The sequence below is a fragment of the Primulina tabacum genome, chromosome 15 (assembly GCF_025594145.1).
Source record: "Primulina tabacum isolate GXHZ01 chromosome 15, ASM2559414v2, whole genome shotgun sequence".
Lineage (NCBI taxonomy): Eukaryota > Viridiplantae > Streptophyta > Magnoliopsida > Lamiales > Gesneriaceae > Primulina > Primulina tabacum.
The window spans coordinates 33,800,827-33,866,210 of NC_134564.1; the positions used below are offsets into that span (position 1 = coordinate 33,800,827).

Here is a 65,384-nt window from a genome sequence, read left to right on the forward strand (position 1 = left end):
CATCATTCTTTATTTTGTGATCATCGTGTTTCTCTATAAATTTTCTTTTTCGAGGATTTTTATCCTTGGAACCGACTGGCCTTCCACGCTTCAGGCGTTTAATGACATTATGAGTATCTTCAATTTGTTTCTTTGGAATTTCAATTCGAGCAGGGGCATTTGCAGCATGTATATATGATTTAGTTACCCCTTTTGTGTCAGCAAATGCATCTGGTATTTGATTGGCTATTCTTTGCAAGTGTACAATTTGTTGTACATCTTTTTCACATTGTTTTGTTCTTGGATCCAGATGTAACAATGATGATACATGCCATGTAATTTCCTTTTCGGTATGTTTCTGTTCTCCCCCTAACATTGGGAAGATTTCCTCATTAAAATGACAATCAGCAAAACGTGCTGTGAACACGTCGCCTGTCTGAGGTTCAAGATATCAAATGATTGATGGACTATCATAACCGATAAATTCCAACCTTTCTTTGAGGTCCCATTTTCTTTCGTTGCGGTGGTGCAATAGGCACATACACCATACATCCAAAAATTCTCAGATGAGAAATGTCTGGTTCTTTACCAAATGCAAGCTGCAATGGGGAGTATTTATGATATGCACTTGGTCTGATGCGAATTAATGAAGCAGCATAAAATTGCATGTCCCCATATAGAAATAGGGAGCTTTGTTTTCATAATCATTGGTCTAGCAATCATTTGCAGACGTTTAATCAATGATTCAGCCAATCCATTCTGTGTATGTACATGAGCAACAGGATGCTCAACAATGATTCCCATAGACATACAATAATCATTGAAAGTTTGGGAAGTAAATTCACCAGCATTATCAAGTCTAATTTTCTTGATTGTATAATCGGAAAATTGATTCCTCAATTTTATTATTTGAGCAAATAATCTTGCAAATGCAACATTTCGAGTTGACAATAAACATACATGTGACCATCTGCTGGAGGCATCAATCAATACCATAAAGTATCTGAATGGTCTACATGGTGGATGGATTGGTCCACAAATATCACCCTGAATACGTTCAAGAAACATTGGTGATTCAGTTTGGATTTTGGCTGGTGATGGTCTTATAATAAGTTTTCCAAGAGAACATGCTTTACATTGAAACTTATTATTCTGAAAGATCTTCTGGTCTTTCAGCGGATGGCCATGTGTATTTTCTATAATTGTTCGCATCATTGTTGAACCAGGATGTCCCAATCGATCATGCCAATTGGTTAATATTGAAGAATTATCAACTACCATGTTTGATTCAATCGGACTTATATGTGTATAATGCAATCCAGTAGGGAGCATTGGTAGTTTTTCAATCACATATTTCTTTCCTAATTTATATGTGATAAGACACATATATTTCTTATTCCCTTCATTCATTGTTTGAGTATCATACCCATGGGAATATATATCATTAAAACTCAACAAATTTCTTTTCGATTGTGGTGAATATAAAGCATCATTGAAAAAAAATTTGTACCATTAGGTAACAAAAATTGTGCTTTACCACATTCTTTAATCAAGTCTACAGGACCTGATATTGTATTCACACTTGTTTTTGTTGGTTTTAGTTCCAAGAAATATCTTTTATCTCGGAGGATAGTGTGCGTTGTACCACTATCGGGTATGCAAACTTTAGCTTTGCTCATAGTATTTTCCATATTTCAACTTCAAAAAATATATGCAATGAAATAAAATTACTGACAATAAAATGCAAAAATATAGCACACAATAAAACATTATCATATGGGTACATAAAATATTTTACATATTTATTCCACCAGCAAATTGATCATTGTCTGAGAAATCAATCAGAAAATCTCCAGCATCAAAATGAGTTGAATCACTCAAAGGTTCACTTTGTTCAGTGAAGTTGGTCTCCTTTTCTTTTCCCTTTAATGATTCTTTATAAAGTTTACAAAAATGCTCAGGGGCTCGACAAATACGGGACCAATGTCCTGGAGTACCACATCTGAAACAAGAACTTTCATATCTTTTTGAGTGATTCTCATTAACACTCATATTTTCATGATGCCTTTTCTGTGGATGGTTTGGGACGTTCTTTTGAGATGAGTTATAAAAGTAACTATCTCGATTATTTTCAAAACCACGGCCGCGTCCACGACCACGACCACGACCACTTCCACGTCCACATCCACGACCACGACCTCGATTTCGTCCTCGACCAAAATCTTGTTTATAACTTTGATTTTGGTTTACAGATTTAAATTCATTTTTGCTTACGACATTTACTTCAGGAAATGCCGTTGAACCAGTGGGTCGTGCCTGATGATTTCTCACTAAATTCATTTGTTCGAATCTTTCTTTTAATCCCTTCCACAAAGCCATGGGATGCCAACGCAAAAATATCATGGCTTTTGTCTTTTCTTGGGATGTCGATATGCCATTTTCTTTTATGGTCTCATTTAGACCCAATGACTCAAGATGCATTTATACATCGATAGTCCATGGCATATAATTTTTTTCCGTGATATCAAGAGCAATGAATTCGAGTTTTGCCAAGTTTGACATGGTGGTACTAAAAAAAAATTACGATGCATTTTATTAGTTAATGAATATTGCAATACAAAGTAATGGATAAACAACAAGTACAAGTATTTGTAAAAATAAAGAAAACACACGAGGAGGATATTCTCCGATAAATAAAAGACTCGTGAGTATGATAACCAAAATAATTAAAAATAACTTTGAGAAAGTCATCTTCTTTTTTCTTCGAAAATTTGATGAAGAATAATTTTTAGAGAAGAAGAGAAAGTTGGAGTGATTGAATGTGTTTGTGAGATGATATTTATATGGTAAAAACTAGCCGTTTTGTTACCGTTTATGACCGTTGGTGTACAAAAAATAAATGTATGTATTTGTATAATTTTATGGTAATAATATGGTGAATATAATATTAATCATGTTTAAATAATTATGTATATCATATCACATTATTATAATGAGGTGTCGTAAGTTATTTTGTTTAAAAACCTTATAGGCTTTTATACTTGTCGTATCCCTTACCGGAAGTGTGGGATGTCGTCTTAACTTCCTCCCAGGATTTATAACAAGTTTTTGAAAAATTTATTTTTATTATTTCTAATAATAACATTATATTATATATTAAATATATACACAATAAATAAATAACAGTAAAATAAATATTATTACTTTTATTACCTTTTTCTTCTGTTTGGAGCTTGGAAAAGGATGGAGGACTTTTAGAGCTTCGTGCTGATAACGTGTTGTGAAAAAGTAAAAATTTATGGCAAAAAGTAAAAATCTCAAACTCTCAAAATTTACCAAACTACACACTTTATAATATTTTTCTCTCTACTCAATTGTGATTTTCTTCACAAATGAGAGATCTATTTATAGGAAATCTTTACAAATAAGCCAAAAATAAAATACATCATTACCTACATCATCACACACTAATTTTCAATATTTACAACTCTTATTTTCAACATTCAAATATTCAACATTCAAATATTCAATACACACATTTTAAATATATTTTTCAACAGTTTTGAATTATTAGAAATAAATTTATTTTTTCAAAAAAAAAAAATATAGTTAAATTTTAATGAATAAAATAATATTTTTAGTCCTCTAACTTTCAAAGTTTGATTTTGTTGCGATAATTTTGATTTTTTTGTGTTTTACTTTTATTTCATTGGAGTGTTGGTATGTCATCGAAGGATAATTACGGAATCAAATGCTGACATCACATCAGAAATTGTTAATTTGTCGGACTTCTTTTTAGAAATTTGATCATAATAACTGAAAATTAAAAGCTAGTGTTTCAAAACCAAACTCTGAAAACTTATTGGAATTAGATCCAACATTGATCAAGTTATTGGACTAAAATAGTTGTTTTTTTTTTCTCAATTTTGAATATTTGGTTTAAACCAAAAAATCGTAAATCCAAACCAAAAAAACCAAAAGTCGAACTGAATCTGAAATCGAATTTTTTAATTCAGATATAAATGTTAAAATCGAAGTTTATATGATTCGATTTCACGTGTCAAAAACTGAAGAGACCAAGAAAATCCAAATTTAATTAGTTTAATTAAATTTTATTTATATTTTTTAACACTATATGTTTTATGAAATGTTACTTAGTAAATTAAGAATCATTTCGATAAAGTTTAGTTGATTGGTATTTATTTAAATCATTTAAAATTTATATTTAAATATTTTACGAAAAAATTAACTAAAACGATAATATGTAATATTTTAACATATATTTTAATTACTAGTTATTAAACATAACACAAAGCCAAAACAAAATACAATTTAAATGTCAAATTATATATTTCTAAAGCTGAAATAATTTGCGTAAAATCGAAAGGAACCACCGATAGTTTTGTAACACTTGTTAAAGGTCAAAAACCTTGCCTTGATAACAAGTAAAATGTTTTTTTTTTTTTTTTTGAATTTATAAAACGACATTAACTTGTCGAAAAATAATTATATTCTAGCTCCATCCATATCAATTTCTAATTAAAAGCAAAAATCGAGAGCAAACAAGTAATTGATATAAAATAAATCCCATATAGGGGACCAGCCAGCTGGTGATATTCTTGAATGACAGAACTTGATTTACGGAGAGTCAAGCGCAGCGCTGTAGATTGCTTCAAACGCGTATTCTATACATGATTTGAACTTATTTGGATCCATGAAATCTTTCTCCATCGTCATTGCAATTCTCAGCATCCCCACATAACTCACCAGTGTCACCGACAAGCTCTGCAATACCAATAAATAATTCATCCATTCAATAACAAATACGTAGATTATCGACTAAAGAAATGTATGTCGTCGTTTATATCTAGCTTATAATGAGATATTTGCGACTTTTACCTGAGGCGGCCCCGCCACGGCGAAGTACATTCCTTTAACTGGCTGGCCAACCAAGGCCATTTGTTCCACAGGCCCTATCACATTGGAAATTGCCATACTTGTGTTCTTTAACGTTCCATGGATGTATTCAGCTGTTGCCTGTTCAATTATTTATGTCACAAAAAATTAATCAATACATAAACTTGATTACATAATTCCCATTAATCGCGAAACCGGGCATACGTACCTCGGGGCCTCGGATCTTTCTGATGAGATTGAGCAACTGGCCAGTTAAATGAACCGCAGCAGAGTTCTTCTGTCTCTTGATCAATTGATGTGCTTTCTTGATGAATATTAGAGGACTATCCGATTCGTCTTTTTTCGTCAATTTCGGTATGGAAACTAGTAAGAACGCGAAACGATTCCCCCAGGGAGTTTCTGATCCAGGCTTGATCATTTCGTTCACTGACTGGTAGCCCCCGATGGCCCTTGTGTTGAATAACACGAGTGATGTACATTTTGCTTCGCCATATTCTTTACTTGTCTTTTGCATGTATAGACGGGTCCCATATGTGATTATTCCCGTAATCACATCATTCAGCGTCTGTAAGGACGAAAATAAAAATCTTCCTAGAACTTTCAGTAATAAATGCGATACTGAAATTAGACGTTTACGGGATGGGAAAAAAAATCTAAGTTTATTGCAGAATAAATCACTTTCTATGTTGATTTTAGACCAATCAGTTCTTATCGTACCATTTCTGAAGGCGTAAGCTAAAAATGGATGGGCTCCACGTGACTTGATGGTTTTACCATGAACAATATCCTCACACCTAGCTTTTTAATGTCTCTCCCCAGAATTTCTTCCTCAATCAGTAATTCAAACTAATGCATAGTATAAAATATGTTTTTAATAATTAAAATGTAGTCTTTTATTCTGTAAGTCCAGCACAAGCTATGTTAACATAGACAAGGGAAAATCAAACGTTTCAAAATTTTGGAGATCCACTTATACTAGCATAAATTAAGACTTACCACATTAAGTTTGGTCTTGATATGTCTCATGCGATCGATGGAAAATGTCGTTGTACATGTAACAATAGGTCGAAATTCGACTCCATCGACACCGGATCTGATAGGAGATATTTCGTCTTGAATCAAATTACTCTTGAAGATGTTCCATCCAAAATCATAAACCGTGTATGTCAACCCCGAAAAGAATTTGGGGACACATCGTAAAAATCCGTAGCCTCGACCAGTACCGTGATCCTTCGAGTTCGATTTACGTGAAGGAAATGTTAATGGCAACAAAGGGTTGTCCACTCTTTGTAGACAAGATAAAAGGGCTCCCATTAAAGAGTAGCCGTCACCTAGTGAATGGTGCAGCTTGAAAATTACATTCCCAGCTGAGTTTTTGGTAGGGTATTTGAATATGTGAATTTCCCACAAGGGCCTGTTTGGTGGGAACTCTTCCATCGCTAGCTTTGACAGGTAATTGGTGAAGAATTCGTCGTAGAAATCAATTGACATATCACTCGGCAAATTGGGCACAGTTACGTGCTCTTCGAGATTGACATCAACTTTTTTCCATTTCTTCACTCCTTTATCTGTAACCTGTTGAATAAAATCGAGATTTACATGTAAAATCAGTGGAAAAAAATGTTATGTAAAATAATTTTAGGTCTTGTCTGGATTGATTGTTTCGAATTCTATGAACTTTTTTAGACGGAAAATTCAGATTCACATTTAATAAAAACTGTATGTTAAACAATAATTATAGTGAATTTCAAATAAATCCGAAACAAATTTCATTTGAAATTCATCACTCTATGAATCTGAATAAGGGTCAGTCTACAGATCCCTGAATTAGTTCTTTTGTACCATATTTATACATCAAGCACGCTCATTACACAATATTTTCAAGCTTAATCACTGATCTTTACGTACTATCGTTTTGGTTATACAATATTCTTGATTTAATTTGATTGAAAAAATAATCATGGTAGTAATATAATATTAAACAGAAAAAACAATAAATAAGACAAGAAAATCATATATAACTTACCATTATCGAAGAAAACCTTGGATTAACGGGCAAAAACACATCTCTAAGAAGCTGCATGGTCATGGAGTCATCAATGGGCAACTCGAACTCCATAACCCCAAGAATCGACAGAGATAGCGCCGAGCTTTTCAAGTATTGCGCACTTGGGCTCATTGGTTCCAATGTTTCTTCCTCCACATAGCACTCCATATTCTTCACAGACATCTCTTCAATCTACAATAACTTATTGACCAGTTCCCTTTTGTTACCAACAAACAATTTTGCTACTGAAGTACTACGAACTAATTTTCTTGCTGCATCGAGTGTCCTTTTTATAGTACAAATATGACACACAAATAGGTGCTACATATTGGCGAGGCGGGCTAGAAGTAGTCAACAGAAGTGGGTAGCATGGGGCAGAGAGACGTAATAAGTGACTGTCAAAACGAGTAGTACCGGTTCATGCCCACAATAATTAAAGGGGGCCTAGTTATTAGTTCCCCCGTGGATCGACGTCGTAAATTGGATCATCTTACGTTCGTTCATACATACCATATGAATTAGTCTCATACGTGTTTGCGTATTAAATTCTCTGCCGCGAGCTGACCCCTTCAACGGAACAGGTTTGCTTCTCCTTAATCATTCAGCTTTTTTCTTTCGTACTGGTTGAGTAGGTATCTTGTCGTACGATTTCACGAATTTCTATGTGTGAGACGAGTGAACCATACCGATATTCACAATAAAAAATAATACTCTTAGCATAAAAAGTAATACTTTTTCATAGATGACCCAAATAAGATATCTGTCTCACAAAATACGACGCGTGAGACCATCTCACACAAATTTTTTCCAAAAAATAATTATTTAAGATTTAAAATTCATTATAAAATTCAAATGTCCAAACAAATTATTAGATCTGAAATCCCAAACTTCAAATAATCCCTAGCTTCAAATAATCAAATCAATCAATCTAAATACACTTTGAATAGTCTCTCTCTTCTTTTTTTTTTAATAAAAAAATTGTTTCCTTCTCATTTTCATTGATTGACTAAATTATGGATGAGGTTGACATCGCCCATATCAGTTTACTAATTCTCGTCCATGTTTTCACATTTCATATGTCCCCACACTATTGCGAGTGTCTGAACAGTTTTACTAAGGTAATCATGTGGTTAATTCTTCATTTATTTAGATAAAATGGTTATTGATTTTTTTTAAAAAAAATTATTAGTTTATTCTGGTTTATTAATTTTCCATTTAAAAAAAAAAACAAAATTAAACATGCTAGATAGACGGAAGTATGCAATTTTTTTTGTCTCCACGTGCATATGCTATATTATTAGTGTAAAATTTATTGATTGTATATATGAACTATTGAAAAATATTAAATTTGTTCATGATCTTACGAACGAGCTAACATACAATTATTTACCCCAAACTAAAGCATTTATTTCCCCAAACTTTGTATTAACGTCAAAATGTACATTTTTTTTATCATATATATAATTCAAAATTTTCTTAAATTATAAGGAAAAAACCATTACATATTTAATAAGGATTATGAAATGATTAACATAAAAAAGGATTATGAAATGATTATCTGGTGTGCCAAAATTTTCTTGCCAAAAATTGAACTGCATTTTTTTTAAAAGATTTTTTGTTTGAAAGCTCAAGTTACGTCATTATCAATAGTTATATTACTTAATTAATAAGAACTTGATCCTCAAGCTTCCTATCAAAGAATGGTAGTACACTTAGATTACCTGTATGTGATCATAAATTTATTTTCAAACAAACTTATAAAATATAAAATAAAATTCTAAATGACATGCAAAATTTTCTATATATTGTACAAACGAAAATGAAATGACAAAAACTTGTGTGATACGGTCTCACATATCGTATTTTGTAAGACAGATCTCCTATTTGGGTCATCCATGAAAATGTATTAATTTTTATGCTAAGAGTATTACTTTTTATTGTGAATATCGGCAGGGTTGACTCGTCTCACAGATAAACATTCGTGAGACTGTCTCACAAGAGACCTACTCAAATGAAATTTGGTGGAACTGATTACTTTCATATAAAACTTGGGTATTAAATAAGTGGAATTTATATATTTTTCCAAAGTAGTTGAACATTTTGTAGACATGCAAGTTAATCAATTACCTATTTCGTAGTAATGTTTAAACCAACTCTCACAAGTAAACCCTTTCTATTTGTTGTTTGCATTTCTTGCATGAACGATGAAGTGTAACATTGGCCAAAAGATATGATTAAGGAAAATCTGGGGTTACGTACCATGTAATTATTTAGACTACCACTTCCAAAATAATTGAATGCTCGTTCAGTGGCTCAAGACTTGATTCAAATTACTGCTGGCAAGCATTATTGACTTTGAGAGTTGAATTTCCTTTGTTAAACTCTAGTAAGAGTATAATTAAAGTTGATAAACAAAGTTGCATCTTTTACATTTATATATTTAGAAATTTAGTAAAATATGTGATACAAATTAATCAAATATTATAACATGCATGGCAAAAATTTATGTCGCGTTTTTTAAGAAAAATAAATCAATAACATTAACCACATGTGGGAGTTATAGATTTTACAAAACTACGGAGAATCGATTATCTTATTATTGTTAGGAATGTGAGCAATTGAGAAGTCTAAGATATGTTATTGTGCCTTGGGGATCATGAGTACCATATGTCATCTATTAGGTTTTTTACCCATCTCACAGGATATGGGGAGTGTTTTGGAGAACTTTTGTTTATTTTAAAGCGATTATCTAGAGATTATTTTGAAGTTGATTAGAACCAAAAGTTTGAGTATTTGGAGAATAATTGCTTCTAAACTTAATATTTAATCAAATGACAATCATATCCTTAAACTATATAAAATTGTTCTATTTTAATTATCTATTCACACAATCAACAATGTGCTTATATAATTATTATTACATTATGAATATTATATCAAAATTAATTTATTTTTATAACATGAATGCTTACAAAATATATAAGATTAATAAAAATAAAAATATAAAAAATGAAAAAATTTGTATAAATACACAAAATATGTATAAGTTTTTTTTGAAAATGCAAATTATATAAAAATGAAAATATTATTTTAAAAAATAAATGTAATGTGATAAATATTTTAAGAATATAGATTTCAACTTGTAATTTTAAGCACTAAACTAAAAAACCATAAGAGAGAAAAAATATCACATCTTGCTTTTAGCTTTTAGATAAAAGTTAGAAACTGAAGTTGACATTCAAAAACACTTTCATACAGCTAGAATTTAAGAAGTACTTCATAGAAAATTGAAATAGGATGGAAAAAAATTATTTTTTGAAATAATTAAATATAAACATATAATGAAGATATAGTACTTGATATTTGAGATATAGTATAACAAAAAAGTTCGTTGTAAAAAAAACCTAATTTGTTACAATAATTTTTTAAAAAAATTATACCTTTAAGATAAATTACCTAAAAATAGGAGCCAAGCTACAATACCAAATTTTCAACATTTTATCTAGAGGTGGTCGATGCGGTATATCGTACCGAAATTTTGAATACCGTACCGAAAATACCGGTATGAGAAAAATGATACAGTTACCATACCGAAAGTCGGTATGCTGAATTTTCGGTACGGTATCGGTAAAATACCGTCATACCGAAAATATGTATAAAAAAATTCATTATCTTGTAATGTCAAGGCCAGTGATCACAAATACTAAATAAATCCCTCAAGACAATCAAAGAGACCATAAAAGATATATACAAAACAAATCAATCAAGACAATAATTAAACACCAACCACAACACGTGTCTGGAGATCCAAGACATCAATGAACACCAATAAACTTCAACCGCAACATGTGCGACTTCTTCATCCGCTATTTTTGCAATAATGTCTGAGGTCCTGTGATTTCTGAAGCTTGTCAGCTTTTTAAAAAGTCGAGGCCCAGCATCCAGTCCTCTAGCTAGCTACAAGGTTAGGCGATTGAGATAAGACTTCTCAACATTTTTTCTCAACTATGAGTCAAGTTGTTTCACTGAACTTTGATTTGTACTATTCCAACATGATGAATTCAAACAGAAGTTAAATTATTTATTTTGATACGGTATCGATATATATCGTTTTAAAAAATTTAACTTTATTATTTAAAAATATTATATATATTATTTCGGTATTTCGATATATATACCAAAAATTTCAAATTTCATATCGTTACCGTACCGAATATTTCGATATCGGTACCATAACGTACTGAAAATTTCGATATACCAAAAATTTCTATAAATTCGATATTTTTCAGTACGGTTACCTCGGTATACCGAAAATTCGCTTTTTTCTCCACCCCTAATTTTATCCCCGCCATATGTTACATATAGTCATCATTCATGTCAGTATATGTGTTGAATGTTCACAAGATAATACATAAATATAATAGCAAAACCTAAAAAATATTCGTGAAAAAGTTAATATTCAAAGTCAGCTTTTATTGACATTATTTTTTTTAAAAAAAATGATATTTAGAAAAATGAAAAATTATATAGATCAATATAGGGGGATATAGTAGTTGCATGAGGAAAAATATGGAGACATATAGTGGGGGAGAGAGAAAATGTGTATTGTTTGGAAATTAAATCTAAATGAGTTGCTAATATTAATTAATGTTCTTTTCTAGATTTATCTATAAATAAAATGGAGGGTAGTTTTTCCAGGAGATTCATGCATTATTAAATAGTAATATTATAGAAATTATGTTCGAAAAAAGTTTAAAGTATAAGAAACTTAAAAGTTGAAAATATAAAATTCAAAAATCAAACCACGGAGGGAAAAAAAAATAGAAATAAGAGAAATAGAGGTAGGCAAATTGAGATAAATTGGTTTAGGATTTACCTTGTATTTTTATTATTTTTCTTTGGGTGCCTGCATCCATCTTTGGACCATATGGTAAAACAGGTTTAATATTAATATGTTATTGTGTTAATTCGAAGTTTATCCAATACGCACTGAAATATGATACGAAAGAAATATGATATGAAAGTAAACTAGAAGTTGAAGTAAAAATTATAAGTTAAAAAACTACTGGATCAGCTAGCACAAATTGATTAATTTTTTAAAAGAATAAGAAACACAATGATTAGACTTTTTCTTCAAGGATGAATGGTCAAATTTGTCAATTTAATTGGTCAACCATTTCAATCACTTATAGATCGCTATATCGCATTGGCTGTGGAAGGTGTATAATCATTTAATCAAATCAAGAATATAGTGGTGAACATAGACTAGAAGGATGCATTTGGATAGGATCAACTTTAAAACTATTAAATTCGCGTTTCAAATCATTTTGAGTTGTGAATAATTTTTGTTGGGAATACAATCAAAGTCCTATATTGAAAATATAAAAGGAAGACCATGAGTTAATAAGATAGAATGATATCTCTATTAATATAATGCCTTTTGGGTAAAGACCAAAAATACCAATTAAATAATTTGTTTTTCTGGTGCTATTTTCATATTGTAATAAATCGCTGTCAAATTAGATTGTGTTTGCCATTTTAACATTGTTTACTCCCATAATTGACTTTATAGATTTCGCGAATCTCTGAAACTAAAAAGAAAATTAAGCACAAAAAAAATATAAATTAATTATACACCACTCGCACGTCTTCAACCATTTGGATTCTTTTAGCACAATTGTCTGATCATGTAAAATTTCTCAAAATGCTCTTCAGTAGTTTCATCAAAGTATATTTAAAATATTGTTCCAGGAAACTCGTGATCAGCGAACTCTATCTTGTTTTTATCCTACAAATATGATCGACTCAAGTTATTAGCAGCAGTTATTGTACCTATATGCTTATAAACTCACTCGTATTACCCCAACATTATAATTTCGGACAAGGTGATTAACTCAAATTGTTGGAATAACCTTACAAGTTTATGGGAAAATTGCCACAGTACGCACGTACACACGTAGCAGCAAATATGAACAAACAAAAACACAACAAAACCACATCCATCATGTGGGATTCCACATGAATATATAACAGCACACACTTAAAACAAAATATTAGATTTTTTTGTCAAACAAAATATATATTAGAATTTAAAATATGAATTGTATGCAAATATTAATTAGCATATTCTTTGATATTACTATATATAGTGTATGTATGCTACCTTGCTAATGCATAAAATATCACCAATTAGTAGTAAGTGATTCAATGGCACTGCCCGGTGAAGAAGAGTCCACTCATGAGCTTCTTATTGCTCACGCTCAAGTTTGGAATCACATCTTCAAATTCATGTTGCCCATGTCCCTAAAATGTGCGATTGAATTAAATATACCAGATATCATCAAAAATCATGGCAAGCCAATGACCCTTTCTGAATTAATCAGTGCTCTCCCCATCAACAAAGCCAAATCTCATTGCATTCATCGTATAATGCGTGTTTTGGTCCATTCCAAGTTCTTCATCAAAGTTGATACCAAGAACGAAAACAAACAAACCGAGGGTTATTGGCTAACACCGTCGTCTAATCTCCTTTTGAAAGACTCGCCCTTGTGTGTTTCACCTTTTTTGCTACTCATACTCGACCCAATTCTGATAAAGCCATGCAATAGTATAAGTGAATGGTTGGCAGATGATCGTGTAACAGCGTTTGAAACGACGCATGGGTTGATGTTCTGGGAGCAAGCAAAGACAGTTACCGGCTTGAATGAGCTGTTCAATGAAGCCATGGCTGGTGATGCACGGTTCGTGAGCTGTGTAATGCGTAAAGAATTTGAGAGGTTATTCGAGGGAGTGGAGTCTTTGGTCGATGTAGGAGGTGGGACGGGGACGATGGCTAAAGCTATTGCTGATGCATTCCCGGAGATGAAGTGCACAGTTCTCGATCTCCCACATGTTGTTTCTGGCTTGGAGGGGGTCGATAAGTTGAACTATGTTGGGGGAGACATGTTCACGGAAATTCCTACAGCTGATGTTGTTTTACTAAAGGTATGTGCAATACTCTTAAATTATACGTAAATATTAGATTTTTTTAGTCAAACCAATCAAATATCTGAGGACATCTAAATCAATAAATATGGCTAAAAATGAAAGTGACAGATGATTTAAAAGTCTAAAATTACAAACCTGATGAATTTTGTGCTGTTTTAATGGTAAACATATAATCTGTTTTTCACCAAAGTACAATATGCGTCAACCTGGACCAAAACAAACATCATTTTTCCCTTCAATTTCCTTTTCTTTTTCAATATTTGACCGAATGAATAGTCAGTCATATTGACAATATATATTCATGTGATACAAACAATTAACAGTGGATACTACACGATTGGAACGACAAAGATTGCATCAAAATATTAAAGAAATGCAAAGATGCAATCCTCGGAAAGGAGAGGAGAGGAAAAGTGGTAATCATCGATATAGTTCTGGGGTATAACGAAGAAAACAATACAGTAAAAGAAGATCAACTCTTCTTCGATATCGCAATGATGGTTTACTTGAATGGAAAAGAAAGAAATGAGAAAGAATGGAAGAAGCTGTTTCTTGATGCTGGCTTCAGTAGCTACAACATTACTCCAACATTAGGTGTGAGATCTATTATTGAAGTTTATCCTTGAATCTACATGCATGCATGTTTAATTTGGTGTCACTTATATATGTCACATATAAAAATAAGTAATAATTTGTCGGCCCATTGTTCCATTTTAATATGTCGCATGTTGTGATTCGTTGGATGGTTTAATTAATTTGCACGATTCGGATGATCTTCCGATGTTGAAGTACTGCACCGGCTTATTGGTAAAATGTGATAATATAATGTTTTGGTCTGTAATTTATTATCCTTCATAGCTCCTATACAACAAATACATCTTTGATACACTTAGATAGTCATGTAGTCAATTTGGAACATATTACGTTGTACGTAATACAGAAAAAAATTAATGGAAGAGAACGATCCTAGTTTTTAAAAGATTATAAGTGAAGTAGATTTGAAAACAAATGGTACTCACTGAATAAACATCTACTAAGATTGTTTAAAATTTAAGCAAAAGAGGGTCGACAATTTTTTTATTATTGGTTTGATCAATTCTAAAATGGGAACCAAAACAGTGAACATGTGGTTCAGTTCTAGTTCTCAAAACTAAGGAACCTCAACCACCTCTTATTTTTATTTCTTGTGGAATAAAAACTAAATATTAAAATTATTTTATGACATCATTGTTAAATAATTGGTTTCATCGTCTCACATATTGTATTGTTATTTTTTTTAAAATTTAAACGAATAAAATTTTTGTTCAAACTATAACTAAAACTATTAGAAATCGAAATCGGAACCGTATCCAAGCAGTTTGGTTTTGGTTCCATCTTTAATTAAAATGGAAGCCATGGGTTTGGAATCGTGGTTAAGCCCTCTAGATATGGAGTCTCTAATTGTAAAAGTACAATTAATGTTTATAATAAAGTTTTTCCTAATAGATAGTTTCATAGTTTACGTTGATTGTTCGACCATATTAAAAACCTCTTTATTGCTTAATTTAAATTTCAATTACTACAAAAAATAAAATCCATGTTTATAAAAATTTTTCATTGCAAGTAGATATATTAAAATTATCTTATTTAGCATATAAAAAACATATAATAATTTAAGATAATCACATTAATGTATATTACTACTTCGTAATACGTTCATGCTTGCATGAAATTTTCAAGATTAATGAAGAACATGACTCTTGGAAGCATGAAAATAATTTTTTTTCGAAACTAAAAAAAATATTGAAACTCGTAACGGAGTCTTAATTTTTATTAACGAAGCACTTGTTATACCATTAGGGAGCGTTTGGTACGCGTGATTAGGCGGGATTATTTTTTTTATCCTGCCTAGTCAGCTGTTTGGTACGCGTGATTATTTAACCAAGTCAATCCCTCCTATGAATGATTAGGTTATATTAGGTATGTTAAAATAATACCTCCTCACCCCCTAGAATTATTTATCCAACTCTTAATACCTCCTATTTTTCCAATTTTACCCTTCTCTTATATTCAAACTCACCACCACTTTCCGCCACCGACCGCCGCCGCCACGACCGTCGCCGGCCGACCACCGAAAACTAATGTGTTTATAGTGTTGGATTGGTATTTGGATTACATCATTCCGAAAACTAAGTATGTTCTTCATCTTCAAGTTCTTCGTTCTTTTTGGAAGAGATAATGTAAGAGGTTACCCTTTTTGTTTAATACTCAGCAAGTGGGGGGTCGATCGAACTCAACAAATAACAATACATATATGTATAACACTAATTATGAAAATTTCGAAATTTAATAAGCTTGATTTTTATATTTACATGATCTTTACATCTAGTAACTTGAACAATATGTTGGGGAAAACATGCATATTTGAGGTTATGTTCTATTATATAGGGAAAATAATTTATTTGATTTACTAACTTGTTTTATTTTTTTGTTTTAATTCATAATCATCAAAATTTGGTCTTAGTGTACTAACTTTAAATTTCTGGTTATTTTGTTTCAATTTAATAAATAATGTACATGATTATCATTATAATTGTGTAATCCCCCAAAAAAAAAACAAGATGAAAACGAAGCTGGATTAATTTATATTAGTTTCATTATAAATGATAAAAGAACGTACTAGCTGTCTCGAACAGTTCCACTCATTCACATATCATATTATTATGTATAAGACTATCAATTCATCGAATCTAGCTGGATATGACAAAAAAAAAAGTGAAGCTTGAATTCGGTTTGAATTAATTTTATTCGGGTTCGATTTTGAGTTCAAGCTCGAGTTCGGCTTGAAGTTTGAAAATTTTAAATTTTTTTCTTTTATTCGATTCGAGTTAAAGTTCGAGTTCGAGTTCGGTTCGATTATTTGAACATGTTCGTGAACTATTCGAATCATTGTTCGAAAATAATTACTTGAAATTTATTTATTTAATATATAATTGTATTATATTAATAAAATATTAATATTCACCAACGGCTCGCGAACTATCAATTATAATAATTTGGGCTCAAGTTCGGCTTGAAAAAAGTTCGAACATGTCAAATATTTTTCAAGTCAGCTCGTAAACCTGCTCAATTCATTTACATAATTAATTACGTATATATCAAGAAGATATTTTATGTGCGTCGTGAACCATATCATACATAAACAATACAATTGTACAACCAAGTAATCTATAATATACCAAACAAACTTAATCATAGAGAGATTTTTGTTTTAAAAATTATATATCATCATTAATTTTTATTGGTGATAGGACTTTTAGTTGTGATAGGAAATTATTTTGTCTAGCTTTACGTAAACATTTATATATATTTTTTATTAAATCAAATAAAGTCTGTTTATCGTGGTATTTTCATATATCTATAAGTCACTATCAATTCAGATTGTGTGTATCATTTTAACATTGTTTACTCCGTGACTTACATATTTCACGAATCTCTTAAACTAAAAAGGAAATTAAACACAGCTAAACCTAATACATAATGTAATCAATAATGTTCTCGATTTGAGAGAGAGCCATTCACACTTCTTCAACCATTTGGATTGTTATTTTCCCACAATTATGTCTCGTTACGTTCATGATAATGCGTTCCTGAGATTGAAATCTATTCATTCATTTAACGAAGTTTAAATTTATCTCAAAATGCTTGCCAGTAGTTTCATCAAAGTGCGTCATTTATGTTAATTAGCTGCACTCGATCACAAGATTTAAAACAAATCATGTATGTTCGAGGAAACTCAATGAGCCTGTGCGCAAAGAATTCTATAAGCAGCATACCCGCGTATCGATTTTTACTTTACAACAATGATTAACTCAAGTTAATAAAATCATTTATCGTGTGCATGCAGCTTATAAACTCACTCATATTATAATTTCGGGCAAGGTGATGATGTGGACATTTTAACCAGTCGGTGGCCTCATGAAACCACAGCAAATAGTCATAGGAGCAACACTTTAACAATTAAACAAAACCCGACAAAACCACACCCATCAGGTGGGATACCACGATATAACACCCTCAAACAAAATAGTAGATATGAATTGTATGCAAATATTAATTAGCATATTCTTTGACATTACTATATATGGTGTATGTATGCTAGCTTGCTACTGCATACAAATATCACCAATTAGTAGTAAGTGATTCAATGGCACTGCCCGGTGAAGAAGAGTCCACTCATGAGCTTGTTATTGCTCACGCTCAAGTATGGAATCACATCTACAAATTCATTCTGCCCATATCCCTAAAATGTGCGATTGAATTAAATATACCAGATATCATCAAAAATCATGGCAAGCCAATGACCCTTGCTGAATTAATCAGTGCTCTCCCCATCAACAAAGCCAAATCTCATTGCGTTCATCGTATAATGCGTGTTTTAGTCCATTCCAAGTTCTTCATCAAAGTTGATACCAAGGACGAAAACAAACAAAACGAGGGTTATTGGCTAACGCCGTCGTCTAATCTCCTTCTAAAAGACTCACCCTTATGTGTTGCACCTTTTTTGCTAGCCGTACTTGACCCAAATCTGATGGGGTCATGCTATAGTATAAGTGAATGGTTGGCAGATGATCATGCAACACCATTTGAGACGGCGTATGGGTTTATGTTCTGGGAGAAAGCAAAGAGAGCGAACAGCCTGAATGAGCTGTTCAACGAAGCCATGGCTTGTGACTCACGGTTCGTGAGCCATGTGATGCTTAAAGATTGTGAGAAGTTGTTCGAGGGAGTGGAGTCTTTGGTCGATGTAGGAGGTGGAACAGGGACGATGGCTAAAGCTATTGCTGATGCATTTCCTGAGATGAAGTGCACAGTTCTTGATCTCCCACATGTTGTTTCTGGCTTGGAGGGGTTCGGTAACTTGAACTATGTTGGGGGAGACATGTTCGCGGAAATTCCTACAACTGATGTTGTTTTACTGAAGGTATGTGCAACTCTCTTATGTTATACGTAAATATGAGATTTTCTTAGTCAAACCAATCAAATATCCTCCGAGGACATCTCAATCTATAAACGTGACTAAAAAAGAAACTGACAGATGATTTAAAAGTCTAAAATTACAAACCCGAATAATTTTGCGTTGTTTTAATTGTAAAAATATAATTTTTTTTTTACCTAAGTACAGTATATGTGACAACCTGGACCAAATAAAAACATCAATTTTCCTTTCAATGACCTTTTCTTTTTTTAATATTTGACCGAATAGTCATATTGACAATATATATTCATGTGGCACAAACAATTAACAGTGGATACTACACGATTGGAATGACAAAAATTGCATCAAAATATTGAAGAAATGCAAAGATGCAATCCTCAGAAAGGAGAGGAGAGGCAAAGTGGTAATCATTGAGATAGTTTTAGGGTATAACGAAGAAAACGATACAGTAAAAGAAGATCAACTCTTCTTCGATATAGCAATCATGGTTGATATAAATGGAAAAGAAAGAAGTGAGAGAGAATGGGAGAAGTTGTTTATTGATGCTGGATTCAGTAGCTACAAGATCACTCATGCATTAGGTGTGAGATCTATTATTGAAGTTTATCCTTGAATCTACATGCATGTTTAATTTGGTGTCAATTATACATACATATATATATATATATATATATATATATATATATATATATATATAATTTGTCGGTCCATTGTTCCATTTTAATATGTCGCATGTTGTGATTCATTGGATGGTTTAATTAATTTGTACGATTCGATGATCTTTCAATGTTGACCTCCACCGGCTTATTGGTAAAATGTGATAAAATGTTTTGGTCTGTAATTTATCATCCTTCTTGCTCCTACACAACAAATACATCTTTGATAAACTTAGATAATCAAGTTTTCAATTTGGAATATATTATGTTATAATATAAAAAAATTTATTGGAAGTAATTATTGTAATGGAAACGACCACAACATATATTGTGAAAAATAGCCTGGAGAGAAAGATATATCCTTATTTTTTAAATATTTTAAATGAAGGAAATTTGAAAATGAGTGGAATTCATTGAACAAATTAAATATCTATTAAGATTGTTTAAGATAAGCACTGAAGGTCAAAAGATAAACCCGACCATAGTTTTCAATAACTGTGAAACCAAAATTAAACTAAATCATTTTCTTGGTTTGAATTCCAAAATCGGAACTAGAATAGGTAACATATGGTTCAGTTCCGGTTCCCAGAAATAAGGAACCTCAACCACATGAAACCGGTATTAGAATCATAAATTAATTTAAAATTTTAATATCTTTTAGTATATATAGGTACTTTAAATTATATTATTAAACTATTTAATCTTTACATATTCAATTTTGACTTCTTATATTTATTTATTTCTTTTGAAATAAAACTAAGTATTAACATTATTTCATGATATCATTATTAAACATTTGGTTTCATCGTCTGTATTGTTATTTTTTTCTTTAAATTTAAACGAATAAATTTTCGTTCCAACCATAACCGAAACTATTATAAATCTGAATCGGAACCGTATCTAAGTTGTTTGGTTTTGATTTCACTTTAATTAAAACTTCGGTCCAAAATACGACTTCATCTTAGCTCATAAATGATCGATTGTATGAAATTATATTTGAATACATGAGAAAAAGTGTTACATCGAATGTTGGTGGAAGTCACCTCTTTGACCCACGGTAGTCACTCTAAAAAAATGTATAATTACTTCAGTATTATTGATTTCACTTGAATTGTAGCAATTTACCGTTTTTCCTCTCATGATACATCATATTGAACTATTATATTGTTACATTATAGTTCGAATTTTTATAAGAAGTAAGTTAAACTTTATCATCACTAAGTACTAAAAGACTTAACCTCTATTATCATTTCTATTATTGTAAATGCCAAATATCGCAGTACCAGAGTCTGAACCAGATCGAACTAGAAAAATTAGAAGTATTATAAAATGATCTTGTGTGCTTTCCTATCTAATTTGAAATATGTACCTTACTATATCTAAAGTGATGGGTTGTCATGTTAAATATGTTAGCTGGTAATTATATAAAATGTACAAACGTTTCCTCTACTGATAGTAATTATGATTATTTATAACTCGGTGTCCACAACATTAAAAAAATGTAGAAACAAAGATGTTGAAAAGACTTTTTTATATCATGAAAAATAATAAAAATATAAAATTATGAGTTATTAAGATAAATGAAAGAGAAATTAAACAATTATATGTTTTAAACAATGTTATGTATGTATATATAAGAAAATTTAATTTATTAATGCATATGTACATGAACTAACTATATTTATCATATTAACATCAAAACAAAATAAATAAATAAAAAAACATTACATTATTTCATTTCAATAGTTAATTTTAACAAAACAATATGTTTTTGGGTGCAAAGCACATCTTTTTTCCTATCATTATAAATAAGCAAAGAACAAGGCTAATTCTCCAGCTACCTCTATATCAGGTACTAGTTGACTCGAACAGTGCCACTCATTTTCACGTATATATTATGTATATAACAATAAGATATTTTATGTGCGTCGTGAATCATATCATATATATACAATTATACATTATACCAATCAAACTTAAATATAGTTTTAAAAATAGTTGGACAAGAAATCTAGTCATTTGACTTTGAGCATGATAACAACTTCCCCGTTTTAATTTATCTTTACGTAAACATCTATTCTTTTTATTATTATTAGATCAGATAACGTGTTTTTATGGTGTTATTTTCATATTGCTATAATTCGCTGTCAATTCAGATTTTTTGTCTCATTTTAACATTGTCTGATCGTGTGTGTGTGTGTGTATATATATATATATAGAGTTTATGTTAGCTAATGTATTCCTTGCCGTTTAATGTTAAATGATTAAATGGCACTGCCCGGTGAAATAGAGTCGACTCATGAGCTTCTTAATGCCCATGCTCAAGTTTGGAATCACATCTTCAAATTCATTCTGCCCATGTCCCTAAAATGTGCGGTTCAATTAAATATACCAGATATCATCAAAAATCATGGCAAGCCAATGACCCTTTCTGAATTAATCAGTGCTCTCCCCATCAACAAAGCCAAATCCCAATATATTCATCGTATAATGCGAGTTTTGGTCCACTACAAATTCTTTATCAAAGTTGATATCAAGGACGAAAACGAACAAAACGAGAGTTATTGGCTAACACCGTCCTCTAATTTCCTTTTGAAAGACTCACCCTTATGTGTTACCCCTTATTTGCTACTTGTACTCGACCCAACTCTGATGAAGCCATGGAATAGTATGAGTGAATGGTTGGCAGATGATTGTGTAACAGCGACTGAAACGACACATGGTTTGAAGTTTTGGGAGCTAGCAAAGACAATTACCAACCTGAATGAGCTGTTCAATGAAGCCATGGCGGGTGATACACGGTTCGTGAGCCATGTGATGCTTAAAGATTGTGAGAAGTTGTTCGAGGGAGTGGAATCTTTGGTCGATGTAGGAGGTGGAACGGGGACGATGGCTAAAGCTATTGCTGATACATTCCCCAAGATGAAGTGCACGGTTCTTGATCTTCCACATGTTGTTTCTGGCTTGGAGGGGGTCAGTAACTTGAACTATGTTGGGGGAGACATGTTCCAGGCGATTCCTACTGCTGATGTTGTTTTATTAAAGGTATTTCCAATACTCTTATATTATACATAATTATGAGATTTTTTTTGGGATCAAACCAATCAAATTATCTGTTGAGATTGGGATGAGTACATGTGACAAAAAGGACCAAATGAAAACATAATTTTCCCTTCAATTTCTTTTTTTTTTTGTTAAAAAATATTTGACCGTGAGAATATTCACATGTTTTAACAATATCCATATGATACAAACAATTAACAGTGGATATTACACAACTGGAACGATGAAGGTTGCATCAAAATATTAAAGAAATGCAGAGATGCAATCCTCAGAAAGGAGAGGAGAGGAAAGGTAATAATCATCGACATAGTTTTGAGGTACAACGAAGAAAGCGATACAATAAAAGAAGATCAACTCTTCTTTGACATCGGGATGATGGTTTATTTAAATGGAAAAGAAAGAAGTGAGAAAGAATGGGAGAAGTTGTTTCTTGACGCTGGATTCAGCAGCTACAAGATTACTCCTGCATTAGGTGTGAGATCTATTATTGAAGTTTATCCTTGAATCTAATACAGTTCCGAATAATACATGAATAACTCATATTTGTCTGTCCATAGTTTCCATTAATTCATTGGATGGTTGGTTCGATTTGCATGATTCAGAGTTCACAAATACATAACGTTCATTTAACCTTGCTAACAATCCTATAAAACCCACCTTAAATTCATCCTAGAGTATTCGAACAACTTCACAAAACCTGAGTATTACCACAAAGACTAACTTAACATTCATCATAAAATAGCACGATTTCCCCAAAACCGACGGTTTTTCTGCGGCACTTCATATCAATTTCATTTTATATTAGCATTTGTAAAATTTCATTAAATATTCAATCCAATAATTATGAGCTAGTAATTTCCAACAGGCTGCTAGAATCTCATCTCCAAGAAGGAATAAGACAAGTAGCTTCATTGTGAAATGCAATACACACACACACACACATATACACACACACCCCTTACTAATTAGTAGTATATTTTAAATGTCACATCAAATATTTGGATTTCCCATAATTAATAAGGTGTGTGTGTATATTTTAAATGTCACATCAAATATTTGGATTTCCCATAATTAAATTTTCTAAGTCATTGCAGTGGAGAAATTAAATTTGGGACATTTTAAAAACGGTCCAGGCATTAATTTAATTGAGGCTACGGATCAAAATTGAATGTTTAAAAAAACCCAGATGCTCGAATGGCAGTGTACTGGTCCGAAATGAGATGAAAAAAAGACCAGTTTTGTGGAATTTTAAATTTATCTTTCTTTTATTTTCTTTTCTTGGTAAAGTTCATATATACATACATATGCGTGCATGCGTGTGTATATACATGAGTGATGCTACATATACATCAATATTTGTACATCAAATCTTACGTCACAAAAAAATAAATGCAAAAATTTAGTGTCAAAATCTCATGATATATTGAATATAAAATCTCAATATGTAAATATCGATATACGATATGTATATTTAATAACACCATTTCTTTTATATGCTACGAATTGAGGGTATTAAATTATATCAGCTAGTTTTGTGATACGTATACCTTTTACATGTTTACTAGTATTCCGACAATGAATATATACATCACTCTAGCAAACAAACAAAACTGCAATATAAAATTTTTATATTTGAAATCCATTGTAACACTCGCTCAATGTATAAAATTTATTCACAAAGTCGAGTATAAACAATAAAAATAAGTGTATATAAAACATTATACATATGTTTGTGTGGGATATATTACTTATAATAAACAATAAAGAATTTAACTAGTTTGTTTTTCCTTTTTTTTTTTTTTTTTTTTTTCAGATTTCCTCCGACAAAACCTGCCTCATTTTAGTAACTAAATCACCAGTGAGCAAGAACCGGTCTTCATCATAATTTTCTCCCACCATTTTCGCATTAACCCTAAAACCCATCTAAATCACATCTCCGACTATTCCAATCAATCAAAACATTTCACCTAAGTGTCTACTTGGCCCCTTTCACAATTTACTACCATGAACACCAACTTTTTTTGTTGTAAGATGTTAATATTTCTTACAACGTTAACATTAGGCATGATCATGGTTGAGCCAATATCATCCAACATGCAAGATCCTAAAACATACGGTACTCATGCACGGATACTACGCAAATGTGATGAAGATGTTGGTGATTGCACTCGCACATATGATGAAGAACTAGATGTGGGATTCGATGATAGCCGGCGATTTTTTGCACAATCGCGATATATAAGCTATGGCGCGTTACAAAGGAACAATGTTCCTTGCAATGTTAGAGGAAATTCTTACTACAATTGCAACTCGCATCAACAGGCGAATCCGTATAACCGAGGTTGCACCCAGATCACGCACTGCGCGAGGAATAACCATTGAAGATACATGTGGATTCGATAAGATTTTTGTTTTTCAAATTTTGATTGTGAAAATGCATGGTTAGTTTATATGTATTTCGATTTTGTCTGAACATTAAGTGAAGGGATTAACTAGCTAATCTACCGTTTATTGTGAAGCTGCATGGTTTATTTTGGTCTATTTGCTTATATTGTCACGCCCCACCTTCACTCTGAGGTTCTCGATTTCCAAATCTAAAATTTTTCTGGTCTTTATAGAATTTTTTTTAGAAAAAAATGGTACCGAGGAGTTATATTCATGATTAGGACGGATTAATAGAAAATTGTGCTTTTATGTTATTTGGTATGATAAAACCTTATTAAATTTTTCCCAAATTAATTTGCATATTTGTACTTTTGCATAATTTAAATCTAATTTCTATTTATTCATGTTATATTTGTGTGTCAATAATTAATTTTTGCTGCATGTTGTGCCCTCGTGTTGACAACAACATAGCACAACACTAACTTCTGATACACACAATATATTAATTTACGTAATGATCAACCGGTCTTTCAACAATTAATAGTTAGTACTCTCACTTAATATTAATTATTAAGTTTCTAATGTAATTTAAATGCTTCGGTCATTTGATTTTCACGAAAAAGAAAGATGATTCAGTTGATTGGTGACAATGGATAACAAAGAACCGTTCTATTAGCAGGACGAAATTGTTTCATTGATTAAGCTTTAAAAAAAACAACCAACAATAAGGTGGTAAATCAATTAAAAAAAAACTTTGAACGGAAAACGGAGATCGAACTCCAATTGACAAACTGATGTAAATTCATCAAATTAAAAACATGGAATATTACGGTAACCGCCGAACAGAAGAACCCTGGAGCAGAGAAAATTAAGCACTAGAATCTGATGCAGATATTGCGAGAACATTGTTCGGAGGAGGGTTTGCATGCGGCGGTGCAGGGTGGTGTTTCTCCACTGCGGGCTCAGGAGCACCATTTTTATTCTTCGGAGATGGTGACGAAGGGGTTGGAGCTTTCTTAGATGAAGATGATGGTGGAGAATGAGACGGCGCTTTGGCTGATGGATTTTGTGAGTGGGTTGGAGCTGCAGCAGGAGCTTTCTTGGGCGCAGATGATGGTTGAGAACGAGACGGTGGTACCACTGGCTGTGCGTGTAATGGGGTCTTAGCTGGAGCCTGAGTAGGAGCTTTCTTGGGCGAAGAAGGTGGTTGAGAATGAGATGGAGGTACCACTGACGGGGCGTGTGGGGATTTAGCTGAAGCTCCTGTTGGAGATTTAGCAGGAGCTTTATTGGGTGACGATGCTGTTTGGGGATGACAGGGTGATATCGCTGGCGGCTGGTGTGATGGGCTTATGGCAGATGGAGTTGGAGCTTTTTTGTCCGAGGATTGTGACGGGGAATGAGACGGTGGCACCATTGGTGGGGCGTGTGTTGGGACTTTGGCTGATGGAGTTGGAGCTTGGGCAGGAGCTTTCTTGGGTGAAGATGGCGTTTGAGAATGAGAGGGTGATGCCACTGGCGGTGCGCGGGATGTGGTTTTGGCTGATGGAGTTGGAGCTTGAGTAGGAGCTCTCTTGGGTGAAGATGATGGTTGAGAAAGCGAGGGTGATAACACTGGCGGCACGTGTGAGGGGGGTTTGGCTGATGAAGTTGGAGCTTGAGAAGGAGCTCCCTTGGGCGGGGCGTGTTTTGGGGTTTTGGCCGATGGAGATGGAGAAGGGGTCTTGGCTGCGGGGGCTTTGGAAGGTGCTGGCGAATGATGAGTTGGAGCCAGTGTAGGAACTTTGTTGGACGGGGGCATAGATGGAGAACCAACAGGTGACGCGTGTTTGGGTACAGGAGCATTATGGGATGGGGTCGGAGAGTGGGAAGGTGGTATCACCGTTGGCACATGAGTGGGAGGCTTCGCCGCAGGTGAAGGAGAGGGCAGAGGAAGCGGTGGAGCAGTGTGGTTCATGTTGCCGCGGTGATCCGAAAGGACTTGAACAATAAGCTTCTGATCACCTTTCTCACAGTGTTGTGCATGGCCACTAATAAAGAAGAACAACCCCGATCTTGTCAACTTGAACTTCGTGTTTCCATCCTTGAAAAGTTTAATGGGATCATCTTTGTTGCATCTTTTGTAATCTTTTTTGCTTACAACAAGGACCGAATCGCCTCCTTTCTTATATTTGAACACTGCATGCATGCAAAATTATATACATGATTTATGCACATTATATATAGTGACGTCTAGCACGAATATTTAAGACGCGGATTACAAATATATACATACACGTGTGTATTTATTTGCATGTGTATGTATAGGAGCTACATACCGAGGATGTCATTGATTTGGAAACGATTTCTTTTAGCCCAATGGTTGTACGATTCATCAGACGGATCAACAACCCAACCTTCGTCTTCACCAACATAGAATGTACTAGCTTGAGATGAACACAAAAACGCCATTGAAATTGCTACCACAAAGTTCATCATCCAAAACGCCATTGATAATAATAATTAATGATAATAATTATGTTTATTAGAATAGAATATGCAAACTGCAATCGCAAAGATAAAGAGAACGAACGCTTAAAGGGTTGCTGATGTGAAATGTGTTCTCTTGGCCTATTTATATTCATCGGATAGCGTATTTATTGCAAGACTTTTGGCCTTCTGTTTTCGACGTTATTTTATGGGATTTAATTTAATTTATTTATGTTTAAAATAAATATTAACGAGGCAGGCGTTTAGGATATATATTTCTCAGGTTGTATTAGCGGTTGTAAACTTGCAACATAATGTGATATAAATGTGCGTCATGTCAAATTTAAAATAAGTATAATCCATTTAATAAGTATAATCAAACTTTAATCAACTATTTTTTGAAGAAAATAATTATATTAGAAATACTTATTTTCTTAAATAAATTAAATTGTTGACCAAATAAACTCGAGGAGGTTTTTTTTTTTTTTTAAATAATTGACCAAGACACCCACGACTTAAAATCTAATAAAAGCTGCTGCGGTCTTCTTTTCTTTGAATTGATGGTCTTCTCTCTTTGCTACTAATTAATAATACTTAATACATTGCTATGTGCTCCTTAAATAATCACTAATGTACGTGTGACTAGAAGTGGTCAAAGGATTGGGATGTTTTCTATATTCTCCCTAATTATTATATTTAGAATAATTATTTCTCTTAAAAATGATTCTTTTCTTGAATATCTACACTACAACGAAAACGGATGATTATTTTCTTGAATATCTACACTACAACAAAAACGGCATACGACAACGAATTTTATCCGTTGTCGTAGCCTTTTTAAAACTGTTGTAACTGAGGGTGTTGTTGAGGTCCGTTCAACGACGGTTTATTAAACCGTCGCTAATTAGCAATCAAGAGCGTCACTAATTTTAGCGACGGTCTTCAATCAAGATTTCTGTCGCTAATTTATTTCGAAAAATAAAATTTTTTTTTTAATAATTTAATAAATATAAAAGAAACTAATAATCGAAACTAAAATCGTGTGAGAGAGAAAAATTTTAAGTGTTGTGAAGTAGTAAAATCGTGTAAGAAAGAAAAATTTTGAGTGTTATGAAGTAGTGAGAAAAATTTTAAGTGTTGTGTGAAGTGATAAAATTGTGTAAGAGAAAAAAATTTAAGTGTTGTGAAGTGTTTTGGACGAAAATGGACCGAAAACGAGGTTATTTATAGAGATTTTGCGACGGTTCTTAGATAAATCGTTGTTAATTTTAAATAAGCGACGGTTTTCATAAAACCGTCGCTAAATGTAGCGACGGTTTTAGAAAAACCATCGCATGTTTTAATTATGCGACGGTTTGGTTTAAACCGTCGCTCAATGAAGCGATGTTTTATACATTGAATATAAAAAGATCAATTTAGTTTACATAAAATAATTATATAGATATTTTTATTGATATTTATATAAAAAAATCAGGATAATTAGACTAGTCGTGTATATTCGCCGTGAACACTGAATACAAATTGGTATCCATTTCGAAAATATTAATTGTACTAAAATTCTTCATACATATTTTCCAATTAACATTAGTAAAAAAAGGTAATTCACATGTTTGACGTTTCATAGTTTGTATCAAAAGACGAGGAATAACACACACTGTCAAATTATGAACTAATGAATATTTAACATAATAACTTCAATAGCATTATTTTTGTTTGATCACCACATTTGTATTGGAGTACCCTATTCTACCAATCATTAGAGGATACTTTGAAATGGTTTACAAAATACACAACTTTACCAAGTACACTGGGTTAATTACTCGAGCAAACTGAGATACAGATTTGGGGTAATTACTCCAAATCTTTTGTTACTTCCGCTGAAGCTTAAACCTTGAAACGGGTTTGGAGCTCGGTGCACCAGCCAGATCTGCAGTTGAATTCGTTTTGATGTTATGAGTATGCTCTACAATTGAACCAGTAAAGGCCTGTACCAGAAAAAAGAAACAAACATTTATCAGTAGAGTAGCTTGCTTCGACAGTATGACTGTAATGGAGATGTGCTTGGATTAAACAATGGGCAGGATAGGAAGAAGCATTATGAAATAGATTCACAATGTCATGTCTTGTTTAAAACAAAACGCAAGTGCCGCTGACAAGAGGTAACAGATCATCAAGAATCATTCAATTGCAAGTGACAGAGAAGTAGTCAACCCAGGTTCTTAAGTTGACTTTCTAATTCAACACTAGATCAACTCCAAATATATAAGAAAAACAAGGTTTTGTTTCACTCACTTAGCATGGAGATTGTCTCCACATTTCGTTTGCACGTTGATATAAACTAGTATAGTTGTAAATTTACAATTGTCTCGTGCTATATCTTGACGAAGGTTTTGACTGTCTCACAAGTCACGACCATCCAAAGCTATATATGGTATGGGATAGGTTGTTAAACCACAAGTTCCAAAATGTTAGAGGTTTGTAACAGAGGATCTCAGACCATGAAAAACCCTTTTTTACGATCCTTATCCTGCAGACAACCACTCATAGAACTTAAAAGTTGCAGTTTCAGTGGAACCAAAGGTTGACAGAGCAGCAATCTCATTCACCAATACCATGTGACCCGTTGATCAAAAACACCAACAAATTGATGGGAAACTCAATAAAGACCAGGATTTCATTGGTACAAAGATAAGAAACAAAACATACCATGTTACTGGCAGTAAGAGGAACTTGAAATTTCTCCTTTACTTCAGGAACCTCTGAGGCCTTACTCACCACACTGCTGTTGACAGATGGATAACTCCCACGTGAAGAGCCATCTAAGCCTACAGGAGCAGAGTAGAGTTCAAATAGCACAAAAAACTAGTCAAGACAATCAATATGGGGCTGAAATACATATCTATTGTTAGAACGGCCAACTTTTGTCCACATTTTATCTTGGTGACTTCACTTATGCCAGTAAAAAGGAAAACAATAGACTCATCTTTGATAATTCAGAAGTTATCGTGGATCCAATCATCCAGATGCTTTTTAACATTTTTAAATACTCAATCTATCTAATAAATTTGACCCAGGTTTCCATGGCAAGCTACTGGTCAGGGTTAGGGTGATCAAAAGGACAGCTATGAAAATAATGGAGTAAATGATTGTACTCATGATCCGGGTAGCAAGGTGAAAGTTACTTTAGAAGCCAAAAGAACGGGCTTAGCAATGCATATTGATTAGGTATAAGTATACCTTTAGACACCGGCGGTACCTCTGGAGTTTGAGCCTGAATAAAAAAAAACAATGAATGGAATCATACACTACTATTACACAAGGGCTTAGCAATGCATGTTGATTAGGTCACTATTACAACCTAAGGCATCATTCACTTGTACCTGTGAACTTCTAACTTGGTCGATAGAAAATGGACTGATACTGTCATCTAGCACCTTTGGTATCTGCTCATCCTCCTCATATTCATTGGCTTTTTCCGCTTCTTCCTCTTCTTTTTCTAGTTCAGCAATTCGTGAGAATATGCGTGCATATTCTTCATCTTCAACTTCAGCTTTTGTATCATCCTCCTCGATGAAACGGGTAAAAGATTTATCCTCTGATATTTGAGAAACAACGAATCATGACCTATAACCTCCAAATCATCAAAATTAAAATGTGCCAATTCTCAGAAAAAGCACCGGATTGCAGCATAACAATGTGCATTATTTCGATACTTAAACTCCGGTTCATGAAATAAAAAATGCTTTTCTGTATTTTGAAAAAATACTACACCATGATTAAATATATCAATGTCCTTTCATATGTAATGTTTCCTTGGCATGTTTGGCGAGTTTGGACCCAAATTCTTCGAACAAATTCTTCTTCAGTTATATTTCCTACCAATCTCACCGCACAGGGTGTAGAAAAAAAATTGCTGCATTTCACATCAATAGCTATTACCAAGAATACAGACCAGGCTACAGCAATAATTGATTCTGGCACCAACAACATAATAAGAATCAATACAAATAAGCAAGTTTGAATTTCCCATTTCCTTTCGCTGGATAAATACAAGGTAAAACAAAAGCTTCAGTTTAAAAGAAAGAGAGATGTGAAAATACATTGAACCTTACAAAAAAAAGTAACATGTGAACAATTGTAGTCACCCAGCTCAATAGCTTCATTGTAAAGCAAGAAAACAATTTTAGATAAAATAGAACCTGCCTGCTCTATGTAATGTCTCAGAAGAACCTTCTTCTTGATAATCTTCCCTTATATCTACTAGACCCTCCTATCAAACATTTCATCAAAAGAATAAGAATCTAAGGTAAGCAAACAAGGGGGAGAATAATGAATTCGTGAAACTCAAAATTAACATGTCCATAGACCATGAAATGCACATTTACGATTAATAACTATGTACAGATTTGCAATTAAATAATTAGTTAATGAAAACATTTAAATTAAGAAACAAGTCAGGGTTAACAGTGAGTATGGTCTAATTAATATACATGTAGGCAAAAGCATTTGGATCAACTTCGACAAACTAGCTCAATAAAATTCATACAACAAAAGTTTATATTAAATGCAGTACATGTCAGGATCTTTCTTTGCAAAAAAAAATATCGCCAGTCATTTTTGATCCAATGATGATCCAGGTTAGGAAGTCCCCGCAGATGCTGATAGGTAATCGCGGATTTCAAACCCATCCTAACCTTCAAGCGAATTTTTGTTTATCATCATTCTATGAAACAAATAACAAATCTAGAGAGTAACCCAAGTGGAACTCAAAAAATTACATATCACTCGCCAAGAGAAAGGGTGAGAAAGCACAACGCGCCAACACCTATTACACAACATAATTTACAGATTGTTCTAGAGACTATTTAATCTTTGATTTATCATGCATCCATACGTAACTTTGCCTGTAGGAAGCAAACGTAAAGTAAAACTTAATCTTTCTTTAGCTTTTGGGACAATTTAACACTTTGTTTAAACGTGCACGGAAAACACTAATACTAACTATCTAATGATCCTTTCTCTGCAGTTTTCAGAACTACCAGAGGTCATATTCCCAAACGAGAGAACAAGAGAAGATGAAATTAAAAAAAAATATTTGTGAACAAAGTTAACAGCTTACTGCTGACTCAGAAGCTGTAGCACCAAAGAATGAAGCCTCAGTCATTAGGTCCTCCATAATAGCCTTGAGAGACTCAACTTGAGTCTCCAAGGCCTTGCCTCGTCTTTTCAAAATCTCAGCTGTCTGCTTGGAAGTCCTATCAGCATAGTAACCTTCTCCTAAGAGAACCTGAGGACCGGACAAAAAGTATTTTACTTGCTTTTATTATGAAAAGTTCTGATGATCTTCTTGAATATTGGTTTTCCAACATCCATCGGCTAAAGAATAGTGATTATCAAGTTTTGTACATCAACGTAAGTGTTTTAACTCCAAAGAAACATAAATGCATCTCCAAGGAAAAAAATGCTTTGATTTAGTACAGAAGCAGAATAATTTTAAATGAATTTCAGTTTTTTATATAATGATGCAAAATTTGAACATAAAATCCACCAAGTTCTTAACAAATCCAACAAAAGTCGTCGTCAAACACACACAAGGCTAAATACTGTTCGATGTCAGTGATTTTTTTCAAAAATCAATTTGCGTCACATTTAATAAAGTTACACAAAATGCTCCCAAAAATAGATCATGGTTAAATAAAAGTTCTCAAGTTTAATTCGAGCAAGAAGAGCATTAGATACTATGAATTTGGCACAAATTTAGGTCAGAATTTCACCCTTCAATTAGTAGCTTTATCGATTAAATCACACTTTTATGTAAAGACAATTTAGCAGGTGAATAGCCCATGCCCTACAGAAGAATATGTGTTATAATCCCAAAAACTATAGTAGTTACGTTCAAATATATTACCAAAAACTCATTGGTGTGAATCAATCGACCAGGAAAAAATGCTGCCTTTCCAAAAGGAACCTAAAAACCAAGACAGAAACACTGCTATGTCATACATGGGGCACATAAATTCATATTAAAAATCCAAAGATAAAACTTCATTCACCATGATATGGTGGCTGATTTCGTCTGGAAGTTTCTGTACAAGGTTTATGAGGTTCACGTTATCGTTGATGAAACCCTTGAGTTGGCTTAGCTGCTGTTTGCGTTCAGCAATCGTCTCCTCCACCAGTTTTGTGGCTTTCTGAGCTTCCTCTGCCGGGAAAAGGGACGATAGTGGCGTCACGATCCCCTTCCTCTCCGATGGTCTCGAGTCCATGTAACCTTTAAACAATGCCGCCGGTTTAGGGCCTATACAAACCTCAAGTAGAACTAACGATTTCAAGCTCGAACTTTTGGTAATTTTAACCGATTCTGAATGATTATACAATGGAGTAAAACAAAAACACTACGAGACTTCTAGAAATCAAAATCAACCGTAATTTGAGTTGGCAGTCAAATTGGGGTTTAAGCTGGGAGAGAGCAGAGTGCTCATCAATAAAATACTACACAAAATTAAAGAAAAAACCGCAGCTTAACGAAGCGACGATTAATAACTATGTACACAAAATTGACGTTTTTTGAAAATATCATAGCCTGATGAAACGAGGTTTTTAATCAACCTGTTAAAGAAAAAATTAAAATTAATCAAAATACTATACAAAATTTCATAAATAAAATACTACAAAAATTAAAACTAAATATTAAATTTTTCGTAAAAAAAACTATTTAAAAACCTGACGTGCGCGAAAATATGAAGAGCACACCGACGAACTAATCTACGAAATTAGTACGAAAAAATGTTAGTACAAAGTAAAAAAAACCGAAACTTGAAAAAAATTGATAGAGTTTCGCTACGGCCAGATAAGAAAAGCGAAAATCGATGAAGAAAATGATCGCGAAAGTGGGTATATATAGAATTATAACGACTTTGATTGAAACCGTCGCAAATAGCGACAGTTTTTGATAGCCGTCGCCGATAGATCTTTTGGCGGCGGTATTTTAAAACCGTCGCTAATAGCGACGGTCTAAAAAACTGTCGCTAAATGTTGCGCATTTTTAAAATTACCGTCGCTGAACAATATATAATAGGCCGGTGTGTCAACCCCGGTCCCTCCAAAATATATAACCAAAAAAACCCATTGACCAAATACCAAATTTTGTTTGTAGCAGCTAAAAAATGATGACATGCTATAAAAATAAATAACTATAAACATGAGAGAATATTCAGGGATATATATTATTGTAATTTTAACAACTGCACTAAATAAATTGCAATATATATATATATATATATATTCATTTCTATAAAGAGTAGACATTTCATCTCCAATGACAAAACCAAATAATTCCATTTATTTTGTTCCCGTGCCAGATGATGTGTCCTCAACATTTGGGAGGATATTCTATCAATCACAGCTCAATGTATACCGTTGATCACATTGACTAAAATGGACGACTTACTACTGTCCGTCGGATTATTGCTGCGATTTTATCATATTCTCCGCAGGGTGTAGGCATGACTTCCGTTTTGCCCAACAAAGACGCACGAAGTCCCCAACCATTACCTTCCACCGTTTCGAAGCTCCGAACTTCATATTTCTTAGTGAAATTCACACGTACTGAAGGTGCATGGACCATCAATTTCAGATGAAAAGAAAGAATCTTTTTTTATGATAACTATTGTGGAATGAGTGTTTTTTGGTTCAAGAATTGACCAGTGGAGGCTCAGTTGTTGAAGCCAAAAAGAGATGTTGGTCTCTGATATTATAATTCTTTTGGGTGGTTAAGCTCTCTTTTTCAAGGGAATTTGATTGGTATGTTACTTCTTTTATTATTGGAGTTTGTCTGTTAAACATTGTTTGACTCAACTTTAAGCAAAAACCTACCCATCATTCGTCTCAAGAAAGTATTTTGATTTCATGGTAAAACGGGCTTCATTTATTTATCTGGGTATTGCCGGAATCAGCTGAGGGGAAGAAGTTGAGCTGGTCTTTGTGATGGGTCCGATGATATGTTGGAAATTTTCAAGAACTTTGTTTCTAATTATTTTTTGGTGCTGGTTTTCTTTGCTGGTGATACGTCCTGTAAATAGTTTGAGGCCTTTGAGGCAGAGACCTCGATCCTGGGGAGATGAGGTTAGTATTAAATTGGTGAATGTTAAATTTGGCTGTTTTAGACTTGTCGACATTGCTAGTTTTTTTATGCGTAAATTAGAATTGTAGTGTCTTTTGTAATCTAGGATTTAAATCGCTGATATGTTTTGCATCAGTAGTGATATTTTATTTTATCAAGTGTGGTTCTTTGGTAATATCCGATATTTATTTGCTGATATGTTTTGCATTAGTATTGAAAATTGATTTTATCTAGTGTGGTTATGAGATGAATTCAAGTAAATTTATAATCATATCATGGTCGAACAGCTTGAATGCTGATTGGTGGCACTTGAAAGTGGCAATGTGGTTTGCATGTATGTTTTCTAAACAATTTTGGGGTGTTAGTGTTTGATGGATTGAAAAACGAAGAAGATCATGCATAAGCAGAACGTTATGCTTGTTTGGGGATATTACTTATTTAAATAAGCATGTTTGTAATTTGTTGGAGAGAACAATTAATCTGATCATATAATGTGGGATGAGAGATAATTCTTCACGAGGCTTGTCCTCCTCGGTAAAAAAAGTCCAGTAAGCACACTTTGGGGTTTACACCGTGCATCTCGCAAATTCAACAGGTCATAAAAATATCTAATATATTGCATTTATTTAGTTTACTTCCATTCTCTTGTAAGAATTCCAGAATGTGTAAAAAGAATCGAATTTGTTGAACCAGCTTAGTTGTAGACACTGTATTGTATTCTTAGTTGCTAATTGCTATTCCTCTGACCCCTTTCCAGGTCTTATTTCAGAACTCAAACTATTACGTAAAGTTTTATCTCTGTGTGTGTGTGTGTGTGTGTGTGTGGGTGGGTGGGTGCTTGTCTTCTTTCACTCTTTGCTCGAGTTTTTTAGATTCCTGTTTCAGGTAGAAGAAGAATGATTCATTTCATTTAGTCAAGTAGTAGAGGACTTTTATCCCACCCCTCCCCTGCCTTTCCATCCCCCCTCCCCCAAATGAAAAGAAAAAGCAAAAATATGTGTTTTAATGTTTGTGGCCATTTGCTTCCATCAGTGGCTTCATGTAGGCAAGGAAGAGCGTGAATTGGCTCCGTTCATTTCTTGGAACATAACAGGAACTTATCGAGGTATGTTAGTTACCTGCCTATGCAACGATTCGGTGGTTTTTCATGTTACGATTATTTTATGTTGAATAATTCGCACTTAGTTTTGCTTGTGGTGATTTTTTATGCCCATGAGTCCTCAATTCAATTATGTTTGGTGATACTCTAAATAGAACATATATTTTATCATCCCTAATAGATTGTTGCTACCACGTTCCTTCTCAATCCCTGTCATGATGAGAAATCAGTTCTTTCTTTTCTTGATGTACGTTATCTTCAATTGCCTTGCCAGATGGTTATTACAATCCACATCTAATATGCTTGACAAACTTGTGTGATTATTATTAAAAAAAATTGAATCATGGAATCTTACTGTACAAATGTTTACTCGAACTTCACTGAGAAAAAGTTCGAGTGAAACAGTTACCTTAAGAAAACACTCTCTTGAGTTCAGTGCTTTTGTTTGTAGGTTGCAGTCATATGTATTATTTCAATTCTACTAAGTGATGAAGTTCTCTGTTTAGTTGAATTTTCTAAGCATCTTAGATGATTAGTGCTCAAGATCAGGTTGCAATCTCAACATAAAAGCAGTCAATCATATTTGCAGTACTGCTCTTCAATTTCCTTCACAGCTACCTCAGCTGGAAGATTTAAGTGCTGATGATAGCGAAAAGAGATGTATCTTGCATAAAAGTATTTCTACTCACGTGGAATTACATATTCTCGTGAGGCTAAGCAATATTTTGCCTGTCATCAGTACAGAATCAGGCTTGCTAGTTTGCATTCGAAAGTGCTAGTTAATGATAATTTGGCAGAAATTCTTTCTGGTACAGTTCTTTGATCTGGTTTGCCTTAATGGACGCACAGGAGATTGGTAATTGGAAATGCTGAAGCAAACACTCTTCAATCTCCTTGAATATTTACGGATTCACTTTCCTTTTGATATGCTTACTGTAATTTTTTTTATATGCTTGATACGTAGGGAATTGGAAGTTCCAAGATTCCATAAATAATTCTTCAAAGTTTCCTGATTTTGGGAAAGCAAATGGCAATGTAGTATTAGAGTTGATCAGTACTCCGACAAAACTAAATGGTGTACACTATGTTCAGGTAAGGGGGTTGTTCTTCAGCTTGATGGCAATATATAACAGGAAAGTGATCAGTCATATGTTCTCTTCTTGTTTTTCTGTTGTTGTTCTAATTGCATAAATAATCATTTCTCACTAATTGACTGCCCATTGAATTTGGAAATCTTCTAGTCGCTGGATTCTTATGACAACCTTGGAAAAGAAGATTTGCATTAATTATTTTACGCTATGGGATCCTATCTCTTGTATGAAATGTATAAACACACACACACACACTCTTTTGCACATACTTACAGCATGCTACACATAAGACTTGCTGAAGCCTATGATAAACCATGTTCTACGTTATCCAAGTGCAAGAATGTGTAATGATTGCACCCGAAAAACTCAATCACTCTCTTGCAAATTTGAAATGTTCATGTGGATACAGGGTGCTGCTCTTTAGTTTCAAAGCGAAATGCTAACTAAGATAGGCACAAGAGCACAAAATGCTACGACACGTTGTTGAAAGGTTCCTGGTGATAATTGGATGAAGTTGCTGCTTCTTCAGAAATATATTCTGTTATTATATGCTGCTGCACTTGTGTTGTTGCGTCTCCATCCTGCTTCCCCGGAGAAGCAATTTTTCTTAACTATGTGAACAAACACTATTAACTTCAATGAGTATGCCATATATGCATTGTGTCAGCTGGTGATCCTGATGAAACTATTTCGTCATTCAATTCTTTCTGTTGTCACTAGCACTTTGAAACAGTATATTTTTGTTATTTCATCAAGTTGGATATAACTAATCGGGGAGGTTTTAACTAAAAAAATCGATTCTCAAGTCTCTATTTTTCTAATTTCTAGAGAACTTTTTTCTCATGATATTTTCTAATTGTAATTATAACTTTCATGGTGGAATGGACCAGGGGGTTATAATTTTCCATGACGTGTTTGACAATGAACATGATGCTGGAGGTGCTCAACTTAGGGTAGAAGGTGTATATATATGGCCTTTCAGACAACTACGAATGGTAGCTAGCAGGTAGTTTCTATATTGCTTTATTCTAATCAATTAAGATTTTGTTATTTGATTATTAACTTCATAATCTTTTGGTCTTGTCTTATAACTTGTAAAACACATGATATGACGTAAAGATGCTCAATGTAGTATGTAATTTTTTTATACATGATATGGAGTGCTATGCGAGATGGTACCAGTAAATTTCTGTTTTCTCTACCTTTTAATTTACGACCATTATTTGAAGAGAAAAACTCAAAAATGGTTCATTCATAAAAAGTAATTGCATATATTCTGTTCTTTCTTTTGTACTAATGGTCCCTCTTTTGTTTAGTTTCAACTATTTTGTGTCTATTCTAATGCTATTTTTTGGTACTTTGCAGTGGAAAACAGGGTGAGTTTGGGCAAGAAGATGATTACATACTATCGAATCCTTATCACATGGTGATCACAACTTTCTCTGTTGATTTTATCCCTTCTTTTTGTTGTGTAGTGATCTATTTTATGAATCAACTTAGTTATAACTTCTTATGCTGCTTTTATGCATAAATATTTCTTTTTGTGCATAAACTTTGCCATAACTTCTTCCGCTACGTGCACAGATTCTTTTCCATTTTGTAAATTTTTCTTTATTTAGTTCCTTCCGGGCCTGGATACTTTAGCAGTTTTTGTTAATATGGTACTAGTTTTGCTAAGCGATTGGCTTATAGAATATTTTCTGAAAATAGCAATTGATGGCTTGTTGAGTTTTCTGTTACATTATTGATATAGGTTCAATAGGATGCCCATGGAAATTATGTATTTATTATCTCATGAATTTTCCGTCCTTTTTTCTTTAGGAATCGCTTCTAAGTTATGTTTGTTAACGCCATAGATATTTACCATCACAATAGATCCGTGTCTTTAATTTTCATTCCAGACTGTCTGAGTTAGTAAATATTGGATAAATTACACAATGCATCTTTTGAGATACTTTTCTTTTTTATTTAACAATAAAGAACCATACTGCAGTATGATTTCCTTCCTTTTGAGCTTCAATCTCTTTTCCTCAAAATTATTTAAGAATTCATTTAATCCAACAATGCCAGATTACTCCTTGTTTTTCATGGTTTGGGCAATTTTTTTAATTGTACATGTTACCATCAATCTCTAAATTTGATGTTTGCTATCCATCCAAACTCTGGAATAGGTTAAACTGGGTTTTGTAGTAGAAAGTTATGTCTTGAGATGTGGGGTTAAGAACAGGAATGAAGTCCGACTGAACATATGCAACAGTAACACTGACGAAACTGGCAGAATATTTTCCTGTTGCTGTTAGTTTCCCAGAAGAAATGTTTCCTGCCCTTTTGCTCTGAGTATCTGAATGTTCTAATGTATGAGTCTGGGTGTAACCCCATTGTATTGTGTCTTGCTGGTGTCAAATTCTACCATCGAAAATGTTTTGTTCTCTGAAAAGCCACTGCTACGCAATGATTTTTATCTGGAGATTCTTTTATGTTCTCCTTCAACTAATTCAACATTTTTTGTGCCGGTGCAGCTTGGAGTTTTCTCCTCCCAGGTGTTTCAGGAGTCTCCTCGAGAAAAAATTTGGAAGAGAAAACACTGTAAAATTTTAAAATTATTTATTTCCTAATCCATAAGTTAAAGTTGATTATCTCCTTTTGAGCATTTCTGGTTGTCGTCCTATTGCAGCTCCCATCTATAAAATGGAGAAACATTGTAACATTGAAATTGCTGCCCAAGTTTCTGGTTTCTCTTCCAGCCAAGGTAATAAGCTTTTCAAAGCATGTGGATTATTGATTCTCTCTACAGATATTACCCTCAGTGGTATTTGTCAGAATTTCTTTATGATGCTGTTTTGTCTTTTCTTCCTCTGTTCATGCATTCATGAATGCAATTACATTTCTCAGTATAAAGATGCCAATGTTTGAAGTTGTCGTCAATGGTGTTATTCATTTGCTTATGTATCATATATTTAATATCGACTAAGTGAATGGGCCCTTCGGAAAACTGAATATCGTTTTGCCTTTTAACATATTTTCTATACTTTTCGTATTCAACAAATCATATTAGTTGATAGTTGAGAATGAATTAATTTCATATTAATCCTGAGAACCTGAAACTGTTTGCTATTTTGCATGTCTGCTTGTTCCTAAACCTCTTCACATGCAGAAGTTGGTATTTCCTCGTTAAAATGATAATGCATATGCAATTTTCTTTGATTTAAAGCATCTGATTTGAAATGGAAAATATTACCTTGTTACCCTCATGTTCATGAGTCATCAATCTGCTCTAACATTTGATCACTCTATTTAAACATATGATGAATAGCTGTGAAAAGAAAAATGGAAGGAGTATAATATATTGGGGCCAAGAAACTTGTATTTCTGGTAAACCAGTTTTAGAATTTATGTTGATCCTTTTTTTTCTTTAATCTGATTTTACAATTCACATCTTTAAGATTTAAAAGGTTGATCCAAAATTTATTTTGTAATTGAGTCAATGTATTTAACTTATGTTCTTATTTATATATTTCTTTTCACTGTATATTATACACTCAAGGGCCTATACGCATTCCTTATTATTTCTTCCTGTTGTTGCATATTAGAAGTTTTCGGGCGTCAAGTGATTATTAGATTTGATGCTGCCTACTTATCCTTTTACGAGGCATTGTGTTTTTTTTTCCTGTAAAAATGCACTATATCTTTTTGACTTCTGCCATTTTATTTTCCTAGATGGAGATCATCATAGATATCATCTTGGAGGATTAATGGAAAGCCCTTCAGTGGATGACGATGCTGATTGCTTCTCACCCATGCTCTTGAATGCGACTTCAGTCAATATTGAAGTCTATTACAATAAAGCAATTAACTATACGTTGATGGTCACCTTTGTATCCTTGTGGTGTTACCATATTTTTCTTAAATAACATATTACTGTTCTCCTGGGAAAAAGTAAAAAATGGTCATTATGTTTTCTGATTTTCTCCCTTCTTTGATTTATTCTTTAACCTTCTGATGAACTAGATCTCATTTCTCGAAGTTCTGTTGTTAATCCGGCAAATGGAACACAGTAACACTCAATCTGTAAGATTCCCTGTCAACATCTGTGAAAATTGACGAGAAACTTATTGCTTACAATCCACAATTATGTCTTTTCTGCTGAATGTTTCTTGAAGTGGTTCCAAGCACTTGTCTCACAATCTTTTCCCAGGGTGCTGCGAAAGTTTCACTTCCGATGATTGCACATCAAGCTATAATGGATGCTTATCTTTGTCTTCTACATCTTACAGCAGGCATATTAGTAGGTATGTTGACATAGGAGCCATTTTTAAATGCTTAAAAATTTGATTTGATGTGTGAATGAATGTAAGTTTCTTTGGATAAACCTAGGAAATTTTTTTCCAGATAAACGTGAAAACACAGTTTTGAAAAAACCATGCTTCAGTTTAAATTTACCTCACTCAATCTGTACAAACAGAGACATCTTTGTTTTGAAGGCACTGAAAACCTAAGTGAATTGATGTCGAAGTTGAAAAGCTTGGAAGCACCTCTTCGAAGTAAAAGTAATTAGGTATAAGAAGTCACACTTTCCGACCTTAGGTCCTGATTCTAATCCTACTGGAGCTGGTTCAGCCTCATTTATCTCAATGGTGGCGGGGAAAAATAGTTAGCGTACTTGTATAATTTTACCATCAGAAATTTGGGTAACATTTGATGGTAGTTGGAGTTCTTTATTTTGTATGGGTCAACTTTTGATTGATATTATTCTATTATTGTACATTCAAAGAAATGTGACAGCATGTTACACTGGCGGTGTAGATTTTGGATTTGTCTAGTTGCAGATGAGTTTTAGTGCTTATCCTCATTATGTTGATGAATAGATGAAAGGTTTTTAAATATATGTTTCGGTTCGTTCTTGCTTTTAATAGCTTTTACTTAGCCATTGCATCCTCTGTTACTCTTCTGTATTATTCTTTTGTTTATTATGTTGTTCTATATGCATGATATAAAAGCTGATTCTTCTTTGATAACAGAATCTCTTTTTAATGCTTTTGCCACGGCTGCATTTTTCAAGTTTGTCGTCTTCTCAATATTTGAAATGCGATACCTCCTTGCCATATGGAGGGCGAATAGACCACTGAATAATGGAGAGAATTGGGAAACAATGAGGCGTGAGCTTTCAGTTCTGTACAGCCGTTTTTGTATGTCTCCTCTTCTACTTTGCAGAGCTCCGTATCATTGGTTAAATTATTTGATTGGTTATGTAATCTTGAACATGTTTTGTGGTGGTTCTAGTGTTGATGATGCATCAAACACATGGCGTACAGAACTAAAAAGAATATGACAAGTCATTTATTTTGTGTTGATAATTTACATGATAATTAAATGTTTATCATCCTTTTTTTATCTATCAAACCAGATGAAAGAAAACTGCTGTTTTCAGATCGTAGAATAAGAGAATAAAATCTCTTTCGATGACATGGATCCATTTCATTTATTCAGACTCGCTATTTAGCCCTCCACAGATGGTAGTGTGGTAGTTTTATGGTTTTGATCTGCCAGAGAAAATCTGACCTTAATTTAGAACTTTGACAACTTATAACACCTTTGTGGGGACAATTTCACCTAACCTGGCCAATTATAAAATTTCATGAACTAAAGTCAATAGGAAATTTCACAATTGAATCACCTTCCAAGATCCACACTGTTAGTGATTGATAGTGCAGTATAGGTTTGTAACCATCATTTAATTATTTTATTGAATGCTAAATATTCGGTCTTGTGTTTTTTGTTTGAAGACCTTGTACTGTATCTGTCAACATTGCTTTTGTTGGTTTGCTCCATTTTGCTTAATGTCCGGCTTACTTTAGCATTATTTCATATTGTATTGCAGATGGAATCCTCTTAGGGGGCATTCTTGTCATGTACGAGTTCCATAGATTTTTGCGGTTTATTCTCCTCCTCCTCCACTCTTTTTGGATACCACAAATAATCACTAATATATATCGTGATTCAAGGAAACCATTGCATCCTCATTACATCTTAGGGATTACGATAACTCGTATCGCTATTCCATTATACGTATTTGGTTGTCCCCATAATTTCATGCGAATAGAGCCCGACAGAGAGTGGTGTATTTTTTTGGCTATTTATATGGGACTCCAAGCATTTTTTCTTCTTCTGCAACATTATTTTGGATCTCGATGGTTTATTCCTCGTCAGGTTTGGTGCAATTACACTCCTTTGAACTGTACATTTTTTTAGTTTCTGTTTGCTGATGATAGTGTTGATTACGTTTTCGCATAACTTCCAACACTTCTACTGGGTGGATGGCGATGGTAGCCCCACCAACCCCACCCCAAAAATCCCCCTTCACATACGATTATATGTTTCTTTCAATATTATGCACACACACGAACGCAAAATCATGATTTCACCTCCCTGGTCCCCAAACTTTCTAATTTTAGTTATTCCTCGGTATGTATAATTTCTGGCTCTCTCACTATGTCGAATTGGTGAACTAGTTTTGTGTTATATTACTCTATTGTGGTCCGTACAAAAGCATTCCCTCGTTCAAGTTGAATCCCCAAGTCATGAATATGCAAGTTGTCACCTATAACTGCTGATCCACTGTGTTTTTACATTATGACCGCAGATTTTACCCGAAAAATATTGCTACTATCGGAGGTTTGATCAGGGTTCGATTCCTTCCATTGATTGTGTGATTTGCATGACTGCCATTGATCTCGGCCAACGAACAAATGATTGCATGGTAGATATCCATAAATCTTCCTATTGTTTTCTAGAGATGACAACTTCATTAACTTGTTAGTTTGACTGACTCCAAAATGTTCGAAGGTGACTCCATGCGATCATTTCTTTCACTCGGGTTGTTTACAAAGATGGATGGACATAAAAATGGAGTGTCCGACTTGCCGCCGTCCTCTTCCTCCTGCCTAGAAGCTTGTATACTTTCTTTAGAGATCGACACAGCCCTTGCTTTGGTGAGATCTTGTTTTGTAATCTTTTGTGAGAGGTTATGATTTTTGTTTGTCTCGTTTCCAAACTATTTTTTCTTACATATATGATTTCAGGAACCTCTGACCAGAAGTCATTGAGACGAACTGACATTCATAGCTATGATGCATGTGTATAAACTCTCTCTAACTTAGGGGTGGGCGTTTATTTTCGGGTATCGGGTACCCGATCCAATCCGATCGGGTAAAACCCGACCCGATCGGGTCGGATATTTTTTTTAAAAAAATGGGGTTCGTCGGGTACCCGATACCCGAAAATAATTTTCGGGTTCGGATTCGGGTATTTCACCGATACCCGATCGGGTATCGGGTATTCGAAAATTTTAAAAAAAAATATTGGACCTATATGTTTATTCATTTAAAAAATACATGTATTTTTTGTTCCTAGTATATAATGACAAATGATTAATAATAAAATGATATAATGGCATGATATTTTGTGAAATGTGAAAAATACATGTTTTTTTTAATTTACTAACCATAACTCGATATAATGACGTGATTTTTTGTGAAATGTGAAAATATATATATTTTTTCAAAAAAAAAATTTTAAAAAAAATTAACTTTTTTTTCGGGTATCCGACAATACCCGATCATTTCGGGTACCCGATAATCGGGTTGGTGTCTCGGGTACCCGAAATTTCGGATACCCGAACCCGAAAATCCGACCCGCGCCCACCCCTACTCTTACTAATCTTTCTGCACCACCATTTATCTGGCTTTGAAATGAAAGCATAACGGATAATGCCTTTGTTCTTGCGTGCTTAAGAAAAGCCCATTCACATCTGTTTGTATGTACCATATACTTCTTCAAATTACCATGGAAGCGACATTTCTGGTCCCCGCAGAAGCTTCTCCTTTGTGTCAATAACATCGATGAATCAAATTCTTTTATGTTGTATTTGTATGGAGTCATTTATTGATATTATTTCGATTGGTTTTTATTGTTAAATAAAGAAAACTTAAATTCATCCTATATTTTAAGGAACTGAAATTTATTGTGATTGGTATAATTTTAATTTAAATAAATACGAAGATTGATTTTTTTAAAAAAAATTGTGTAAGTTATATTTGTTTTCCTAAAATCAAGACAAATTTTATATCGCACTTATATATTTACTATTTAATAATGCATGAATTCTATAGAAAAATTATTTTGGTTATTTTAATAAGTTGACTTAATACACTCCATTTTATTTATATACAATAGCTAAATAGAAACATGTAATAAGCAACTCTTAACTTATCAACAAGACTCACTTTCTATTCCAACTATCCATGTATCTTTCCTCAAACTATATATATTTTTTCATTTTTTTTCTACGTACCATTTTGTTTTCAAATTTTCATGTAAACAAATGTTGGATTGAACATGAGTATGTCTGTTGTGAGACGGTCTCACGAATCTTTATATGTGAGACGGGTCAACTTTACCGATATTCACAATAAAAAGTAATATTCTTCGCATAAAAAGTAATATTTTTCATTGATGACCCAAATAAGAGATCCGCATCACAAAATACGACTCGTGATATCGTCTCACACAAATTTTTATCTTTGAATATTAATATTTCCAAATAATTTTTTTGGTTTTGACATTATATTTACATAGTATTTAATATATTAAATTATGTACATGCTCAGCAAAGCATGTGTAGGACATCTAGTATTAATTATTATATTAAATAATTCACGTCAAAATTTTAAATTTGAAATGAAGTTTAGAGTTCGAGATCTAATTATAATAATTATGTTTTCAATTAAAAAAAGAAATTACTTATAATTGATGCACTAACTAAAGTTACTATATTTTTTCTTTATCGTTTTATCTTCTCGTGTTATCTCTCCTTGTTGGGAGGTCGTCTTTCTCTCCTTGTTGAGAGGTTTTCTCATGCTTTAATATCTTTGATTCACACACCAAAACCTGCTACCTCAGTAAAATCTTAATGGAAAGGCTTATGGAGAACCTGACATTGTCAACGGATGAGGATGAGGAAATTATTATTGAGGAAAACTCCACTCATCAAAAAAGCTCTGATCTAGAATTTTGTTTGATTGGACGATTCCTTACAGATCGATCCATCAACTTTAATGCCATGAAGAACCGAATGGCCAGCATATGGAGACCAGGTAAGGGTATATGCATAAAAGAATTAGAAGGCAACTTGTACCTATTCCAATTTTTTCATACTATTGACCTAAAGCGTGTCTTGGATGGTGGTCCCTGGTCTTTTGATAACCATCTTCTTGTACTGCACAAAATGAAGTCGGGAGAAATACCATCTCTGATCCCCCTTAACAGTGCCGATTTCTGGGTTCAAGTGTATGATTTACCGATAGGATTCATGTCGGAACATATTGGCAAATTACTTGGAAACTTCATTGGAAAGTTTGTTACATATGATATAAGTAACAATTCTTCGATATGGCGCACTTTTATGCGAATTCGGGTTACAGTTGATGTAAGCAAGCCACTTAAGCGTTTTAAAAAAATTAGAAAGCAAGGAGAAGACTGGACAATTGTCAATTTCAAGTATGAACGATTCACACAGTTCTGCTTCATCTGTGGTTTGCTTGGGCATACCGATAGATTTTGTGACAAGCTCTTCACTATTCTTGAAGATGATATTAAAAAAAAATGGGGAATATGGCTTCGTGCACCAATACGAAAAAATACAAACACTGAAGGTAGTCGATGGCTCCGTGATGATGATTCCATTGTTATGCATGATAATACTAATGAAGGAACAGGTCAAGGTCATGAACACCGATGCGGTCGGCGTGATAATGCAAATTTGGATAAGACTCTGATTGGCGCAACACAGGGATGGCAATTGACAGTTACGGATTTCAATACCAATCAGCGGAAAAATAGGGCGGATAATAAGGAGGATATAAAGGAGGCTTCTCATAGTGAGCCAAACCAAATCATAGTGCATGATTCGGAGGAATATATAATGGATATAACTGAGGAGCGCAAGAGAAGACGTGGGCCTAGGAGCACCACAGAGTCAAGGACCACTATGGATTTGGGCTCTGAACCACAATGTCATGAAGCCCATTGTTTGATAACCAATGCAAACACCCCACAAAACTATTTTTTATTGGCAGGCTCTGGGTCCCAGGCCTGCCAGGACCCATGATTGTGTTAAGTTGGAACTGCCGAGGATTGGGCAATCCTAAGGCAGTTCCTGTATTACGTGAGTTGATAAAGACTCACACTCCGGACATCATTTTCCTATTTGAAACTCTTGTTCATGCCCAAAAGCTAGAAGATATACGTATCAAAATTGGTTATGAAGGTTGTTTTGCTGTAAACCGAGAGGGAAGAAGCGGAGGAATTGGAGTTCTGTGGCGAAAATCTTCTATCTGTCAATTGATTACATTCTCAAATAACCATGTGGATTTGGAAATTCTGAATAATGATACACATCGATGGCGACTGACTGGCTTTTATGGTTATACAGAACGGCATAGAAGAAGAGAATCATGGCGTCTTCTCAAAACCATCGCTGCTGCATCCAATTTGCCATGGTGCATTGTTGGAGACTTCAATGATTTGTTATACACCGAGGATAAGAAAGGACTGGTGGAGCACCCCGAATGGTTGTTCAGAGGGTTTCGAAACACAATAAATGAATGTGCGCTTCAAGAACTCCATCTACAAGGCTATCCATTCACCTGGTCTCGAAGTAGAAGGTAAGCCAAATGCAGTGGAGGAACGACTAGATCGTGCCTTTGGAAACTCTGAGTGGATGGCCCAATTTCCAGAGGCCCAATTGATAAACCTTGTTGCCCCTATTTCAGACCACTCACCACTACTGCTCAAAACTGTATCGACTGGAATTGTTACTCAGAAAAGAAGGTTTCGTTTTGAGAATAAATGGTTAAAGGAACCCGACTTTCAAGACTTGGTTCAAAATAGTTGGGACACAGGTTTCAATCAAGAGTTGATCCCTAGACTCAAATTATGCTCAGAATTTCTATCTTCTTGGGGGAAACAACACTTTGCTAAGTTCAAAAGAGACATAAATTTGTATACACAGAAGCTGGAACAGCTTAGGAATTTTTCGGATCCAGGGTCAATGGAGGAACATGATAAGATAAGAAAAAAGATGATTGATCTCTTAGTACAAGAAGAAGACCATTGGCGCCAGCGAGCAAAGTCTTTTTGGCTGAGTGAGGGAGATTTGAACACAAAATTCTTCCATTCATATGCAAATGCCAGAAGAAGAAGGAATAATATTAAAAGACTACAGGATGAAAATGGAATCTGGTATGAGGATATGTCAGATATATCTCGAATTACTAGGCAGTATTTTGGCGATCTTTACTCAGCTAGCAATGGCCACTATGATCCCATATTGAATGTGATAAACACCACTATCTCAGCTGATGATAATGCCCTACTTGTTGCTCCTTATACCATTGAAGAATTTAAAGAAGCTGTGTTTCAGATGCACCCCGATAAATCCCCGGGGCCAGATGGCTTTAACCCGGCATTTTATCAAAAATTTTGGCATGTGGTGGGCCAGGATATATACATCACATGTAAGCAATGGCTCGAGCAAGCTTCTTTTCCAGCAAGCCTAAGTGAAACTAATATAGTTTTGATCCCGAAATGTGAGATGCCAGCTTCTATGAAAGACTTTCGGCCAATAGCTCTATGCAATGTACTCTACAGAATCATAGCTAAGGTGTTGGCAAATAGATTACAGCGAGTTCTACCACAAGTAATATCGCTATCTCAATCAGCTTTTGTTCGAGGAAGGACTATAACAGATAATATTTTGGTTGCTTTTGAGACTCTTCATCATATGAAAAAGAAAACAAAAGGCAAGATGGGTGGTATAGCGTTGAAAGTTGATATCAGTAAAGCATATGATAGAGTTGATTGGGGGTATCTTAAAAGCATACTGATAAAAATGGGGTTTGACACACGATGGGTTCATCTTATTATGGAGTGTGTAACTTCTGTTAGATACTCGGTTTTACTGAATAATCAAGATATTGGCCCTATTCAACCCCAACGTGGTCTTCGACAAGGTGACCCGCTATCGCCCTACTTATTTATCTTGTGTGCAGAAGGTCTTTCGGCATTGATTCGCAAGGCAGAAAGACAGGGATCAATTCATGGCTATAAAATATGTCGAGGGGCGCCCACAGTTTCTCATCTTTTATTTGCGGATGACAGCTTCTTTTTCTTTCGCTCCACAGCTGATGAAGCTCGAACCATGATGAATATCCTCACAACATACCAAGAGGCATCAGGGCAGGCCATAAACCTTGGCAAATCGGGTGTTTTCTATAGTGGTAATGTACCTCTTGATACAAAAATTATTATTTCATCAATTTTACAGGTAACAACCCCACTTGATACTGGGAAATATTTGGGCATGCCCTCACTGATTGGACGTCGAAAGAAAGTGATTTTTAGCTATCTTAAAGAGAGAATTTGGTCGCGAATTCAATCGTGGAGAAATAAACCACTATCGAAGGCAGGCCGTGAAATACTGATTAAGGGAGTGGCACAGGCTATACCATCGTATTGTATGAGTGTCTTTCTTCTGCCGGTGTCCTTAGCAGAGGAAATCCAGATAATGTTAAACTCTTTCTGGTGGGGTTCGAAGAAAACTACGCAACGATGCATTCATTGGCTGTCATGGGACAAGTTGAGTGTAAGAAAAGAGCACGGTGGTCTTGGGTTCCGAAACTTCCACGGTTTCAATCTTGCAATGTTAGGGAAACAAGGCTGGTCTTTTATTTCCAGCCCAAATACGCTCGCAAGCAGGATCTTCAAAGCTAGATACTTCCCTCGAGGGGACTTTTTCTCAGCCCAATTGGGCCATAATCCAAGCTTTGTTTGGAAAAGTATTTGGAGTTCTCAATCATTGCTCAAAATTGGTAGTCGATGGAAGATAGGTGATGGAACCAGCATTAATGTTTGGCAGGATCCTTGGCTGCGAGAAGATGAGAATTTTAGAATTCAAACATCTATGGTGCCTGAGATGGAGTTATTAAAAGTGTCAAACTTGATGATCTCAGGGCTTCGACAATGGGATACTGGTTTAATAAATGATTTGTTTAATGAAAGAGATGCACAAGCAATATTGCAAATTCCGTTGTTGGAAACTTCTTCACCGGATACTTGGGTATGGCATTACAGCAAAAATGGGAAGTATACGGTAAGATCAGGATACTGGGCTATTTCTGAGATCATGTCCTCAAGATTGGACTGTGGGATTTTGGGAGACTGGAAAATGCTTTGGAATTTACAAGTTCCACCCAAAGTCAAAAACTTCTTATGGAGAGCGACTCGAAATTGTCTTCCAGTCCGAGCAACTCTTCAACGCAAAGGCATCCCAGTTCCTCTTACATGCGTCCAATGTAATGGCGATAGTGAAAACACATGGCACATCTTTCTTATCTGCCCTTTTGCTCAACTATGCTGGAGTGAGGTTCAACTCGTGTCGATCATAAACTCGTGTTCATCTCAAGTCGAGAGCTTCTCAGAAATGATATTCCTGATGCTGAAAGTACTAACGACCAAAGAAATGGAGAAGGCTGTTATGATTATGTGGAATTTGTGGAGACAAATAAATGAAAAACTCTGGAATAATACACATAGTACAGCAACACAGGTAGTCCATTATGCATTACAGACTTTTTATGATTGGTTGCAGGCAAAAAGTAGAAGGCAATTACCCCATACCAGCTCAACAAATGCTGTTCCAATTTGTAAGCGATGGCATAAACCTCCACCTCACTTTCTGAAATGCAATACGGACGCAGCCTTGTTCACCTCGAGCAATAAGTTTGGGCTTAGTTGTGTTTTACGTGATGAAAATGGAGAGCTTATGGCTTGCCGAATGCAACACTATGATGGAAATCCCACTGTTAAGGAATGTGAAGCTCTTGCCTTACTCAAAGCTATTATTTGGATGAATGAAATGAATCTTCAAAATGTGATCTTTGAGCTTGACGCAAAAACGGTGGTTGATGCTATAAAATCTCCGGAAAATGACGGTACGGAATTTGGAGCTATTGTGCACCAATGCAAATATCTTTTGCACCAAAGAACCTCGTTCTCGGTTCAGTTTGTCTATAGACAAGCAAATGTAGCAGCTCATGCTCTTGCCCCAGGCTGCTCGTTTCTATGCTAGTCCATCTATTTATTTTGAGACCCCGGATTGTTTAATTGAACATTTGGATTTTTGTAACATTTCACATGATTAATGAAGTTTATTTCAAAAAAAAAAAAAAAAACTAAAGTTACTATAAATGGTATTTTGATTTTCAGTTTAACATATTTAGATAAGTTTCGCAATAAAAACAGTTGTTAATCTATCTACATAACAAAAAGTACATGTGTTATATTATATTATATTACTGATAAAAAAAAAACCTGAAATTTTCTTGAAATGTCTACTCGTTTTTAAAAGTGCGGAATATTTTTTTTAAAGCTTAAACTCATCCAAAATCATACTTAAACATAAACGAATAAAAAATCTTAAAATCTTCGCGTATAAAAACATTCATCTCCTTTCAATTTCATAAATTATAATGCGGAAAACATGCGGTCCTCGGGTCGTGTCGCCGTACCAGGACTGCCTACTCAGAGTTCAGTACCTCCAGTCTCCTCATCATGAAACTCACCTGCATCACACACGCTTAGTGAGTCTAAGGACTCAACACACATGTACCAGGAATAACAAGTACATACACATAGCACACAGCAGTGAAAAATATCATACTCAACATATATTTCATGAACTTAAAATCATAACGTAAACGTGTTGTGTAAAATCATATCGTGTCAAAACATGTCATCTCATATCATCATATTCGTAAACGTGTCGTGTAAAATCATGTCCTCTCATATCATCATATACGTGTCAAGACAGCTCATCGTGTCATCATAAACTTAAACATTTTCTTTTAACTGAATTCAGTTCATTAGTTGTGACTTTCGTATCAGCTCTATCGTATCAGCTCTATCGTTTGATCCATCTATAAAACCGTGGTACCCGGCGGCGGGGGACATCAGCGACAGCATTACCCGCCCACTGAGCCCGGGCCTCAGCTTATCATATCTCATGTCATCGTATACATTTACATCGTCAGTCACAACCAATTCCCGTCCTTCAAAAATATCATTATTTTCATCACTTAATAAAAACATGCATATGCGTAACTTTTCCTTTAAACCAAGCATGCAACGTATTTATCGTAATTCCATAAAAATCATGAACGTGATGCATAAACATTTAAAATGTCATAAATTTGTGGTAAGGGCGCTGCCATGACCAAAATCTCACCTCGGGTGCAAAATGACCATTTTGCCCCTGGAAACCCAAAAATTACCATTTCACCCATGAACCTCTAAAATTGACCCAAAGCTTACCAAACTCCTTAAAATATTCCAAAATATTTTTAAAAGTGTTCCTAAACGTAAACTCGAGTCCAAACTCAAACTTAATTGATTTATTTTAAAACTTAGACCGGAGTCCCGGTTTTATCCCGAATCACCTCGAAACTCAACTAAATTTTTCCCAACTTTTTACCATATCTTACACACACTTATAAGTCCTAAATCAATGTAACCAAGCCCCTAAACCCACGGCTGAAACTTCCAGGAAATAACAACTCTCGGCCACCCCTTCCCTACATTCACCTTACAACATATGGCCCCCCAACTCATAACCTTTCGGTCCCCTCTAAACCTACCACCTGTCCAACCTTTAAATCTCATTATTAAGACCATAAGGGACCTCCTAAACTAAGCCAACTCAAAGCGAAATGCTGCTGTACGAAATCTTACGTAAAAACCCGAGCAACTATCGCCCTTCTCCCTATCAAGCTACATCTCCAAGATCCGAACTTCTCCCTCGTCCAAGTGCCTATGGTCCACTCCTAGTATCCTACCAGACATAACAAAGGCTGAGACATGGCTGGGTTAGAGCCCATGCACAGCCGCAGCCCTTGCCCTACAACCTTCGAACCAACCCAAGCCCCAAACTCACAATCTCTCCCCTACAGCAACGCCGAACCATTTTCCTTCCAAGACTTCATCACAACACCACCACCTCACTCAGGAGAGTCCTAAGCCGCAGCCCCTTGCACTTTATTTCAGAAACACGTGAGTGACATTTAAAAGAGTGCATGTTATGAACAAAAACAGTAAATCCTTCATATAGCCGATTGGATCGAGAATCCTACACGCTTTAAGGCACAAATACAACAATATATGACAAGTGTGATGCAAAAACAATGGTGTAAGGCATGCCTGATGAGTGGAAGAAAAAGGATGAAGTGAGAGAGCCGAAGGAGTCTTTCTTTGCAAAACAAGTGCTCACCGAATTCCTCAACTGCTAAGCTCTGAAACCGAGGTTGGGGAATTCTGAAGGGGAGGGATAAGTATCGGCTGTGGGGGAGGGGGTTACGGGCAGGTTAAGGGTTGCTTAGGTTTTAATGGTTTGATAATTAAAAAGATTAATGGGCTATAACCTTGACAATTAAAGGTTTAAAAGGATATTTAAGCCCGATGAGCCTAAAAGTTGACCCTGTTAAATTCAAACACACTCCCAAAAATATTTCGGGTTGAAAAGATCTTGAAGATATTAGCCGAACTCTCAGAAAGTCCTCCGGTTCAATAAAATTTGCTTTATGTTAAAAATTAAAATATTGCGGGCAAAAATATCCAAAAATTCTCATTTTTGAAAAATACACTTAAAAACGTTTTAAATTAATTTATAAAAATAAATCGTGTAATTAAAATAATTTTCCTGAAAATTATCCGGTCTCCGATCCTCGTTCGAGCGTGAAATGCATCTAAAAACCCTAATGCATGAACTTTTAAAATTTCGTGAATTAAATCCTATCATGCATGAATTACGCATAAAATACATAAAAATAATTAAACATAAATTAATGAAAGAAACATGTATTTTAGGCTTTAAAATAATTTAATAAAATACTAAAGAAATTTAATAACTTGCATGCACGTGGTTTACGTAGACCTTCAAATTTTTGAGACGTTACATTTCTACATGTGTGTCTTAGCTGATGGAGTATGGTAACATTTGATCGAACCTCAGGAATTCAATTACTTCTACCAACATCTTCTCTGGCAAGCTTGTCACATATAATTTGTTTATTGTGATTTACTTGACTAATGTGGTTTACAAATTATTGCGTTAGTTCGATGATTAACTCATCTAATTACGGGTTGTAATTAAATTTCAAATTTCCCTAGCTAAAATAATAATGGAGGAAGTCTCGAATCCCGGTTTTACATTTAAAATTTACTTAACCAATGAAATTAATTCAAGGGTTAATTAGGTTCTTGTGCTTTGACATAGGCTTTGTTGCTATTATTTTAGTCGTTAATGGCTTACTATATATGCATCCTTGTTCTAGGAAAGTTGACGGTAAATTCAGGCTAGACATGCAAATTAAATTTTTCAACTTTAGGGTTTGAGAATTTTTCAGCTAGTAATAAATTGAGAGAATTGTGTTGACCCTAATTTAATTCACACATACATATATAAGATTAACCTACTCAAATAATAAATAAATTATATAACAATAAATTACTATTTTCCAAATGATTTTTATATTTTAATTTCAAAATATATATTTATATATGTGATTATTACCGTGACATTCATTTATTGAATGTGACGAAATTTGTGTAAAATTCATTCTACCACGATCATTGATGTTGAGCCTTCTCGTAAACAAAATTTTTTTGTTATTAAATATTAACTAAACCACAACATTTTTTTTTTTTGGGCAAGGGTCGTGCAGTGGCTCTGTCTGTTGACGGTAAATAAATTTTTTTTTACCATAACTTACTTGGACATTTTAAAAAATATATATATATCATTTTATTACTTATTTTGTATCGTTAAAAATCATTTAAAAAAAAAACTAATCGCCTGCATGTTAATCGAGATGAGCCAATGGTGGGACTGTTCTTTATACCTAGTTTTATTTTGACCATGACAAATCAAATCAAATATGAATTAAACTTGGTCCATCCCAATCCGTAGTTTGACACGTTATCATCGTCCTGGCTAGCTCGTACAAGCTTGACTCCGTAGAGTACAATTCAAACCTGAAAATTTTGATTGGCTTCATTCGCTGAGGAGGACTATATATCTCCTCCACCACTTTAATGAGGATGTACTAAATGTCTGCTTCTAAAATATTGTTAGATTTTTTTTTTTATTTTTGCAAGCTAAATTCGAAAATACTCAAACACACTTATTTAAAAAGAGTCATTCAACTACTTAATAAAAATATTGCAGTTAAATAAAAAATCTAAATATCAACAAATCCTTAAACTACTGTTTTAAAAGAATTTTAGTGCAATATTCGAAATTCTGTCAAATCATTCACATGAAAAACGATGTGAAACGTGAAACATAATGTATCAACCCTGACTCATAAACATAAAGTGCAGAAAAAATGCAAGGTCTTCGGGTCAATGTGCACACACCCAGCTCCGTCTACTCGGTCTTCAGCGCCTCCAGTCTCCACATCATCATGCTCACATGCATCATTCACACCTAGTGAGTCTAAAGACTCAACTCATCTGAATCGTTATAACAAGTACATATACATAACATGCAACAGCGAAAAGTACTGTAATTAACATACATTTCATGATCCTAAAAGCATGAACTTAAACATAGCATATCAAAGCATACCGTGTCCATCACATATCTCATCGTGACAACATATACGTGTTTATTTTCTTTATTTGAATTCAAATCATTAGTTGTGACTTTCGTATCAGCTCTAGTCGATGGATCCATCTACGTATAACCGCGGTACCTGTGGTGGGGACATCATCGACAATATTACACATCCACTGAGCATTAGCCTTACATGTTCATGTTCGTGTTCGTATTAGCCACAACCAACTCTCATCCTTCAAAACATATCATCATATTCATCACGTATAAAAATCATGCATATACGTAAACTTCCTTAAAATCAAGCATGCAACGTATTTTTCGTGTTTACATAAAAGTCATGTTCGTGATTACATATACAATTTAAAACATGTCTTGTGATCATGGCGCTGTCAGGAGTGCTAACTTGACCCAGGTGCAAAATGATCATTTTGCTCCTAGAAACCCTAATTGACCATTTTACCCCGGACTTCAAAATTTCGACCAGAAACCAACCAAATTCCTTGAAACACCTCAAAACATATTTATAATTATTTCCTAGACGTAACCTCGAGCCCTCTTCGTAACTTTTACGATTCGTTTTAAAACTTGGATATGGGTCCCGAATCAACCCGAAACTTAACCAAACTTTACAAAATTTTAATCACACCCTACCAGCCCCTAAAAAACACAATTCCAACCATTTTGAACCCCTAAAACCGGCTACCACTTGCTGGAAAATTTCTGCACTTGCATCTAAAAAACCCTAATGCACCTAACCCTCAAGAACTTGATCCTAGCCCAAACTAGACAAGACCAGCCTCGAACCAACCACTCCTAGCCCGCCTCTGGACCCTCCTGGACTGACCTAACCACTGCCCTCAGCCCCAAGCACGTGCACCCCTGGGTTCACCATGAAACACCCGAAATCACCCAAAGCCGAGCACCATACCCTTCCATTTAGCTCCCTTGATCGGTCCTTCAACCACGAATAGCGATGTTCGAGCTACCCTGGGCCACGACTCAGACCCACCAAGGTCTTGTCCAAGGCATGGAATAGCCCCTACACTGCAGCTCACACCTAACCCTCGATCTAGTCCCAACCGAACCAATATCCAAGAAATCTGATCGGTCCTCTACCATGACACGTTCCAAACCCAAATCCAACACCTAGACGCCTTCGATCTCAACATGTACAGCCCTTAAAAAAACGTAAATCAGCAGCCCCTTACAAAGCACAACAAGGACGTGAGTTTCATGCAAAGAAAATGCATATTTAATGTCAAAAATCGTATAAAACTTACACACCATGATTCATCTAAGATTTATCATGTAAAAACATACAAACCAACATATATTGATGTGGATGATGAGAAAAACGGGATATAGACGTGTCTTTGCGTAATTACGCTCGAAAACTTGGAGATACTCGCGTAGAACGTGCATCGGAGAGGTGGGGAAGAAGTTCTTTGAAAAATCTTGAGAAAACATAAGGGGGAGAGCTGCTGAAATTCGAAACTTGCTGCTGACAAAGTAGAGGGGGTGGCCAAATGCTAGGTGGAGGAGTTTAGGGTTTGGATGAAGGGTTTAATTATAAGTGATAATGGGCCCTTAATTAAAAATAATGAGATTAAAAAATATTTTAGGCTCATTATGCAATAAAATAGTCCCATCAAGCCCAAAAACACTCCCGTAAAATATTTTGTTTAGGTACGTTTTTGAAAATATTGACCGAACCCTCAAAAAATCCTTCGACTTGCTAAAATTTATGTCCTGGTTTAAAATATGACACGATGAGTAAAAATACTCTACTTAGGCCCATTTTCGAAAATCCTCTATAATTACACTATATATTAAATAATTAAACATAATTATTTAATAAAATATTTTTTCCTTAATTATTCTCGATCTCCGTTCTTCGTTCGAGCGCGAAATACTGCTAAAAGCCCTAATACATGAAACCTTAATAAATCGTGAAATAAAACACATATCATGCAATAATCATGGATTCAATGCATTAAAAATAAATTAATTAAAATAAATAAAAAGTTTGATAACTTGCATGTGTGAATTTCACGTGAACACTCTCCTCTTCCAAAGGACACATATTAAATTTTTTGTGGGTTAATGTGTAATAAATATTGTCCGATACGTTTCGGCCTTTGATTGATTCAAAATACACAAAGTTCAAATTGTTTGATTTAATTATCTAACTTATTACAAATAAAATAACCAGTTAATGGCTCTCAAATCTTGAGAATAGGACACAAAATCACAACTAAAATATAGAATCCGTTACGCTCAATGTGTTCATATAAAATAATGATCGGTAGCTTTTTTATGAGATGATCTCACGATTTTATATTTGTGAGACAGAATGCAGATCAAATCAGATATTCATGTTGTAAAATTAATATGAATATGAGTTTTTATATAAAATAATATGGCATTTCCCATATATTTGACTATGTAGGGGCCACCCCTCGTCGAGAGTTATTAAAATTCCAATTAATATTATTTATTTAACACATACACTTTGCTCATGTAGAAAAAATAAAACATCTACATACACTTAAATTTACATAAGCAAAAAAAAATGGCAAATTTTTTCTCCGAATTTGAAATATTTGAATGTTGTTTTGCTTTATATTTATACTTTATTTTTGCTAAAATATATTTTAATATGTTTAACATGAGTTTTAGTATTCACACATGAACTATGTAAGATAATATCAGTGTTAAATAAGTAATATTCGATGTATTTAATGGCATCCGATGAAAAAGAGAAAAACAAAAAAAATTAATGAAAATCAAATTTTGAAAAATTATAAAACTAAGGTCTCAAACTGATCAACTTACTTTATGGAAACATATATTTAAATGTAATATGTTATATATGTGTGTGTGTGAATTATTTTATGAGAAATTAAAAAAAAAAAAACAGAAAAGTCTAGGCCTTGATGATTATTGGGACCACCCCTCAAGCATATCAATTAATTTTCATATATCGAGTCTTCAATTTGATGTGTACACTATAATTAGGTTTTGTGTCCTCTCTTAAAAAAATAGTGATCTAGATATATTACCTAATCCGAAATTTTAAACAGATGCTCTCCTTAATTTAGTGCAATAAAACGTAAAAATAAATACTTCAGAAAATAATAATAATAATAATAATAATATATTCTAGAGTAATACGTTTAATACTTTTATTCGGAGGTGGACAGTTCTCAAATTAAATCACCTTTCTATGATCATGATTAAAATAATTGATATATACATATATTCCAAAAAAAATTTATATATAAAATAATAATGATATACTATTTGACTTTTAGGAGATACTTAAGTTTTAACCTATATAAATATTCTTTTTATAATAAGGGTTTGATAGATGCTACACATATGAGTAATACTTTTAATTTGTTTACTCGGTACATGATATCATATGATTCATGAATCAGATCGGGCATGACGTGTTAAATCTTGGGAAGAAATACAAACAAGTGTGTTGTTTCGATCGTACAAGTTTGATGATGATTATAGATGAAGAATCAAGCGCATTCGAACGCGTGAAGGAGTTTGATGAAGCATTCCATGAAGACATATCGAGTAACAAAACATTTGAGTGCGAAATGACCCCGAAAAGCTGTCAGAATATGCCCCAGCGCGCAGAACAGCACGGCCCAGTGGGAAAAATCCCTGCCCCAACGCACAGACGCGCCGCAGCGGATTTTTTTCCCTGTCCCAGCGCTCACCCTACTCACCGGCGGAATAAAATAGCCGCCCCAGCACGCCTACTAAGCAGACTTTGCGAGACCAGCGCACCCCATCGGATAAACATATAAAAAAAAGTTGTAACTTTTATATGAACAATAATGGTGGCGTTTGTTAATTGTTCTTCACTCGAATTGTCAATGACGAGTTCTTTGAAGGTTCGTTTGAGATCAGTTGTTATCTTCGGGAATATTAGTTGTTAATTTTTTCGTAGTTTAGAGGTAAATATCACAAACATTCACTTGTTTCAAAAATATTGAGACAACCAACGTTCTTTATTTCATCGAATCGAGGGTGTGACTCTGTTTTTTAGCGCGTTAGCTTTTCGTGTCTGAAGAATATCATCATGATACGTGTGTTGAGTGATGAATCATGGTAATTTATCTATCTATCATAGTTGAATATTGAGTGATAACTACACATGTATTGAATGAATAAGAACATCGTTAATGTGGATGACATGAACAAACTTTTTTCTAAGAACATCCACAATGGTTGATGTTGGATTGTCATGTCATCTTTATTTTCAATATCCGCCATTGTGGAACATTGGAAATAGTGCCCAAATATCCGATTACGAAATTTTAACGGTTTTTTTATAATTAATTTAAAAATAAAAAATATTTCAAAAATAATTCAAAAAAAATTATTTTACAAAAATACTTTAATCCGCGTTTACAAAGTTATCCAAATTTCTCGAGTAACGCTCTTTTAATTTAATATCTATGTGGTTTGTAATTTTGTTTTCATGTAATGTGTTGTAATATCTTCGTGGTTTGTACTTTTCGATTATTAATGTTACAAATATTATTTTTGATGAATTAATTTTGTGCAGTTCGTTTTTATTTTTTACATATTAGTTGTTCAAAACTAACCGATATGAAGTGGTCGTTACAAAATAGTTTTTAAAAACTAGAAGCTTTCTAATTTTATATTTGAATAAAAATATAATATTAAATATATATTAAATTAATTAAAGTTGAGATAAATTTATTAGAAAAATATAAATGATTTTATTAAAATGGAAAAAAGATATTATTAAAGTGAAAGTGAAACCATAAATATTTGGTTCGTGGAATACTTGATTATGAGATGTGGTATCTAATTAATGATATGGACCACCAGGTCTACAATATTTGGGAGAAATAAACTTGTTATTGTGGATGCTCTAAACAATTTTAAAAAGAGATCACCAAAATAATCATTTTAATAATTTTCATTATTATTTTTATCACAAAAAAAAAAAAAAAACTAATGCTTTATATGATAAAATGAGGATATTGTTAAAACTGAGACTTTGATCTAACTTCATCCCAAAGTTAGCTCAAGAGTGATGATTGTCTAAATCAACATAACTTTCAAGGACTTAATCAAGTAAATGTGAGACATTTAACACATCTCATTCACGTACAGAAATGAATTGAAGCGTGAAATTTATAAGATATTAGCGAGTGGCTCAGAGGGATCGGCTGAATTAAGTCATTGGGAGTTGTGTATATGGACTTGAATAATCCTTTATCCTTAACCTAGCTTTTGGGATGGAGTTAGGCTCAAGTCTCAATCTTAACATGATATCAGAGCTCAAGCTCATCGTTATGTGTTGGATTGTCCGATGGGCCACTGATAATATCTTGTAAATTTTACGCTTCAATTATTCATTTTCTAGCACGAAAAAAGTGTGTGTTAAATGTCTCATATTGACTGAATTAATTCTTTGAGTTGTATATACGGACTTGGCACATCGAATGGATTAAGTCCTTGGAAGTTGTATAAATGGACTTGGACAATTTTCTCTCTTTAGCTAACTTTTGGGGTGCACATACGTTAAAGTCTCAATATTAGCATGATATCAAAGTCCAGACCCACCGTTGCTCGCTGTTATGTGTTGGACTGTCAAATAAGTCATCCAACAATATTTTGTAAACTTTACACTCCAGTTATTAATTCCTGAGCGTGAGGGTTGTATTTATGTTAGATGTCTCGTATCGACTGAATTAAGTTTTTAAGAGTTTTATATGCGGAGTTAGATAATCATTATTCATTGTGCTAGCTTTTGAAATTGAATTAAATTCAAGTCTCAATCTTAACACACACTCAGTATACATCCAAAGTGTAGACACAACAAGTTCTTCATCATTTAAAAAAAAAAATCATTTAAATGTAGAAGATAATAAAAAAAAAGGAAAAGAAAAGGAATTTCAACATTCATTATCAACCCATATTCTACCTAATTCTTCGTAGAAAAACAAACGATCTATTTCCAAAACCTTAATACCATATTAGTTGAAGTTAGTTATATAGATCCCTATTCACTTATTGCATGTTATAATCGTTTATTTAATTCATATCTGGTATTTTATTAATAACGTACATATGTAATGCGCTGTCTACTACCAGCGGATTTATTATTTTCAAACAATCAATATTCTTATTAATTGAACAATAAATTTAAATTAAAAAGGTGAAGGAAAATGATATTATTAGATTTTTAATGTTACGTAAACTAATATGATATAAAGTCCTAAACATGTATATAGGATTGATACCCTTCTAAGGACCCGGGTCATCGATGACCCGGGATATTAAATAGATTCCCAAATCAGGGTCAATCTGCTGGATGGATTCTTCTGAAAGCCGGGCAGACGCAAGCTTGGGCTCTACTCCCCGGGCAATCAGAAGCCCGGGCTCTCATGTAAGCCCCCGGGAGGCATTCTACTCAGTCCGACTCGATATGAGTGAAGTATTTAATGCCGCTGATAAACAGTGTGTATAGCCGACATATCTCTGACACTAATGCAAGTGGTCAATAAATCAAGTGGGCTGGACGTGACTAGTGCAAGATTTAACATGTCAGAATATAGGGTGTGCTCAGCCGTCCTACTATAATTAGTAGGTAGCACGGAGAACGAGGTCATCATTATTTCTCCTACTATAAATACCAGGTTCTCTCTTTACATTCATTCATTCATGAATTCATTCATTCACACCAATATCACAACCATCACTTGGTTACATTGGTTCTTAGCTTGAATCATTCACTGACTTAAGCATCGGAGTGGCCACGTCGGACACCCCTCCGGCGCCCATTCACGAGTTCATCTCCCTGTCTGCAGGTCACAGTGGAAGCAATAGCTCACAGATCCATCTACCTTGCTCATTTTCCTGAACAACATTATTGATTCGATCCGGTGGAGCACCCGACCCTGCTCATCTATTTCGCCAGGATCGCATCATTGGCGCCGTCTGTGGGAAATTGAGCTCAAGACGTAGATATGGTTTTCATTCAAAAATAAGCCCAACTCTGCTTGGCAAACATACAAGTCCGACCAGCTCGGCACTCAGATCTTATATGTGGATTTCATATGGGCTCAAAGCTCAGCAGCTATCCCGGATTGGCATGAAGAGCATTTACTATGCACTCAGTAGCATACAGCTATATTAGTCACCTAATTTAGCTCAACCAGAGAAGTTTCACTCTACCGGAAATGAATTCGGATTCAATATTTCCAGGTTAGTGATTTGATTTTTAATAAAACTAAAACAGCAGGTAGAGCAAAATCTCTTAAGCCCGGGAGGTACGAGGCCCCGGCACATTATCTTAAGTCCGGGAGGTATAAGGCCCCGGCACATTCTTGAAATTCCGGGAGTTATGAGGCCCCGGCACATTCTTTAAAGTCCGGGAAATATAAGTCCCCGGCACATTATCTCAAATCCGGGAGATACGAGGCCCCGGCATCTTATGCGAATCCCGGGAGATACGAGGCCCCGACACATTATTTATAAGCCCAGGGTTCTCAAACCTGGCTCGGGGCTCCGCACCTCGACCACTCCCAAGTCCCGGGACATGCTCCCTGGCCCAAGGCTCCGCACCTTGGTTATTTATAAGCCCAGGGTTCTCAAACCTGGCTCGGGGCTACGTACCTCGACCATTCATGAAGGCCAGGGCTCCGCACCCTGTTTAACTATTAAGTCCAGGGATCCGTACCCTGGCTCGGGGCTCCGTACCTCGACCATTCATGAAGACCAGGTCTCCACACCCTGGTTATCTATAAAGTCCAGGGATCCGTACCCTGGCTCGGGGCTCCGTACCTCGACCATTCATGAAAGCCAGGGCTCCGCACCCTGGTTATCTATTAAGTCCAGGGATCCATACCCTGGCTCGGGGCTCCGTACCTCGACCATTCATGAAGACAGATCTCCGCACCCTGGTTATCTATTAAGTCCAGGGATCCGTACCCTGGCTCGGGGCTCCGTACCTCGACCATTCATGAAGGCCAGGTCTCCGCACCCTGGTTATCTATTAAGTCCAGGGATCCGTACCCTGGCTCGGGGCTCCGTACCTCGACCATTCATGAAGGCCAGGGCTCCGCACCCTGGTTATCTATTAAGTCCAGGGATCCGTACCCTGGCTCGGGGCTCCGTACCTCGACCATTCATGAAGGCCAGGTCTCCGCACACTGGTTATCTATTAAGTCCAGGGACCCGTACCCTGGCCTGGAGACCCGTACCTCGGTCATCTGTTAAGTCCAGGGATCCGTACCCTGGCTCGGGGCTCCGTACCTCGACCATTCATGAAGGCCAGGGCTCCGCACCCTGTTTATCTATTAAGTCCAGGGATCCGTACCCTGGCTCGACGCTCCGTACCTCGACCATTCATGAAGGCCAGGGCTCCGCACCCTGGTTATCTATTAAGTCCAGGGATCCGTACCCTGGCTCGGGGCTCCGTACCTCGACCATTCATGAAGGCCAGGTCTCCGCACCCTGGTTATCTATTAAGTCCAGGGATCCGTACCCTGGCTCGGGGCTCCGTACCTCGACCATTCATGAAGGCCAGGGCTCCGCACCCTGGTTATCTATTAAGTCCAGGGATCTGTACCCTGGCTCGGGGCTCCGTATCTCGACAATTCATGAAGGACAAGTCTCCGCACCCTGGTTATCTATTAAGTCCAAGGACCCATACCCTGACCCAGGGACCCGCACCATGGTTATCTATTAAGCCCAGGGATCCGTACCCTGGTCCGAGGACCTGTACCCCGGTCATCTACTAAGTACATGGATTTTTACACGGTTCAGAGCTCGACATCCCGACTACTTATTGAAAGTTTCTGGCG

The 65,384-nt window shown here is 34.6% G+C and overlaps 8 protein-coding genes across 11 annotated transcripts; 5 read left to right on the top strand and 3 right to left on the bottom strand.

Moving 5' to 3' along the window:
* Window positions 1–4,348: 4,348 nt before the first annotated feature.
* Window positions 4,349–7,214, bottom strand: LOC142526997 (wax ester synthase/diacylglycerol acyltransferase 4-like). The gene is made up of 5 exons (XM_075631702.1): window positions 6,923–7,214; window positions 5,893–6,471; window positions 5,105–5,461; window positions 4,879–5,016; window positions 4,349–4,764 (listed from the first exon to the last, which is right to left on the bottom strand). The coding sequence occupies exons 1-5, from the start codon at window positions 7,124–7,126 to the stop codon at window positions 4,618–4,620; spliced, it is 1,425 nt and encodes a 474-aa protein (XP_075487817.1). The 5' UTR covers window positions 7,127–7,214; the 3' UTR covers window positions 4,349–4,617.
* A 5,894-nt stretch (window positions 7,215–13,108) lies between these two features.
* LOC142526969 (trans-resveratrol di-O-methyltransferase-like) lies at window positions 13,109–14,718 on the top strand. The gene is made up of 2 exons (XM_075631668.1): window positions 13,109–13,927; window positions 14,254–14,718. The coding sequence occupies exons 1-2, from the start codon at window positions 13,151–13,153 to the stop codon at window positions 14,554–14,556; spliced, it is 1,080 nt and encodes a 359-aa protein (XP_075487783.1). The 5' UTR covers window positions 13,109–13,150; the 3' UTR covers window positions 14,557–14,718.
* Window positions 14,719–18,042: 3,324 nt separating this feature from the next.
* LOC142527023 (putative O-methyltransferase 3) lies at window positions 18,043–19,550 on the top strand. The gene is made up of 2 exons (XM_075631723.1): window positions 18,043–18,893; window positions 19,219–19,550. Exons 1-2 carry the CDS (start codon window positions 18,117–18,119, stop codon window positions 19,519–19,521), a joined length of 1,080 nt encoding a protein of 359 aa, XP_075487838.1. The 5' UTR covers window positions 18,043–18,116; the 3' UTR covers window positions 19,522–19,550.
* A 2,256-nt stretch (window positions 19,551–21,806) lies between these two features.
* Window positions 21,807–23,169, top strand: LOC142526994 (trans-resveratrol di-O-methyltransferase-like). Its single transcript, XM_075631699.1, has 2 exons — window positions 21,807–22,609; window positions 22,829–23,169. The coding sequence occupies exons 1-2, from the start codon at window positions 21,833–21,835 to the stop codon at window positions 23,129–23,131; spliced, it is 1,080 nt and encodes a 359-aa protein (XP_075487814.1). The 5' UTR covers window positions 21,807–21,832; the 3' UTR covers window positions 23,132–23,169.
* Window positions 23,170–25,779: 2,610 nt separating this feature from the next.
* LOC142527753 (uncharacterized) lies at window positions 25,780–27,467 on the bottom strand. The gene is made up of 2 exons (XM_075632667.1): window positions 27,331–27,467; window positions 25,780–27,190 (listed from the first exon to the last, which is right to left on the bottom strand). Exons 1-2 carry the CDS (start codon window positions 27,461–27,463, stop codon window positions 25,881–25,883), a joined length of 1,443 nt encoding a protein of 480 aa, XP_075488782.1. The 5' UTR covers window positions 27,464–27,467; the 3' UTR covers window positions 25,780–25,880.
* Window positions 27,468–29,141: 1,674 nt separating this feature from the next.
* On the bottom strand, window positions 29,142–34,318 carry LOC142527232 (uncharacterized). 2 transcript variants are annotated; one of them, XM_075631972.1, is made up of 9 exons: window positions 34,205–34,318; window positions 33,535–33,752; window positions 33,390–33,449; window positions 32,601–32,768; window positions 31,685–31,751; window positions 30,862–31,076; window positions 30,719–30,752; window positions 30,188–30,306; window positions 29,142–29,466 (listed from the first exon to the last, which is right to left on the bottom strand). In XM_075631972.1, exons 2-9 carry the CDS (start codon window positions 33,745–33,747, stop codon window positions 29,350–29,352), a joined length of 993 nt encoding a protein of 330 aa, XP_075488087.1. In that variant the 5' UTR covers window positions 33,748–33,752; window positions 34,205–34,318; the 3' UTR covers window positions 29,142–29,349. The 2 variants fall into 2 exon arrangements, with proteins under 2 accessions (XP_075488087.1, XP_075488086.1); XM_075631971.1 differs by lacking the exon at window positions 34,205–34,318 and having other exon boundaries at window positions 33,535–34,175.
* Window positions 34,319–34,957: 639 nt separating this feature from the next.
* Window positions 34,958–45,572, top strand: LOC142527705 (transmembrane E3 ubiquitin-protein ligase FLY2-like). 3 transcript variants are annotated; one of them, XR_012815505.1, is made up of 16 exons: window positions 34,968–35,605; window positions 36,636–36,708; window positions 37,667–37,794; window positions 38,684–38,799; window positions 39,159–39,219; window positions 40,313–40,379; window positions 40,468–40,542; window positions 41,511–41,668; window positions 41,802–41,861; window positions 41,989–42,082; window positions 42,812–42,979; window positions 43,672–44,000; window positions 44,434–44,550; window positions 44,637–44,782; window positions 44,873–44,944; window positions 45,505–45,572. XR_012815505.1 is itself a non-coding variant. In XM_075632598.1 (14 exons), exons 1-14 carry the CDS (start codon window positions 35,468–35,470, stop codon window positions 44,736–44,738), a joined length of 1,686 nt encoding a protein of 561 aa, XP_075488713.1. In that variant the 5' UTR covers window positions 34,967–35,467; the 3' UTR covers window positions 44,739–44,783. The 3 variants fall into 3 exon arrangements, 1 of the variants encoding a protein (XP_075488713.1); XR_012815506.1 differs by lacking the exon at window positions 42,812–42,979 and having other exon boundaries at window positions 34,958–35,605; XM_075632598.1 differs by lacking the exons at window positions 44,873–44,944; window positions 45,505–45,572 and having other exon boundaries at window positions 34,967–35,605; window positions 44,637–44,783.
* Window positions 45,573–46,659: 1,087 nt separating this feature from the next.
* LOC142527993 (uncharacterized) lies at window positions 46,660–47,970 on the top strand. The gene has a single exon (XM_075633023.1). The coding sequence runs from the start codon at window positions 46,762–46,764 to the stop codon at window positions 47,956–47,958; it is 1,197 nt and encodes a 398-aa protein (XP_075489138.1). The 5' UTR covers window positions 46,660–46,761; the 3' UTR covers window positions 47,959–47,970.
* Window positions 47,971–65,384: the final 17,414 nt, after the last annotated feature.

What these genes read in the sequence shown, in the direction of transcription:
- LOC142527753 (XM_075632667.1), bottom strand. Translation starts at nt 27,463, where the DNA reads ATGGCGTTTTTGTGTTCATCTCAAGCTAGTACATTCTATGTTGGTGAA. An exon ending in CCAAATCAATGACATCCTCG is followed by an intron (nt 27,191 to 27,330) that starts GTATGTAGCTCC and finishes GCATGCATGCAG; the next exon opens with TGTTCAAATATAAGAAAGGA.
- LOC142526997 (XM_075631702.1), bottom strand. Translation starts at nt 7,126, where the DNA reads ATGTCTGTGAAGAATATGGAGTGCTATGTGGAGGAAGAAACATTGGAA. An exon ending in CAAGGTTTTCTTCGATAATG is followed by an intron (nt 6,472 to 6,922) that starts GTAAGTTATATA and finishes TTTATTCAACAG; the next exon opens with GTTACAGATAAAGGAGTGAA. An exon ending in CCGTGGCGGGGCCGCCTCAG is followed by an intron (nt 4,765 to 4,878) that starts GTAAAAGTCGCA and finishes TTGGTATTGCAG; the next exon opens with AGCTTGTCGGTGACACTGGT.
- LOC142527023 (XM_075631723.1), top strand. Translation starts at nt 18,117, where the DNA reads ATGGCACTGCCCGGTGAAGAAGAGTCCACTCATGAGCTTGTTATTGCT. An exon ending in CTGATGTTGTTTTACTGAAG is followed by an intron (nt 18,894 to 19,218) that starts GTATGTGCAACT and finishes AACAATTAACAG; the next exon opens with TGGATACTACACGATTGGAA.
- LOC142527993 (XM_075633023.1), top strand. Translation starts at nt 46,762, where the DNA reads ATGGAAAGGCTTATGGAGAACCTGACATTGTCAACGGATGAGGATGAG.
- LOC142527705 (XM_075632598.1), top strand. Translation starts at nt 35,468, where the DNA reads ATGGGTCCGATGATATGTTGGAAATTTTCAAGAACTTTGTTTCTAATT. An exon ending in AATTTGGAAGAGAAAACACT is followed by an intron (nt 40,380 to 40,467) that starts GTAAAATTTTAA and finishes GTCCTATTGCAG; the next exon opens with CTCCCATCTATAAAATGGAG. An exon ending in AACACAGTAACACTCAATCT is followed by an intron (nt 41,862 to 41,988) that starts GTAAGATTCCCT and finishes ATCTTTTCCCAG; the next exon opens with GGTGCTGCGAAAGTTTCACT.
- LOC142526969 (XM_075631668.1), top strand. Translation starts at nt 13,151, where the DNA reads ATGGCACTGCCCGGTGAAGAAGAGTCCACTCATGAGCTTCTTATTGCT. An exon ending in CTGATGTTGTTTTACTAAAG is followed by an intron (nt 13,928 to 14,253) that starts GTATGTGCAATA and finishes AACAATTAACAG; the next exon opens with TGGATACTACACGATTGGAA.
- LOC142526994 (XM_075631699.1), top strand. Translation starts at nt 21,833, where the DNA reads ATGGCACTGCCCGGTGAAATAGAGTCGACTCATGAGCTTCTTAATGCC. An exon ending in CTGATGTTGTTTTATTAAAG is followed by an intron (nt 22,610 to 22,828) that starts GTATTTCCAATA and finishes AACAATTAACAG; the next exon opens with TGGATATTACACAACTGGAA.
- LOC142527232 (XM_075631972.1), bottom strand. Translation starts at nt 33,747, where the DNA reads ATGGACTCGAGACCATCGGAGAGGAAGGGGATCGTGACGCCACTATCG. An exon ending in TTCACACCAATGAGTTTTTG is followed by an intron (nt 32,769 to 33,389) that starts GTAATATATTTG and finishes TCCGGTCCTCAG; the next exon opens with GTTCTCTTAGGAGAAGGTTA. An exon ending in ACCAAGTTAGAAGTTCACAG is followed by an intron (nt 30,753 to 30,861) that starts GTACAAGTGAAT and finishes TTTTTTATTCAG; the next exon opens with GCTCAAACTCCAGAGGTACC.